General features: G+C 44.4%; 4 protein-coding genes across 4 annotated transcripts; 3 read left to right on the top strand and 1 right to left on the bottom strand.

The window, feature by feature from the left end:
• Nucleotides 1-6,299: 6,299 nt before the first annotated feature.
• LOC117496385 (extensin-like) lies at nt 6,300-7,634 on the bottom strand. The gene has a single exon (XM_034148032.1). The coding sequence runs from the start codon at nt 7,632-7,634 to the stop codon at nt 6,300-6,302; it is 1,335 nt and encodes a 444-aa protein (XP_034003923.1).
• Nucleotides 7,635-17,165: 9,531 nt separating this feature from the next.
• Nucleotides 17,166-22,561, top strand: LOC117496382 (transcription factor Sox-11-like). Its single transcript, XM_034148030.1, has 2 exons — nt 17,166-18,208; nt 21,908-22,561. Exons 1-2 carry the CDS (start codon nt 17,328-17,330, stop codon nt 22,146-22,148), a joined length of 1,122 nt encoding a protein of 373 aa, XP_034003921.1. The 5' UTR covers nt 17,166-17,327; the 3' UTR covers nt 22,149-22,561.
• Nucleotides 22,562-35,401: 12,840 nt separating this feature from the next.
• LOC117496384 (NACHT, LRR and PYD domains-containing protein 3-like) lies at nt 35,402-62,763 on the top strand. Its single transcript, XM_034148031.1, has 8 exons — nt 35,402-35,501; nt 36,161-36,440; nt 39,233-41,000; nt 41,087-41,173; nt 41,407-41,580; nt 42,060-43,164; nt 44,584-44,944; nt 62,729-62,763. Exons 2-8 carry the CDS (start codon nt 36,170-36,172, stop codon nt 62,761-62,763), a joined length of 3,801 nt encoding a protein of 1,266 aa, XP_034003922.1. The 5' UTR covers nt 35,402-35,501; nt 36,161-36,169.
• Nucleotides 62,764-62,833: 70 nt separating this feature from the next.
• On the top strand, nt 62,834-63,654 carry LOC117496387 (stonustoxin subunit alpha-like). Its single transcript, XM_034148037.1, has one exon. It carries the CDS (start codon nt 62,905-62,907, stop codon nt 63,481-63,483), a length of 579 nt encoding a protein of 192 aa, XP_034003928.1. The 5' UTR covers nt 62,834-62,904; the 3' UTR covers nt 63,484-63,654.
• The last annotated feature ends 1,150 nt before the right edge of the window (nt 63,655-64,804 follow it).

Raw genomic sequence — 64,804 nt, 5'->3', positions numbered from 1 at the left:
AGTATGTAGTGTCTCTACTTTAAAGAGTCCTCTCCTGCTGATGTTCAGGTGTATCAGTATGTAGTGTCTCTACTTTAAAGAGTCCTCTCTGATGTTCAGGTGTATATCAGTATGTAGTGTCTCTACTTTAAAGAGTCCTCTCCTGCTGATGTTCAGGTGTATCAGTATGTAGTGTCTCTACTTTAAAGAGTCCTCTCTGATGTTCAGGTGTATATCAGTATGTAGTGTCTCTACTTTAAAGAGTCCTCTCCTGCTGATGTTCAGGTGTATATCAGTATGTAGTGTCTCTACTTTAAAGAGTCCTCTCCTGCTGATGTTCATGTGTATATCAGTATGTAGTGTCTCTACTTTAAAGAGTCCTCTCCTGCTGATGTTCAGGTGTATATCAGTATGTAGTGTCTCTACTTTAAAGAGTCCTCTCCTGCTGATGTTCAGGTGTATATCAGTATGTAGTGTCTCTACTTTAAAGAGTCCTCTCCTGCTGATGTTCAGGTGTATATCAGTATGTAGTGTCTCTACTTTAAAGAGTCCTCTCCTGCTGATGTTCAGGTGTATATCAGTATGTAGTGTCTCTTCTTTAAAGAGTCCTCTCCTGCTGATGTTCAGGTGTATATCAGTATGTAGTGTCTCTACTTTAAAGAGTCCTCTCCTGCTGATGTTCAGGTGTATCAGTATGTAGTGTCTCTACTTTAAAGAGTCCTCTCTGATGTTCAGGTGTATATCAGTATGTAGTGTCTCTACTTTAAAGAGTCCTCTCTGATGTTCAGGTGTATATCAGTATGTAGTGTCTCTACTTTAAAGAGTCCTCTCCTGCTGATGCTCAGGTGTTTATCAGTATGTAGTGTCTCTACTTTAAAGAGTCCTCTCCTGCTGATGTTCAGGTGTATCAGTATGTAGTGTCTCTACTGTGCAGCCACCTGACGGCGTGTTTGTGTCGAGCCCCTCTGTGGCCAATCACATCACGGTCCGACAGCGAAGCCCACCAATGACAAAGGAGCAAGTGCAACATTTTCAAGGCAAACATTAAAACAACCAGTAATCCCGATGCCACGACGAACACCCGCCAAGATGAGGAAACAACTAGTGCGCCGGGAGCCGAGCTGCGACGCTTAGCTGCAATGCCTGCTACCTACATCCATGGCTGCTACCTACATCCATAGCTGCTACCTACATCCATAGCTGCTACCTACATCCATGGCTGCTACCTACATCCATAGCTGCTACCTACATCCATAGCTGCTACCTACATCCATAGCTGCTACCTACATCCATAGCTGCTACCTACATCCATGGCTGCTACCTCCATCCATAGCTGCTACCTACATCCATAGCTGCTACCTACATCCATAGCTGCTACCTACATCCATAGCTGCTACCTACATCCATAGCTGCTAGCTACATCCATGGCTGCTACCTCCATCCATGGCTGCTACCTACATCCATGGCTGCTACCTACATCCATAGCTGCTACCTACATCCATGGCTGCTACCTCCATCCATGGCTGCTACCTCCATCCATGGCTGCTACCTCCATCCATGGCTGCTACCTACATCCATGGCTGCTACCTCCATCCATGGCTGCTACCTACATCCATGGCTGCTACCTACATCCATGGCTGCTGCAGACATATCTGCTACCTACATCCATGGCTGCTACCTACATCCATGGCTGCTACCTACATCCATGGCTGCTACCTACATCCATGGCTGCTACCTACATCCATGGCTGCTGCAGACATGGCTGCTACCTACATCCATGGCTGCTACCTACATCCATGGCTGCTACCTACATCCATGGCTGCTACCTACATCCATGGCTGCTACCTACATCCATGGCTGCTGCAGACATATCTGCTACCTACATCCATGGCTGCTACCTACATCCATGGCTGCTACCTCCATCCATGGCTGCTACCTCCATCCATGGCTGCTACCTACATCCATAGCTGCTACCTACATCCATGGCTGCTACCTACATCCATAGCTGCTACCTACATCCATGGCTGCTACCTACATCCATGGCTGCTACCTACATCCATGGCTGCTACCTACATCCATGGCTGCTACCTACATCCATGGCTGCTACCTCCATCCATGGCTGCTACCTACATCCATGGCTGCTACCTACATCCATGGCTGCTACCTACATCCATGGCTGCTACCTACATCCATGGCTGCTACACCGGCTGCCGGAGATGACGTCTATGACGCTATCATGTAGAGCTACGTCGATGCTTGCAGGAAGTAGGCGTGGTTGAATCTAAACTGGGTTGGAAAAGTGATAGACGCCAGAGGCGGGCAGCGTCAGGTAAAAAAAGTTGTTCAGCCTTCCCAAACCTGAGCCTCACGCGCCGCCTGTATCTACAGTGTTGATATGTTAATGAAGATCTGAGGTCACCGGCTCCTCCAACACAATAACACAGATCAGAGAGAATCTATATACAAGTCATTGGAATATGATATATTATTGCAAACAGATGAATGTTATGAAATCTCCCCCATTTCCTCTCTCTCTCTCTCTCCCTCTCTCTCTCTCTCTCTCTCTCTCCTCTCTCTCTCTCCTCTCTCTCCTCTCTCTCTCCTCCTCTCTCTCTCTCGTCTCTCTCTCTCTCTCTCTCTCTCTCTCTCTCTCCTCTCTCTCTCTCTCTCCCCCCCTCTCTCTCTCTCCCTCTCCCCTCACCATCTGCCCCAGCTGTCGCTCGCCCAACCGTCACTCTGATTGACAATGAACCCAAAGGCGCGGCGATAATTACAGCCGGCCGCTTGGCAACTTCTCCGGGAGTTCAATTCCTCCTTTTCAGGATTCATCAGGCCCATCTGCCGTCTCCCCATTCTCCCCCACTCTCCCCCAGTCTCCCCCCCCCGCCCCTCGGCCTGCTGGGGGTTTGTGTTGTTGCTGATTAGCAGCCGGCTGTAACCCTGAGAGGTGAAGAAGACGCCTCGGGCAGAAACACTAGCCATGTTTGTTCACAGAGAGAGAGGACAAAGACAAGACTCCTCACCTCCTTAACCAGAGGGGGAGAAGTACTCAGATCTGGTACTTGAGTAAAAGTAGAAGTACTCAGATCTGGTACTTGAGTAAAAGTAGAAGTACTCAGATCTGGTACTTGAGTAAAAGTAGAAGTACTCAGATCTGGTACTTGAGTAAAAGTAGAAGTACTCAGATCTGGTACTTGAGTAAAAGTAGAAGTACTCAGATCTGGTACTTGAGTAAAGTAAAAGTAGAAGTACTCAGATCTGGTACTTGAGTAAAAGTAGAAGTACTCAGATCTGGTACTTGAGTAAAAGTAGAAGTACTCAGATCTGGTACTTGAGTAAAAGTAGAAGTACTCAGATCTGGTACATTAGTAAAAGTAGAAGTACTCAGATCTGGTACTTGAGTAAAAGTAGAAGTACTCAGATCTGGTACTTGAGTAAAAGTAGAAGTACTCAGATCTGGTACATTAGTAAAAGTAGAAGTACTCAGATCTGGTACTTGAGTAAAAGTAGAAGTACTCAGATCTGGTACTTGAGTAAAAGTAGAAGTACTCAGATCTGGTACTTTAGTAAAAGTAGAAGTACTCAGATCTGGTACTTGAGTAAAAGTAGAAGTACTCAGATCTGGTACATTAGTAAAAGTAGAAGTACTCAGATCTGGTACTTTAGTAAAAGTAGAACTACTCAGATCTGGTACATTAGTAAAAGTAGAAGTACTCAGATCTTGTACTTGATTAAAGTAGAAGTACTCAGATCTGGTACATTAGTAAAAGTAGAAGTACTCAGATCTGGTACTTTAGTAAAAGTAGAACTACTCAGATCTGGTACATTAGTAAAAGTAGAAGTACTCAGATCTTGTACTTGATTAAAGTAGAAGTACTCAGATATTGTACTTGAGTAAAAGTAGAAGTACTCAGATCTGGTACTTTAGTAAAAGTAGAAGTACTGAGATATTGTACTTGAGTAAAAGTAGAAGTACTCAGATCTGGTACTTTAGTAAAAGTAGAAGTACTCAGATATTGTACTTGAGTAAAAGTAGAAGTACTGAGATCTTGTACTTTAGTAAAAGTAGAAGTACTCAGATATTGTACTTGAGTAAAAGTAGAAGTACTCAGATCTGGGGCCTCATTCATAAAGCCTTGCGTAGGATTCCCGTGGGAAGGTTGCTTATGTAGGACAAAGCAAATAAATACGCACAGACATTTTCCGATTTATAAAACACTGCGTACCGGCGTAGGACGTGCGTGCGGCACGTCCTACGCCGGTTTCCCTTTATAAATCACAATCAACTCGAAATGCGGCGCAGCTTTTGCGGGCTTCACGTAACGCCCATATGTGCCTATAAATAGTCAAAGAAACGCCCGGTATTAATATTCATTCTGACTGACTGCATGAAGAAGATCGCAGGGAATGAGGACCGAACAGCTAAAAAAGACATCTCACACCGTGTCAGATTGTGGTTATTTTGGGGAGGTGGAGATAAATCATATTGTTTGGTGGATGCAGTTTGAACCAGAGTAGCAGCATGGAGGTCGGATCGTCACCAACATAAATAAATAAGTGGTCCGAAAAAGATTAATGACAAAAAAAATACACATAACCATCCTCAGGCAGTGTGTTTGTCCCGGGAACAGGAGACCCCCCCCTTGATGAGAAACTGTAAGAAATGATGGGGGAATCCCTCCGGAGTGTAGTCATGACGACTGGATCTGAATTATTGTGTTGTATTTGGTGGTTTGTGTTCCAGCTGTCGATCAGCAACTATATATCCATAATCCACCAGTTAAAGGAAATACAATGTGTTGTGTTATATTAGCTGTTTACCACATATGGTGTTCTTAGTTTCCATACCTCCTGGGTTTTACGAGCCACTTATCAAGTCTTGGCAAACGGCATAAAACACGATTAAACGTGATAGTATATAAAACCATGCTCGTATCTACAACCTATAGAAATGCAAAACGGCGTCAGTTTAGACGTAATTCTGTCCTCCTGCTTACCGCATCATTTATGAGAAAACATTTCTTAACAAGAGAACATCATCGAGGGGTGATCAACAACATTTCCGTATTTATTTATTTCTCCAAGTTACGCATGGGTCAGAGTGTCCGTGGAGGACCGCACATTTTCCCGTCAAGTTTGTTTTTTATAAATCGCAAACATTGCGTAGAAACTGGCGTACGCCATCTTTTGAGCGTACGCACCGTTTATAAATGAGGCCCCTGGTACTTGAGTAAAAGTAGAAGTACTCAGATCTTGTACTTGAGTAAAAGTAGAAGTACTCAGATCTGGTACTTGAGTAAAAGTAGAAGTACTCAGATCTGGTACTTGAGTAAAAGTAGAATTACTCAGATCTTGAGTAAAAGTAGAAGTACTCAGATCTGGTATTTGAGCTCAAGTAGAAGTACTCAGATCTTGTACTTGAGTAAAAGTAGAAGTACTCAGATCTGGTACTTGAGTAAAAGTAGAAGTACTCAGATCTGGTACTTGAGTAAAAGTAGAAGTACTCAGATCTTGAGTAAAAGTAGAAGTACTCAGATCTGGTATTTGAGCTCAAGTAGAAGTACTCAGATCTGGTACTTGAGTAAAAGTAGAAGTACTCAGATCTTGAGTAAAAGTAGAAGTACTCAGATCTGGTATTTGAGCTCAAGTAGAAGTACTCAGATCTTGTACTTGAGTAAAAGTAGAAGTACTCAGATCTTGTACTTGAGTAAAAGTAGAAGTACTCAGATCTTGTACTTGAGTAAAAGTAGAAGTACTGAGATCTTGTACTCTAGTAAAAGTAGAAGTATTCAGATCTTGAGTAAAAGTAGAAGTACTCAGATCTGGTATTTGAGCTCAAGTAGAAGTACTCAGATCTTGTACTTGAGTAAAAGTAGAAGTATTCAGATCTTGTACTTGAGTAAAAGTAGAAGTACCAGTACAAAATAATACAAAATTGAGGGAAAAAATACAGATTTTCAGATAATTTTCAGAAAAGTCTGAATTCTGAGGTTTCCTGAAAATAGTAAAAAAAAGTATTGATTTTCGGGAAAATGTCAGAATTTCTGAAAAAATGTGGAGATTTTCAGAAAAATTCAAATCAAGTCAGAATTTTGGAAAAGTAATCTTAATTCTACAATGTTCAGAATTAAGTCAGAATCTTTTTAATTAGGTCAGAATTTAAAAAATGAAGGCTGAATGTAGACATTTTTAAAAAAATAGTAACAAATGTTGTGTTTTTATAATAGTCAGGAAACTTAACATTCTGGTTTCACAATGGGACTGAGCTGCAGTACACTCAATCAGTAAAGCATTTCAAGTTGTGAGACTGAAGATCTTCATTAAAAGCGTGTCGTGTGTCGGGGGGGTGGAGGATGGAAGGTGGAGGGTGGAAGGTGGAGGATGGAGGATGGAAGGTGGAGGATGGAAGGTGGAAGGTGGAAGGTGGAGGGTGGAGGATGGAAGGTGGAAGGTGGAAGGTGGAAGGTGGAGGGTGGAGGATGGAAGGTGGAGGGTGGAGGGTGGAAGGTGGAAGGTGGAGGGTGGAGGATGGAAGGTGGAGGATGGAAGGTGGAGGATGGAAGGTGGAGGATGGAAGGTGGAGGGTGGAAGGTGGAGGATGGAGGGTGGAGGATGGAAGGTGGAAGGTGGAGGATGGAAGGTGGAGGATGGAAGGTGGAAGGTGGAGGGTGGAAGGTGGAAGGTGGAGGGTGGAGGATGGAAGGTGGAGGATGGAAGGTGGAGGATGGAAGGTGGAGGATGGAAGGTGGAGGGTGGAAGGTGGAGGATGGAGGGTGGAGGATGGAAGGTGGAGGATGGAAGGTGGAAGGTGGAGGATGGAAGGTGGAGGATGGAAGGTGGAAGGTGGAGGGTGGAGGATGGAAGGTGGAGGATGGAAGGTGGAGGGTGGAAGGTGGAAGGTGGAGGATGGAAGGTGGAGGATGGAAGGTGGAGGATGGAAGGTGGGAGGATGGAAGGTGGAAGGTGGAAGGTGGAGGGTGGAGGATGGAAGGTGGAGGATGGAAGGTGGAAGGTGGAGGGTGGAAGGTGGAAGGTGGAGGGTGGAGGATGGAAGGTGGAGGATGGAAGGTGGAGGATGGAAGGTGGAGGATGGAAGGTGGAGGGTGGAAGGTGGAGGATGGAGGGTGGAGGATGGAAGGTGGAGGGAGGGGAAGGTGGAGGGATGGAAGGTGGAGGATGGAAGGTGGAAGGTGGAGGGTGGAAGGTGGAAGGTGGAGGGTGGAGGATGGAAGGTGGAGGATGGAAGGTGGAGGGTGGAAGGTGGAGGATGGAAGGTGGAGGGTGGAAGGTGGAGGATGGAAGGTGGAGGATGGAAGGTGGAAGGTGGAGGGTGGAGGATGGAAGGTGGAGGATGGAAGGTGGAAGGTGGAGGGTGGAAGGTGGAAGGTGGAGGGTGGAGGATGGAAGGTGGAGGATGGAAGGTGGAGGATGGAAGGTGGAGGGTGGAAGGTGGAGGGTGGAAGGTGGAGGGTGGAGGATGGAAGGTGGAGGGTGGAAGGTGGAGGGTGGGGGGTGGAGGATGGAAGGTGGAGGATGGAAGGTGGAGGGTGGGAAGGTGGAGGGTGGAAGGTGGAGGGTGGAGGATGGAAGGTGGAGGGTGGAAGGTGGAGGGTGGGGGGTGGAAGGTGGAGGATGGAAGGTGGAGGATGGAACATGTTCCTGTCTCCTAAATGTGCGTTAGGGTCTTTTTAGATATTTATTCGGCAGTTGTTCGGCTTTATAATCCTGAACGTCACAAGCTGTGTGCGTCACTCTTTAGTGTCCCCTGGTCTCCCAGCTGTGTGCGTCACTCTTTAGTGTCCCCTGGTCTCCCAGCTGTGTGCGTCACTCTTTAGTGTCCCCTGGTCTCCCAGCTGTGTGCGTCACTCTTTAGTGTCCCCTGGTCTCCCAGCTGTGTGCGTCACTCTTTAGTGTCCCCTGGTCTCCGTTGTGTGCGTCACTCTTTAGTGTCCCCTGGTCTCCCAGCTGTGTGCGTCACTCTTTAGTGTCCCCTGCTCTCCAGCTGTGTGCGTCACTCTTTAGTGTCCCCTGGTCTCCCAGGTGTGTGCGTCACTCTTTAGTGTCCCCTGGTCTTCTAGCTGTGTGCGTCACTTTTTAGTGTCCCCTGGTCTCCGTTGTGTGCGTCACTCTTTAGTGTCCCCTGCTCTCCAGCTGTGTGCGTCACTCTTTAGTGTCCCCTGGTCTCCCAGCTGTGTGCATCACTCTTTAGTGTCCCCTGGTCTCCCAGCTGTGTGCGTCACTCTTTAGTGTCCCCTGGTCTCCCAGCTGTGTGCCTCACTCTTTAGTGTCCCCTGGTCTCCCAGCTGTGTGTGTCACTCTTAAGTGTCCCCTGGTCTCCCAGCTGTGTGTGTCACTCTTTAGTGTCCCCTGGTCTCCCAGCTGTGTGCGTCACTCTTTAGTGTCCCCTGGTCTCCCAGCTGTGTGCGTCACTCTTTAGTGTCCCCTGGTCTCCCAGCTGTGTGCGTCACTCTTTAGTGTCCCCTGGTCTCCCAGCTGTGTGCGTCACTCTTTAGTGTCCCCTGGTCTCCCAGCTGTGTGCGTCACTCTTTAGTGTCCCCTGGTCTCCCAGCTGTGTGCGTCACTCTTTAGTGTCCCCTGGTCTCCCAGCTGTATGCGTCACTCTTTAGTGTCCCCTGGTCTCTCAGCTGTTTCTTCATGTGGAACATTTGGGTTTTTATATCTGTGTGTGTATTTGCTGCTCATGTTTTCCTCCGGTGGTGAAGGGGCTCTGGGTTCCCAGGGTGCGTTATGGAAGAGTTTCTGATTTATTTAAATGAGTGGATCTCCTCTGGGTCTCTCCCCTAATCCCTGGTGCTTCCCTGGCCTAAATACACTGCCTCCCCCCTCCTCCCTCTCCCAGTATAATGCCTCTCCCCCAGTATAATGCCTCTCCCCCAGTATAATGCCACCCCCCCCCTCCCCCCTCCAGTATAATGCCTCCCACAGAGGGGGGGAGGGTCTGACAGCTTGGTGTCTCTTAAGAAAACCAGCTGCTGCTCCCAGCCTGGATCTCAGCTACGCATTAAAGGGGACCTATCATGCAAAATGCACTTTCTGATGTCTTTTCTACATCAACATGTGTCCCCGGTGTGTCCCCGGTGTGTCCCCGGTGTGTCAGGAGACTCTCAAAGTATCAGAAATAAACCCCTCTCTCTTTTCCTCCGTACCCACATCTCTAAAAACGGGGGAACAACGGAGCTGATCCAGATTTGCTGCGTCATGACGACATCACTAAAATGTGGGCGGGCTTTACTCCCACGGGCCAATCAGAAACATTGCTGTCAGAAACAATGAGACGTGTTCTGGAAGTAATATGGTCTGTGTTTACATTAGCATGCTAACACTCAGAGCTAACCTGTACTGGAGAGAGCATGTGTGAAGAAGCAGGAAATCAAAAGGAAGTCACCTTGTGGTAAACCTGAGAGAGAGAAAGAGTTTGAGCTCCATACTGTTTCAGAGGGAATACTTGATGTGGTTTGGAACATGATATGGAGTTTCATCATGGCAGCATTTAGCTGAGTTTCTGCTGGGAGAATTCTGAGCAGGCATTAGCTCCACCTTTGTATATATCTGAGACCCATAATATATGCCTAAAAATAGCATGATAGGAGACCTTTAAAATATTTAAACATCTGAATTTAAATCACAACCTGGTGGTGGCGCTAGAGCAAAGGTCCATGAGGCGTTCAATAACCAGAAATCTATCTTAATTCAACATAAATCTGGTTGTACAATTTTGAGATACTTTTACAAGATCTGAGTACTTCTACTTTTACTAAGTACACGATCTGAATACTTCTACTTTTACTCAAGTACAAGATCTGAGTACTTCTACTTTTACTAAGTACACGATCTGAGTACTTCTCCCTCCTCTGGTTAATTCCTGGTGTGTTTCAGGTTAATCACTGCCTTTAAACCCTTTTACAGCTAATTTACAAAACTCTAATCTGTCTCCAAATAATTCCTGCTTTATCTCAGATCATTTATATTCTGCTCAGCTTTAATGTCAGGATTAAAAACGTGTTAGTCCCCGGTTTAAACCCTGATTTAATCCCATGTTAGTTATTAAACTGTTAGCCTAGTTTAGCACAAACACTGGAAGCATGGGGAAACTAGCCTAGCTTAGCACAAACACTGGAAGCAGGGGGAAACTAGCCTAGCTTAGCACAAACACCGGAAGCAGGGGGAAACTAGCCTAGCTTAGCACAAACACTGGAAGCAGGGGGAAACTAGCCTAGCTTAGCACAAACACTGGAAGCAGGGGGAAACTAGCCTAGCTTAGCACAAACACTGGAAGCAGGGGGAAACTAGCCTAGCTTAGCACAAACACTGGAAGCATGGGGAAACTAGCCTAGCTTAGCACAAACACTGGAAGCATGGGGAAACTAGCCTAGCTTAGCACAAACACTGGAAGCATGGGGAAACTAGCCTAGCTTAGCACAAACACTGGAAGCATGGGGAAACTAGCCTAGCTTAGCACAAACACTGGAAGCATGGGGAAACTAGCCTAGCTTAGCACAAACACTGGAAGCAGGGGGAAACTTTGTCATCAAACAACATAGCAAATAAACAAGTGGTAGATAAAGTGAAGTAAACAAAGGTTACAGAGACGCTTGATGGAGCCCAGCTGCTCTGAAGTAGCACTGATCAGACCATGCTATGCTATATGCTATTGAGATGTTTACATTTTGGAATGTTTATTTATTTTAATTGTACAATGCTATGTCTTTTGATGCTGCTGCAACGCAACATGTCCCAACTTGGGATCAATAAAGTGCTTCTTATCTTATCTCATCTTAAGAAGTCTATTATAAGGCTGGTGCCCCACGAGGACGCATACGGTGAAACGCATACACAAACGCAATCGCAAGAAAAGCTTCCGTCCCCACGCAATAGACCCCGGAAAGTGTCTGTTCACACGAGACAGCTCCGTTTAGCTCCAACCGCTGGAAAAGCTGCAGTACATATGCCGAGCCTGTACGTGGCGCTGTAACTCCCTCCACAAAAGCAGCGAAGAAGAATGGTTGTCATGGCTGCCCTTCTGTGTATTCTCCACGGTGGGGGCGAGGGAACCGGGCAGAGTTTTTCGCCGGTCAGCGTGTGTTAAAGTTTAAATCTTCCGGACAAAATTATAAAAGTGCCGGTCAAAGGTCTTCTTTGTTATTTATTGAGCTTTAAAACAAATGAATAACGACGATATAATGATATATGATAATAAAATACACAGAGCCTGTCTCTTTTTCCTCTCTTCTCACAGCGTCAGTGTCTGTCTCATGCAGCAGCTGATCCTGTAATGATGACCCGACAGTCAAAATAAACATATTTATAACTATTTTAGTTTGAGAGGTAATTAAAATAGCTAAGGGTGATGATCTGACTTGAAGTGTGTGTTTTGCTCTCGCTGCATCACAGCCGGAGGAGCTGCGTGTCTCCGTCCTGTCAGATTAGACTTCACTCGCGTTTATGTCCATATTGAGAGAAAGATAAATAATCTGAATTCAGTGTGCAGTGTACTTTGACGCGGGGGTGAGCAGCAGAGGGGGGGGGAGGCGGGGCTATTGCGTCGTCATTATCACAAAATGATCGTATAGAGGCGATCACACGGAGCCGTTGGACCCCCCAGAGTGCTCCGTTCCCAGATCTATCCACCTTTGGACCCGTTATCGTTTGCGGGGTCCGTTTTTATCGTTTAGTTACGGCCTCGTGTGGCAAACAGGGCTATACGCAAGAGAAGTACGCGGATACAACCCGTTTTCGTCCTCGTGGGGCACCAGCCTCAGAGAACTCAGATTATATTACGCTTTTAGAATTAGCTGAGGGCCGATTCAAAATGGACAACCCCGAACCCCAGCTCTAGATAAAGGTTTGGCTCTGGGGGGGTCATGTGGGGGAGGAGGAGGTGACTCCCCCGCGGTGGAGGGGAAATCTCCCAGCATGCATCTGAGAGGGGTCACTTCATCATTCGATGGAGGTGCAGGGCGAGGAGACATTTCCAGAAAATATGAAAGTGAAAATGTCTGTTTCCTGTGAGATTCAGACGTTTAAACGTAAGCATCGCCATGTGACTGATCAGCTGTTTCTACTGATATATATTAATATTATCAGCATGAAACATGGACAGTACTAGCACACAGCATCACAGAATTACTAATAAAGATCCTGTCGACATTTCAAACACGGACAAAGAGACCCAAAGTGACTGCAGGGTGAACATTAGTGCCTCACATTCAAACGATTCATTGATTAATAATTAATGTAATGATTTTAATTCTCTCAAGACGGATTCATGACGATCTGTGGTGAACCGACCCTTAAAGTGTGTCTGCACTCACAACAACGTGTGATAATCCCTCTGTGTGTGTGTGTGTGTGTGTGTGTGTGTGTGTGTGTGTGTGTGTGTGTGTGTGTGTGTGTGTGTGTGTGTGTGTGTGTGTGTGTGTGTGTGTGTGTGCATGTGTGTGTGTGTGTGTGCATGTGTGTGTGTGTGTGTGCATGTGTGTGTGATGCATTCATGTGCAGAGCAGCAGCTGATGTTATCAGCTGCTGCTCGCATACGAAAAGACTCACAGCTGATTGGCTGAAACAGTGTGTGTGTGTGTGTGTGTGTGTGTGTGTGTGTGTGAGAGAGTGTGAATTCAGTAACAGGAATATAAAAAAGGTGTGTTTGACCAAAAATAAGACAAAAATATAACAGTATAATATTAAAACAAAAGATATATAGATAACCACATAGATAATCTACTTTTACTCAAGTACACGAGTACTTGAGTAAAAGTACTTCTCCCCCTCTGTATGTGATCCTCTGCATGTGTAAAGGCTGTCAGATAAAGGTAGTAGAGTAGAAGTATAAAGTACCTGAGTTAGTGTACTTCCCTACACTCAGACGGACAGTGAACGCAGCACTCTGTCTGTACATCTCATTTATTTCAGGAGGTTAACATATTTTTTAATGTAAAAACAAAAGAATAATAATAAATAAAAGAAGCTCTCTGCTCTAAATGACTTCAGCTGCTCTTCTGTTTGTCCATTAATGTTCATATTTTGAAGCCTTCAGTAATGTTGTAAACTGCAATATGAATACATATTCACCTTTACTTATTTTAAGGGCGACTGTGGCTGTGAGGGGGTGTGGTCGCCTTTCAACCAGCAGGTTGTTGGTTGTGTGTGTGTGTGTGTGTGTGTGTGTGTGTGTGTGTGTGTGTGTGTGTGTGTGTGTGTGTGTGTGTGTGTGTGTGTGTGTCTGTGTGTGTGTGTGTGTGTGTGTGTGTGTGTGTGTTAGCTTCCCTAGAGCAAGTGGTGCTGCTCTGCATGAATGAGGTGAGAATGGGTGAGTGACTTGAGGTCTGGAAAGAGCTCTGAGGGCTCCAGGAGACCTGATAAAGAGATTGAAGTACAGACCAGTTACCATTGTCCATTCACAGGAGCATGGTGGGGGTCATGGTTTAAATACCTCAATCTCAATCTTTATTTATTTATATAGCACATTTAAAACAACATATTAAATAACACAATGGGAGTACAATAATAAAACAATAATACATGATATGATTGAATGTTCTTAATGGTACACTACATTAATTTAAAAATAAGAAATGTCCAAGGATAACAAAAAAAATGTAAATACAATTTAGCAGAAAAGAACAAAATAAATGAAGAAATAATTATACATAAAAGTACCTTGAGCAGTGCTCTATACATATCATGTGTTGTATATATATCTATAAATTCTTCTTCTTCCCAGGAGGAGAAGCCGATCTTGCGGCTTTCACACCAGCGCTTTTCCCATTCTAGCTCCTAGCGAGAGCTTTTCAGCTCCTGCTCTGTTCACACCGCCCAGAGCTGCCGCTGCTGCGTCATGACGTCACAGTTTACGTCGCTGATTTGCTCCCCAACGGCGCTCACAACAACAACAACAACAACAACGGGGGACTGCGTCGGGTCGATGATCGTGTTGCTTTTAATCATACGAAGCCAGATTAAATTAAATAACGACTTCTCCAACCTTATACTTTTCTCCAGAGTGCCGTGGTTCATTGTTTATTAATGTGTTTCATTTAGCGACCGCTGCAGTGCTGGCTGCTCTTCCACGGGAGTTTATTCTCCCGTTAGCTCCGGGTTAGCTCACACGGCTCTAAAGTATTCACTGTCTGACTGTCACACAAGCAGCTGATACATATCCCCAGTTCCCCTTAAGTGAATGTGTGTCAGTCTGAATTGACGCTGTTTGGCATCACAACGCTGTTATGAAAGTTTCTCTGGTATAACATGGGTGATGTTAGCATAGCAACCGAAGCTAAACTGACTACTTGCTAAGCCGTTTTATACAGGCACTTTTTACCGGCGTATTTTTCATTATGATTCTACTTGTGATAGTCGGACATGACAACCTGTGCAGCCCATGTATTGATTCCATCCGATAGCTGCTATAATAACAAACGTCTGCCTGCTCTCCACAATGATCAATAACAGTGAACGGATGGTCAAAGTAAACTACAAATAAACAGAATCACACGAAGCCTGGTTAGTGTTGCCTGACTTTATAAAGTGTGTTTTTTTATAAGTGTGTGGTTGCCTTCTAGTCACTTTGCTCAGCGCTACTGCTTGTAGGCAGGCATGACGAGACTCTTCAGTCGACCCATGTTCAGGGGAGGTGGGTTTGGTTTCCTGCACGCCTCGACGTAAGAGAGACGTAAGCGGCGAAGCTCTTGCCTCTAGACCGACAATTTTTTGGAGCTGGAAGTGAACCGGATTCCGGAGCTAAGAGGCGCTGCGGTGTGAAGAGGAAAAACCGGTACTTTTCAGCTCCAGCTCCGAGCCGGAGCCGGAGCTGAAAAAGCGTCGGTGTGAAAGGGGCATCAGAGGGTGCTTTGAGCTCTCACAGATTATCTGCAGGAGTTCTGCATCACAATGGAAATGCAAAGAGAAACAGCCTCCTTCATTTCAATGAGACGTCCTCCACTTCCTCCTCCTGTTCCATGTGTTCTGCTGTGTTGCCCAAATAAAACCTCTTTAAATGTGCACAAACAATGTTTCCTGCAGAAAGACACACAGAGGTGTTCCTCATGTGTTTTGGTTTAATGGAGAACAACAACCATTTTAGATTACAAATACAAAACTTGTGTTTACAACACAGAAAAAGTCCTTCAGCCCGGGAGCTGATAACGCTTTGGGAATACAGAGCTGCAGGGATGTTGTATTCTTGTGTTGGTCCCTGAACGCAGCATCTCCGGGTCCAATGGGATTCCTCCGTGTGATTTTGGATTATTGCAGAAAAATTAATCTCTGTGTCACACAAACATTTCAGGTGCTTACCCTTTTAGTTCATTAGGCTAATCTCCACATATTAACACAACTTTATGATTTCTGAAGTAAAAAGCTAACGTTAGGCTATAAAGGAACCACAGCACGGTCACATGACTTCACGTCACCACCGCTAAGCTAAAGGAGGCTAATGTTGGGCTATAAAGGAACTACAGCACGGTCACATGACTTCACGTCACCACCGCTAAGCTAAAGGAGGCTAATGTTGGGCTATAAAGGAACTACAGCACGGTCACATGACTTCACGTCACCACCGCTAAGCTAAAGGAGGCTAATGTTGGGCTATAAAGGAACTACAGCACGGTCACATGACTTCACGTCACCACCGCTAAGCTAAAGGAGGCTAATGTTGGGCTATAAAGGAACTACAGCACGGTCACATGACTTCACGTCACCACCGCTAAGCTAAAGGAGGCTAATGTTGGGCTATAAAGGAACTACAGCACGGTCACATGACTTCAGGTCACCACCGCTAAGCTAAAGGAGGCTAATGTTGGGCTATAAAGGAACTACAGCACGGTCACATGACTTCAGGTCACCACCGCTAAGCTAAAGGTGGCTAATGTTGGGCTATAAAGGAACTACAGTACGGTCACATGACTTCACGTGGGTTTTAGGACTCATAATGCTGACTCATATCAGGGTTTAGGACTCATAATGCTGACTCATGTCAGGGTTTAGGACTCATAATGCTGACTCATGTCAGGGTTTATCATAATGTTGACTCATTTTAGGGTTTAGGACTCATAATGCTGACTCATGTCAGGGTTTAGGACTCATAATGCTGACTCATCTCAGGGTTTAGGACTCATAATGTTGATTTATTAAGTCCTGGTTGCCTAGATGTTACTCTACAAAGACATTACGTCAGTTTATTCCCTGTCAGTTAAATATGACATCAACATAATCCGGGTTATTTTGTAGTTTGACCTGAATGACAGCCCATAAAATGAAATATGATGCTGAAATGGAGTTTGGTGAAAGGCCTGAATAAAAGCCTTCAAGGATTCCTGGATTATTTGAGGGACCGTCAGAGGCTCCTCACAAATCCCTGAAGGAGCCACAAACACTCCAGAGCTTCAGGGGAAACTCAGGCCGTTTCTCAATGTCGAGTAAAGCTGCTCCAGAGCCACTATTTCAAGCATACTACGTCATCGAGTGGTGCCGAATCACTGTTTAAATGCCCAGCATACATGTGCTACCAAGCAAGCCTCCTCGATATTGAGAAACGGCCTCAGTCTGATGTTTTAATCTGATTACTTTTCAGGTGACAACTAAAATGGCGCCCTGGTGTTGTGGCTGTTTTTGTTCGCACCACCAGACACAAAATCAAATTATTTGTATGTGTAAACGTACCTGGCAATAAACTTGATTCTGATTTATGGGTATAGTGTGTCTGTGTCTGTAGTTAACTTACATTTGATAAACTTATCATGTCACTTAGAAATCCTAAATCTAGAGAAAAATGGGAGTTAAATAATTTTAAAAAAAGACATGAAGGGAGTGTGTAACGTCACTCTTCATCATGAGGCTTTGAGAGGGTCGATCTTGTGATTTAAATACAAATAAACAGCAATAAAAACGTTAAATAAGGAAGTCTTTCTCTGTGAGGATTTATCAGATAAATATTGAATCCAACGGCCGGACGCCAGAGAGCGAGAAGAAGAGCTGTGATTGGCTGAGACAGTAGTGGAGGCGGGAAGGTTTTGGGAGAAGAAGAGCTGTGATTGGCTGACACAGCAGTGGAGGCGGGAACGTGTTGGGAGAAGAACAACGGTGATTGGCTGAGGACGATGCGGAGGCGGGAGGGGTTTTGGAGAAGAAGAGCGGTGATTGGCTGAGGGCGGTACCCATCAGCCGGTAAATAAGACGCCGGTTTGGAAGTTTGAACACAGAGAAGCAGTCGCAGCCGCGGCGGAATAACGCGTTTTAACGGATATTTAAGAGGAAATAAAGCAGGTAGAAACAGAACTAAGGTGGCGGGAGGCTCCACTGACTCGGGTCCGTCAGCTGGAGGCTTTGGGAACATGGTGGAACATACGCAGTATGGCGGGTCCCGGCAGGCGGCCTCACCGTGCAGCTCCGCACCGCTACAGACGGTCTCACCGTGCAGCTCCGCACCGCTACAGACGGCCTCGGCGTGCAGCTCCGCACCGCAGAAACCAGACCGCTGGAAGACCGCCACGGGACACATCAAGAGGCCGATGAACGCCTTCATGGTGTGGTCCAAGATCGAGAGGAGGAAGATCATGGACCAGTCCCCGGACCTGCACAACGCGGAGATCTCCAAGCGGCTCGGGAAGCGCTGGAAGCTGCTCAGAGACTCGGAGAAGATCCCGTTCATCCGTGAGGCGGAGCGGCTCCGGCTACAGCACATGGCCCAACATCCGGACTACAAGTACCGGCCCAGGAAGAAGGCCCGGACCGAGGGCTGTACCGGAGCCTCTTCCCCGGAGAAAACCTCCACCGTGAGACCCACCTCCGCCGTGAGACCCACCCCCGTCGTGAGACCCACCCCCGTCGTGAGACCCACCCCCGTCGTGAGACCCACTCCTGTCGTGAGACCCACCTCCACTGTGAGACCCACTTCCACAGATAAGAAGTTCTCCCGGTTGAAGCCCAGCAGCACCAGGAGGCCGGGTCAGGTCCCGGTGCAGCAGGACCCCCGATACCGCTACGTGCTGACCAGCAGCTTCACGGCCACTAAGCTCGTTAAACGGGAGTTCACCGACTCCGAGGAAGAGGAGGAAGATGAGGAGGACGAAGAGGAGATAAAGAGTGAAGAAGAGGAGGAGAGGCTCTTCTACAGCTTCAAGAATATCACCCGGCAGCAGAGCTCTGTCCCCCGGCAGCAGAGCTCCAGCAGCCCGGCCTCCTCCAGCGCCGGGGAAGAGGAGCTCCACCTCAGGTAGGAAACCTCCATTCTCCGGTCCTTATTGAATCAAATAGCGCGAGAGAATGTGTTGAGATGGGTTAGTGCTCAGCAGCTACAGTGTAGATGTGACAATGAAAAACTGAAGTCTCCTCCAACAGAGCAACATGAATATAGGACATAAAACGGATCAAACAGTGCAAGAGAATTCAACATACAAAGGTTTTATTGTCATATGAACATAGGAAACAGTGTAGAAATATCAATGACATTCTTCTGACCTGAGCTCCTCCAACAATGCAACATAATCAAATACGCAAGAAGTCTAAATACAAGTACATGGAATATGATATATAGATGAATAAGATGTTTATGGATGTTCTTTAAAGTCCATCTTAAAGGTGTCATCGTGACTCCGATCTAACGGTGAGATTTAAATGCCAGAATGGGAAATATATAAAAAATGTTGTTTGAATTTCCCCAGATGTAGACATTTTAGCAAATATGTAGCCGTGTTTTGATCCTGTATCCATCCCATAACCCCACAGACAGACAAGTGGGTATTTTGAGCTTTAAAAAAACCTTCTTTTAAGCTGCAGCTGTTAGATATCTTAGTCATTTTGACATATTTAGCAAACATTTATCTTCAGTGTTTGGTCCTGAGCTCTCAGTCCATGATGAGACTGAGTTGGTCTGAAAGAGAATAATCTGATGATAGAAGTTAAAATACTGTGACTTTTAAAGCTGGAGAAACTACAGGAGCGTCTCCAGATTAATTCCCAGAGTCTTTGGGGAGCATCAGCCCGAACTCTGTGAGGTTTAAAGGAACTTTTTAAAGTCGGCAGGTCTAAAAGAAATCCCCAGAAAAGCTGTTAAATATCAAACATGTGCAAAACCTTATAATGAGAGAAACCTCCAAATGATTACAGATGTAACGTCTGAACTTCCCCAGAGACCTGGAGCGGATTACAAGCTCCAGGTCTCAGTCCGGATGCACAGAGACGCATGACAACACATACATTTAAAGAAAACTATAATAACTTGAACTAAGACTAAATGAAATAGGGTTTATTGAAACTGCTTCAGGCTAACAACACAGACCAGAGACACGTGTGAAACATCACAAACTAACGGTCACATCTGATAAGGAGGTGAATGTAATGAAACGTCTGAGTCTCAGCAGAAAGGCTCATGTAAACACAGACCATATCTCTTCCAGAACACGTCTCATTGTTTCTGACAGCAACGTTTCTGATTGGCCCGTGGGTGTAAAGCCCGCCCACATTTGAGTAATGTGGTCATGACGCAGCGAATCTGGATCAGCTCCGTTGCTCCTCCGTTTTTAGAGATGTGGGTACGGAGGGTTAGAGAGAGGGGTTTATTTCCTGACACTTTGTGAGTCTCCTGACACACCGGGGACGCACACGGGACACGCACCGGGGACGCACACGGGACACACACGGGACGCACCGGGGACACACACCGGGGACACACACGGGACGCACCGGGGACACACCGGGGACACACCGGGGACACACCGGGGACACACACCGGGGACGCACACGGGACGCACCGGACACACACACCGGGGGGACGCACCGGGGACACACACCGGGGACACACACCGGGGACGCACCGGGGACGCACCGGGGACGCACGGTGACGTAGAGAAGACATCAGAAAGTGACTTTAGCGTGATAGGAGACCTTTAAGGCTAAATGAAATACGGTTTATTGCGGTGATACTATTTAAATAAATCTGACTGAGTCTGTTTGCAGGAACCATGGGCGGCGCCAGGATTTTTTTTGCTGCAGTAGCTTAGCAGTTGCTATATGACAGCACGGCGTTGCTAGTTAATTTTCTAAACAAACAATACCAGTGGGCCAAGCACGAGCCTGTTCATATTGTCGCGTTCACCGCTATTCAAGATCACAGATCACGAGCCTTCAATGTCCAAAACGTTCTCTTTATTTTATGGTACTGACGGCCACAGCCACGCCTTACAGAGCCAATCAATAGTATAACACTCATTATGACTTTTCCCCACACTCCAACACAACTCCTACCGTCTCTACTCCCTACACACACACACCTGGAAGGGGCGGTCTCTCCCTAACTCCCACCAACAACATTGCCTAAATAACTTTACAAATGTACTAAACTGCACATCTGATAACTGAAATAACTATTAACTTGGACACGCTACAATATTATCATTAATATTTACATTAAAACATTCCTTTGACACTTATAACATGACTTGGCAAGGTAAGCACAACCAAAATAAGTTTGTAAAAGCAGAATTTGAACACTGTTTCTGTGCTCCTACAATATGTGTGTATAATACCATTACACCCTAAGCGTGCACAATAGCGATCGTTCACTATTTCAACTGGCATGCTGTGGCATTTAACCTCATCACCACACACACACACACACACACGGCTCCGTTGGAGATCGCGCCCGTTTACGCTGACTTGTGAGAAATCTTTCCATTTTCGATCTGTGTTCACATTCTGAGAATTATAACATTAGCCAAGTAACAGTTTGCGCTTTAACTTACAACGACCCCTGATAGATCTCTCGAGAATGTGTATAAATATATATATAGATACATTTTCATAACAAAACAATGGGGTTGCTAAGCCGTTGCTAGGCCAATTGTTGGAGTTGCTATAGCAACTCCAAGCAGGAGTTACTTACTGAAGTAACCTGGACGACCTGATAGGGACAAGAACAGCATATGAATTAGGGCTGTGCGATTATGGCAAAAATCATAATCACGATTATTTGGGTCAATAATTGATATCACGATTATTAAATACGATTATTCATTGACTTTGAAAAAATCAATTTATTGAACTTTAAAACAAATAATAATTTGAACAGTATCTTTTTAACTGTTGATTACCCTGAACGTATAATTCAACTGAAAAACCAATACAAAAATAAATAAAATAAATGAAACATTTAAATAAATAATATCAAAATAATAAATACCAATAAACAAGATCAACAAATATTTTGGAGCGCACTTCCACAAGCTACTAAACATATGTAAATATGATAAATACAAATAAATGAGACCAAAATTAATTAGATCAAATATGTTGCAGTGTCACAACCGTGCAAAGCAAAATAATTGTTTTTTTCGATTATGTTGTTTTCGTAATTGTGGCAGGCCAAAATCGTAATTGCGATTAAAATACGATTTAATTGCACAGCCCTAGTTTGAACATACATGTTTATAGACTTCTTGCGAACAAATTTTTCTCAAAAATGTCTAAATTCTGACTTTTTCTGAATACTTACAATTTGTAATAGCGACTCGTCCCCGGCTTGAGCTTCAATCTCAGGATCCATGTATCTGTGATCCTCTCCAGAATGGAAGTAGTCATCACATACAGAGCATCAACTAGTTCCTGAACAGTGTCCTTCACATGCTGATATCCAAGAGAGGGAGTTACACAGTCACAAGATGGAGGAATAGAAAGCAGTATTCAATGTTTACTTCAGATTAGCTCCACGTCAGAAATGAGCATGCTTGTCATATGTCTATCTCCATAGAGGCTGAATCATCATGTTAATCACATAGCTATCATATGCCTCAAACAGTCCTGATGCTCTTCTAGGTAATCAGACATCCTGTCATGTTCACAGCTACAGTTGATACCTTTGTTAGCATGTTACTCTCATGTTGGAAGAGGACATTCTGACCGTGTTGTGTGTTTGCAGGAACCTGGACGACCTCCCTCTCAGTCTGCTGGCCGGCCTCCACGCCTCCTCCTCTTCCTCCTCCTCCTCCTCTGATCCGTGGCCCCCGTCGGGAGGATCGCCCCCCGTCGGGACCCTCAGTCTCTCTCTGGTGGATCCGGACCAGGACTCTGAGGGCAGCCTCGGCTCTCACTTCGACTTCCCGGACTACTGCGACCCCGAACTCATCAGCTACTTCCCCGACCTGGTGTTCTCCTACTGACACACACACACACACACACACACACACACACACACACACACACACACACACACACACACACACACACACACACACACACACACACACACACCAGGACTTGATGAATGAGTTTGAACCCAGATCTGTGAAACCGAACATACCTCGTCTTTTTTTATGAAATGAAGTATTTTTGTACAGTGGACGGGATCCAGACGTTCTCCAGACGCCCCCCCCCCCCCTCTGAATGTTGTTGTTATTATTTGTGTGGGGGGGTCAGATGTAAATGTTTGTAAGATAGTTAGTGTGAGTGAGTTAGGGGGAGAACTGGATCCCGCTTATTTTTTTATATTAACGGCACATTTTTGTTTCTGCTCATTATTTTTGTGCAATATAAAAGAGAAATAAATAAAAACGTTTTTCTGTATTTGAATAAATCAGCTGGACCTGAGTCGTGTTTATCTGCTCTCCCATTGGACGGCGTGTTTATCTGCTCTCCCATTGGACGGCGTGTTTATCTGCTCTCCCATTGGACGGCGTGTTTATCTGCTCTCCCATTGGACGGCGTGTTTATCTGCTCTCCCATTGGATGGCGTGTTTATCTGCTCTCCCATTGGATGGCGTGTTTATCTGCTCTCCCATTGGACGGCGTGTTTATCTGCTCTCCCATGGATCAGGACAAAAAGAGAGAGAATCTTTGTTCCTGAAACTTTCAGGAACAGGGAGACGTCACATTCCACATCATGACTGCACTGTCCCCAGGTCAACACACGGGACCACTCCTCTCCATTTAAAGAACATTTAGCGGATGCTTTGACCCAAACCTCTACGACACCTTCCTCTCAAACCCTCTAAGATATAAAACATCTGTGTGAGTGGGCTTTTATGTTGAAGGCTCACCTGTGTGATAAACACACCTCTAGCTTAAGTTTGGTGCACCGGATTATATAACTATAACAGATGCAGAGTTAACAGATTAAACAGATTACAACGGTGACTTTACATATTTTACATTTTTGTGAATTTGGCTGCGATATGCTAGAAAAGCACAAAATGAACGTATTTATATTTATACATTTTATTAAAGTGAACACAGCTCCCATCCGAAAATATTAATAACGAGTGACTCTGAACTTCTCTCTCTCTCTCTCACACACACACACACACACATACCACCACACACACACACAGACACACACAGACTCTCTTCGCGCACACACAGCTCAGGGGTGGTGGAAATAAACTCCCTCATGAGAACATGAACGTCCAGTGAGTCCAGAATCTCCTGCTGTATATGCAGCAAGGCCAGGTGAGAGAGTCTCAGGCCAGGTGAGTGAGACTCAGGCCAGGTGAGAGAGTCTCAGGCCAGGTGAGTGAGACTCAGGCCAGGTGAGAGAGTCTCAGGCCAGGTGAGTGAGACTCAGGCCAGGTGAGTGAGACTCAGGCCAGGTGAGAGTCTCGGGCCAGGTGAGTGAGACTCGGGCCAGGTGAGAGAGTCTCAGGCCAGGTGAGTGAGACTCAGGCCAGGTGAGTGAGACTCAGGCCAGGTGAGTGAGACTCGGGCCAGGTGAGTGAGACTCGGGCCAGGTGAGAGAGTCTCAGGCCAGGTGAGTGAGACTCAGGCCAGGTGAGTGAGTCTCAGGCCAGGTGAGTGAGACTCAGGCCAGGTGAGTGAGACTCAGGCCAGGTGAGTGAGACTCAGGCCAGGTGAGTGAGTCTCAGGCCAGGTGAGAGTATCAGGCCAGGTGAGAGTCTCGGGCCAGGTGAGTGAGACTCAGGCCAGGTGAGAGAGTCTCAGGCCAGGTGAGTGAGACTCAGGCCAGGTGAGTGAGACTCGGGCCAGGTGAGAGAGTCTCGGGCCAGGTGAGAGTCTCAGGCCAGGTGAGTGAGACTCAGGCCAGGTGAGAGAGTCTCAGGCCAGGTGAGAGTCTCAGGCCAGGTGAGTGAGACTCAGGCCAGGTGAGAGAGTCTCAGGCCAGGTGAGTGAGACTCAGGCCAGGTGAGTGAGACTCGGGCCAGGTGAGAGAGTCTCGGGCCAGGTGAGTGAGACTCAGGTGAGTGAGTCTCAGGCCAGGTGAGTGAGACTCAGGCCAGGTGAGTTAGAGACTCAGGCCAGGTGAGTGAGACTCAGGCCAGGTGAGTGAGTCTCGGGCCAGGTGAGAGTCTCGGGCCAGGTGAGAGTCTCGGGCCAGGTGAGTGAGTCTCTTCTGGGTAATTGTTACTCAGCCAGGTTTTCAGGTGGCGGAGCGCCGAGAAGGATCTCTCTGACGAGGCCAGGGAGATGGAGCAGCTGGAGGAGATGTTCCACGTATTTGAAGAGTCCTCTTGTTTGCATGTGCAGGCTGGACATACACACAGCCAGTTGGTGAACAGTGCAAAAGTCCTCATCCTTCGTAAGGTCTCCCAGCATCCTCATTTGCATGTGAAGACCAGAGACATCTATGTTTCATGGCAGCTGGAGAGATCTCACTCTTTTTCTCACGCCTGGCTTGATTTCACTCTGCACAAGATCAAGAGCCTCGAAAAGCTCTCTCCTCCACGATGCCACTCCTTTTGTTGGTTCAACATCTTCAGCCTCTGTCGTGCTGCGGCATGGGGGCGGTGTCTTGCTGACCCGGCTGCCAGCTGGGTCAGGTATCTTGAGGTCGTGTGCAGCTGCTGAGGTTTTGGTTTTATTTAGGATTTCCTCCACGGCCTTTTCGTTGCGTAGGGCATGCACGCGCCCTTTCAGGGTCTTTACGCACTCCAGTGCTCCAGCAGCGGTTGCTTTTCCCCCTTGTAGGACTTTAGCCACAGCCTCGCATGGACCAGAAAGAGCTTCTGCGCACAGAAGGCCAAACACCGTTCTCGCCTTCTTTGCTTGCTTTAGAAGCCCGGAGATCTTCGTCCTGGTTTCACCGCGCACTCTGCGCTCTTCCTGGAGGGTTTGTAGTGTCTGGAGAAGTGGGCCATACGCACGGCTTACCCTGGATATCGCGTTGGCCCTGACGCACCACCTTAGAAATAAATAGAGAGACTTAGTAATGTTCTGCTGTCAAAAATATTTCACCTATTTTATTAAATAAAATAATTATCACTCTTTGATACTGTTATTCTTATTTACTGTTACTTACTGTTATTCTTACTAAAAGTAAGTATGTTCTCTCCTCCGGGTTGCTGCAGTAACAGTTGTCTGTGTCCACCTGACTCCGAGTCGATAGGGTTTTTTTGTTGTTTGGCTTTGGGGACATTAAAGAAATATTATATTCTTTTTTGAGACATGGTAGTATCAATACTAGTAGCAGACTATTATTACTGGTCAATTCAACCTCCTCAACCGTGATTTTTCGCACCACAGGAAATATCATAACGAAAAACGTTGGGCGCGAAAAATCACGGTTGAGGAGGTTGAATTGACCAGTAATAATAGTCTGCTACTTATTCATGATATTTTCTATATATCAACCATTTAAAAAACAACCATGTTTTATAGACTGCTTACACTAAAATGCTAACTCAAAATAAAACTGTTTTATTGATTTGTTTAGTGAACTTTTTGGCGCTGCAATTCTCCGCCAACAGATGGGGGTGCTGCAGCCCCCTCAGCACCCCCCCTTCCCACGTTCCTGCATCTGGCTGCAACTTCATTTCATTTCATTTCAAACCTTTATTTATCCAGGTGTATCCCATTGAGATCATTGATCTCTTTTTCAAGGGAGACCAACTTAGAAACTATTTATCTAATATATCATTTCCAATCACTTGTATAGACTCTTATTGCACTATTTTATTTGTATTACTTGTGTGGCGACCCCTCCACACCACTAGGCGTTCCGTGGTCTCTCTCTGTTTGCAGGTTCCAGTGCTGTGGGGTGATTGAGGACTGACGAGCTGCACCTGAGCAGCCCCTATTGGAACATGCAGAGTGTCACAAGCAGAAGCACAAGTGTGCAGGAGCAGGAGCAGGAGCAGGAGCAGGAGCAGGAGCAGGAGCAGGAGCAGGAGCAGGAGCAGGGGGGAGAAAAGAGAGGAAAAAAAGAGTACAAGTGTTTTATTGTCATCTAAAAACAGAGGGATGACAGCTCATATGAGACTTCAAAGGTCTTTTATTTTTGAAACTACATCAGAATGTCCTGATTTTCTCTGAGTGACGAGATGGGGTGTCCTGCTATCACCCTGAAGAGAAATAAGTCTTTGATACTGGAGAGTCTTTGTTTTATTCTTATCTAAAAGTGTGTGTGTGTGTGTGTGTGTGTGTGTGTGTGTGTGTGTGTGTGTGTGTGTGTGTGTGTGTGTGTGGGTGGGGGTGTGTGTGGGGGTGTCGGGCCTGCTCTCCATCCCCCACTCTCGCCTTCGTACTGTGGGTGACAGGGCGTTCAGTGTTGCGGCCCCCACCCTCTGGAATGCACTTCCTGCTGAGATCCAGAACGCTGCCTCACTGGACATCTTCAAATCCTCACTGAAAACTCACCTGTTCTCCGTGGCCTTCGGACCCTAACCCTTTCCTGGTCCCCCGGCTTCCTTTACTTTATTTTTGTTTTGTTTCTCCTCTTTGTCTGTTTTGTTGTGTCTGTCCACCATGCACAGCGACCTTGGGTCCCTGGAAAGGCGCTTTATAACGCTTTATACAGTGGGCCTCGCCCGCACAGTGGGCCTCGCCCGCACACTGAGCCTCGCCCGCACACTGAGCCTCGCCCGCACACTGAGCCTCGCCCGCACACTGAGCCTCGCCCGCACAGTGGGCCTCGCCCGCACACTGAGCCTCGCCCGCACACTGAGCCTCGCCAGCAGACTGAGCCTCGCCCGCACACTGAGCCTCGCCCGCACACTGGGCCTCGCCCGCACACAGGGCCTCGCCCGCACACTGGGCCTCGCCCGCACACTGGGCCTCGCCCGCACACTGGGCCTCGCCCGCACACTGGGCCTCGCCCGCACACTGGGCCTCGCCCGCACACTGAGCCTCGCCCGCACACTGGGCCTCGCCCGCACACAGAGCCTCGCCCGCACACTGGGCCTCGCCCGCACACTGGGCCTCGCCCGCACAGTGGGCCTCGCCCGCACAGTGAGCCTCACAGTCTGTCCAGCAGGAGGTGCTCAAACATAATGATTCATAGAATAGATAGAATCCTTTATTCTCATTATACAGGAGAGGAGTAGAGTTACTCCTTTTTTATGCCATCAAAAACCAACAAGAGACGTACACACTCAGGAGGAGACAACAAACAACAAGCATTCATACTTCCATATGACACCTGTCGCTGTAGACCTTATTAATTGCTGACCAGCTTGAAACATCTCTTGTATCACTGCCTGGACCTTACATAGCCTGCAGGTCCCTCAGGATTCAGTCATTGCTTGGATTAGAAAGTCGTTGCAGGTGTTTTGTGAAAGAGGTGAGACTTGATGATGAATCATGTCATTTAGCCTATAGTTTAAAAAGGTTAACATGCTGTGTACAGTGTATAGAGAGCCATTGGTGTGTGTGTGTGTGTGTGTGTGTGTGTGTGTGTGTGTGTGTGTGTGTGTGTGTGTGTGTGTCTAACGTATGGAGCCTATATGTCTCCCTTTATTTGTCGGGTACTTTTCAGACTAATGTTTTAGTGCTGCACATCAGAAGAGATGCTCTTTCCAAAATATTCCTACATTCGTGTCATATTTGTTACAGATACTTTACAAAGTGTTACAGATACTTTACAAAGCGTTACAAATACTTTACAAAGCGTTACAGATACTTTACAAAGCGTTACAGATACTTTACAAAGCGTTACAGATACTTTACAAAGCGTTACATATACTTTACAAAGCATTACAGATGTGTTACAGATACTTTACAAAGCGTTACAAATACTTTACAAAGCGTTACAGATACTTTACAAAGCGTTACAGATGTGTTACAGATACTTCACAAAGCGTTACAGATACTTTACAAAGCGTTAAAGATACTTTACAAAGCGTTACAGATACTTTACAAAGCGTTACAGATACTTTACAAAGCGTTACATATACTTTACAAAGCATTACAGATGTGTTACAGATACTTTACAAAGCGTTACAAATACTTTACAAAGCGTTACAGATACTTTACAAAGCGTTACAGATACTTTACAAAGCGTTACATATACTTTACAAAGCATTACAGATGTGTTACAGATACTTCACAAAGCGTTACAGATACTTTACAAAGCGTTACAGATACTTTACAAAGCGTTACAGATACTTTACAAAGCGTTACAGATACTTTACAAAGCGTTACATATACTTTACAAAGCATTACAGATGTGTTACAGATACTTTACAAAGCGTTACAAATACTTTACAAAGCGTTACAGATACTTTACAAAGCGTTACAGATGTGTTACAGATACTTCACAAAGCGTTACAGATACTTTACAAAGCGTTAAAGATACTTTACAAAGCGTTACAGATTGAATGAAAGGTGAATATGTGGGGGAACAATGTTCAGCTGAGCTAACAGAGATTACAAAATACAGAGCTCTAACGAAACACTCACAGATGATGCAGCTGTTGCTACGGCATCACTAAGGGACGTCTCTTTGAAATGACCGCTCAGAGGAGAGGAGTTCTCATTTCTCTAACCGCCTGCTGCTTCCCCTCCTCTCTCCTCGACTCCTCTCTCCTCGACTCCTCTCTCCTCGGCTCTCCTCCTCTCTCCTCGCTTCCTCTCTCCTCGGCTCCTCCTCGGCTTTTTACCCCTTTTCAGTCCCTGCTAGAGAGCAGAGACTTTCGTGGGAGAAAAAGGTTCCTATGTCTGATTGGCTGGGCGGATTGCAAACCACGCCCCGTAAAACTCCCAAAAAGTTTTGTGAAGCCGCATTTTATTTTCTTGGCATTAGCATTATTAGCATTAGCATTAGCCCAGCGCAGAAAACAGAGAGAGACTAACTTATGGCAACACAAAAGAAAACATGGGAGCGGTGGAGATGAGGAGGTGTCGGCGTTCTGGCGATTTACTCTGAAGGCTTCAGTAGAAGCCTTCCCCAACTCCGGGGACTTCCGGCCGGGGACTCACCAAACCCAAAGCAGCAGAAGAAGAAGTGACGTCAGCGGCTTCATTTGCCTAATCCTCCCTCAGGGACTTATTCCGGTGTGAACGCGATCTGAACTTAGTTCATGAGAACTAAAGAGTTCTCATGAACTAAGTTCTGATGAACCTTTGTGGGAAAAGTACTGCGGTGTGAATGTGCCTTTTGGGTCCTGTAAGGTGTCCTTGGGCCCTGTAAGAACACTAACCACTAAACACTAAACACTAACCACTAACCACTAATGTATTCCCTACCGTGTCCACTAAACACTAAACACAATAAGAGTGCAGTATATGATAGATTCCTGTTAGTGTTTACTTCCTGTCTGTAGTCCATACTGTGTTCCTGATAGTGTTTACTTCCTGTCTGTAGTCCATACTGTGTTCCTGTTAGTGTTTACTTCCTGTCTGTAGTCCATACAGTGTTCCTGTTAGTGTTTACTTCCTGTCTGTAGTCCATACAGTGTTCATGTTAGTGTTTACTTCCTGTCTGTAGTCCATACAGTGTTCCTGTTAGTGTTTACTTCCTGTCTGTAGTCCATACTGTGTTCCTGTTAGTGTTTACTTCCTGTCTGTAGTCCATACAGTGTTCATGTTAGTGTTTACTTCCTGTCTGTAGTCCATACAGTGTTCCTGTTAGTGTTTACTTCCTGTCTGTAGTCCATACAGTGTTCCTGTTAGTGTTTACTTCCTGTCTGTAGTCCATACAGTGTTCATGTTAGTGTTTACTTCCTGTCTGTAGTCCATACTGTGTTCATGTTAGTGTTTACTTCCTGTCTGTAGTCCATACTGTGTTCATGTTAGTGTTTACTTCCTGTCTGTAGTCCATACAGTGTTCCTGTTAGTGTTTACTTCCTGTCTGTAGTCCATACAGTGTTCCTGTTAGTGTTTACTTCCTGTCTGTAGTCCATACAGTGTTCATGTTAGTGTTTACTTCCTGTCTGTAGTCCATACAGTGTTCCTGTTAGTGTTTACTTCCTGTCTGTAGTCCATACAGTGTTCCTGTTAGTGTTTACTTCCTGTCTGTAGTCCATACAGTGTTCCTGTTAGTGTTTACTTCCTGTCTGTAGTCCATACAGTGTTCATGTTAGTGTTTACTTCCTGTCTGTAGTCCATACTGTGTTCCTGTTAGTGTTTACTTCCTGTCTGTAGTCCATACTGTGTTCCTGTTAGTGTTTACTTCCTGTCTGTAGTCCATACAGTGTTCCTGTTAGTGTTTACTTCCTGTCTGTAGTCCATACTGTGTTCATGTTAGTGTTTACTTCCTGTCTGTAGCCCATACAGTGTTCATGTTAGTGTTTACTTCCTGTCTGTAGTCCATACTGTGTTCATGTTAGTGTTTACTTCCTGTCTGTAGTCCATACAGTGTTCATGTTAGTGTTTACTTCCTGTCTGTAGTCCATACTGTGTTCATGTTAGTGTTTACTTCCTGTCTGTAGTCCATACAGTGTTCCTGTTAGTGTTTACTTCCTGTCTGTAGTCCATACAGTGTTCCTGTTAGTGTTTACTTCCTGTCTGTAGTCCATACAGTGTTCCTGTTAGTGTTTACTTCCTGTCTGTAGTCCATACTGTGTTCATGTTAGTGTTTACTTCCTGTCTGTAGTCCATACTGTGTTCATGTTAGTGTTTACTTCCTGTCTGTAGTCCATACTGTGTTCATGTTAGTGTTTACTTCCTGTCTGTAGTCCATACAGTGTTCCTGTTAGTGTTTACTTCCTGTCTGTAGTCCATACAGTGTTCCTGTTAGTGTTTACTTCCTGTCTGTAGTCCATACAGTGTTCATGTTAGTGTTTACTTCCTGTCTGTAGTCCATACAGTGTTCCTGTTAGTGTTTACTTCCTGTCTGTAGTCCATACAGTGTTCATGTTAGTGTTTACTTCCTGTCTGTAGTCCATACAGTGTTCCTGTTAGTGTTTACTTCCTGTCTGTAGTCCATACAGTGTTCCTGTTAGTGTTTACTTCCTGTCTGTAGTCCATACAGTGTTCCTGTTAGTGTTTACTTCCTGTCTGTAGTCCATACAGTGTTCATGTTAGTGTTTACTTCCTGTCTGTAGTCCATACTGTGTTCCTGTTAGTGTTTACTTCCTGTCTGTAGTCCATACTGTGTTCCTGTTAGTGTTTACTTCCTGTCTGTAGTCCATACAGTGTTCCTGTTAGTGTTTACTTCCTGTCTGTAGTCCATACTGTGTTCATGTTAGTGTTTACTTCCTGTCTGTAGCCCATACAGTGTTCATGTTAGTGTTTACTTCCTGTCTGTAGTCCATACAGTGTTCATGTTAGTGTTTACTTCCTGTCTGTAGTCCATACTGTGTTCCTGTTAGTGTTTACTTCCTGTCTGTAGTCCATACAGTGTTCATGTTAGTGTTTACTTCCTGTCTGTAGTCCATACTGTGTTCATGTTAGTGTTTACTTCCTGTCTGTAGTCCATACAGTGTTCCTGTTAGTGTTTACTTCCTGTCTGTAGTCCATACAGTGTTCATGTTAGTGTTTACTTCCTGTCTGTAGTCCATACTGTGTTCATGTTAGTGTTTACTTCCTGTCTGTAGTCCATACAGTGTTCCTGTTAGTGTTTACTTCCTGTCTGTAGTCCATACAGTGTTCCTGTTAGTGTTTACTTCCTGTCTGTAGTCCATACAGTGTTCATGTTAGTGTTTACTTCCTGTCTGTAGTCCATACAGTGTTCCTGTTAGTGTTTACTTCCTGTCTGTAGTCCATACAGTGTTCATGTTAGTGTTTACTTCCTGTCTGTAGTCCATACAGTGTTCCTGTTAGTGTTTACTTCCTGTCTGTAGTCCATACTGTGTTCCTGTTAGTGTTTACTTCCTGTCTGTAGTCCATACTGTGTTCATGTTAGTGTTTACTTCCTGTCTGTAGTCCATACTGTGTTCCTGTTAGTGTTTACTTCCTGTCTGTAGTCCATACTGTGTTCATGTTAGTGTTTACTTCCTGTCTGTAGTCCATACAGTGTTACTGTTAGTGTTTACTTCCTGTCTGTCTTCTTCTGGTGATTTATCTGATGTCCAGCGCTCTGTCTTTTAACCTCTTTTCCTTTCTCTTTCTTGATCCTCCTTAGCAACGGTCTTTATAGTCCTTGACAGCGGTCTGTACTACTGTATTAACAACGTGTCACGTGTTCTGAATTGACCAATCAGAATCGAGTATTCAACTAAGCCGTGTAATAAAAGTTGTTAGTAGCCTTAAGGGCCTACACAGTTGTTATGCTATACCACATTGCCTTTCACTGGATGTATAATGAGCTGCACTAAACTACATTTTAGCATTTTAAATACCTAGCCATTCTTTTGTGGTTATTTTGGTGAAAGCAACTCAAAAGTAATATAACATTTTTTATTTTTTTTATTTAACCTTTATTTAACCAGATAAAAGCATTGAGATAAAATCTCATTTTCAATGCTGACCTGGCCAAGAAGGCAGCAACGTTACACAGAACACAGAACACAGATATATGAAATACAGAGAACACAACTAAGAAAACAAAAGAGGAAAAAGCAGTCACTACATTGTGCACATTAGGACAGTAAGAAAGGTGCTACTTATTACTGCAAGAGCAGCTGGTAGTGTGACAAAAGTAGTGTGACTCATTACATTTCAGAGACAGTAATATTGTAATGTAACTTATTACTTAAAAGAGACATTAATAAGTAATATGTACTGTATTACATTTAACTTGCCCAACACTGAACAGGACACATGTTTCTTGATGCTGATTCTAAACATCTGTCTGAAATATGGTGAAAGGTTTCTCTCTGAGTGAAAGCAGAATGAGTTTAGAAAGATCTCCATGTACTGTTGTCAGTGTTTCAGGCAGAATGAGTTACAGTCTGATTGTTATCTGAGTTCTCGTCATCAGAGAAAAATGCAGTGCATGTCAGAACCGGTCTAACAAGTTGTGACTGTTTTTGTCTAACTCTTAATAGTCTGAATAAGGGAGGTGAGGGAGAGTTTGGCAGGCTGACAGCTACAACCTGTAAGGGCGTTTTCCACGTGACTCTGACGTGTTTTTACTCTCTGGATTTCTGAGGGTGTGAAGGCGTCCTCAGATCAGATGCAGGCAGACTCAGGACTGAAGAAGAAGAGATGAGCAGAGTTTCCTCCTCACCTGAAGAGAGTCTGTGAGTAGACCTGAAGAGAGTCTGTGAGTAGACCTGAAGAGAGTCTGTGAGTAGACAGGCAGTGATATCATAAAATTGTTAATGAACGCATTCAAACACTTGGTAGTTTTTTTTTTACCAGCTGTTCTGTATTGACCTTTCACGTGCAGCTATGTGGCTTTGATCCTGGATAAAGTGTTTAAGTCATGGATGTTAAAAGTTGAACGTCTTCATATTTGTCTAACATGATAGTTTACTATTCAATCATGAAGTATGACGCTGCGCTGTCAGTACGCTTGTCCATGTTTGTGAAACCCTGGTTGATTTACTGAGTTGATAACCAGCGTCGTAGGACCACTTAGCGAGATCTCGTTTGTTAGTGTTTGTTAAAATAACTCAAACATACCCAGGGTCTGTTTGAACATCTGTCTGAAATATTGTGTAGGGTTTCTCTCTGAGTGAAAGCAGAATGGGTTTAGAAAGATCTCCATGTACTGTTGTCAGTGTTTCAAGTAGAATGAGTTGCAGTCTGATTGTTCTCTGAGTTCTCTTCATCAGAGCAAAATGCAGGGCGTGTCAGAACCCGCTCTAACAACGTGTGACTGTTTTTCTGTTTAACTCTTAACACTCTGAATAAGGGAAGGGGTGTGAAGGACCCGTCTTCCAACACTGACCTGGTTTCACTGAAGAGCCTTGAAAATGTCAAATGTTTTTTTTAAGTTTTAGATTATACATCTGGGACTAGATTGCCCTAATTCGAAAAACATATATAACAGTACATGTTTTGATATATATGTTGGGCTATACAAAAAATTAGCATGAAAAGTAAATGGGAGATTATATCAAACTTCAAAAATATTCTTCCCCTAGATTTGAACCTCATTGTAACTTAGTTATGAGGGAACTTGTTTTTCCTATTTTCAATGATATATCAAAAACACATTTCTTATCAGTTCATAAAAGACCTCGTTTTAATTAAAGGGGACCTATCATGCAAAATGCACTTTTGTACGTCTTTTCTACATGAATATGTGTCCCCGGTGTTCCAGGGAACTCACCAAGTGTCAGAAAACACAAGCCTCTCTATTTTCCTCCATACCCAAATCTCTAAAAAAGGGGCTGCAACGGATCTGATAAAAACTGATCCAGATTTGAACACTGTCCTGACGTCAGGACGGTGGCGCTACGGCTATTGGGCCAACTCCACCAATCAGGAGGAGACAGCCACGGCCATTGCCGTTCGAAAGCGCTGGAGACGCTGTAGTACATATGCCAGGCCTGTAGATGGTGCTGTTCTCACTGAATCAGCCCTTGCAAAAACAGAGCTAAAAAATGTCAAATAGAGCGAAATGAGGCATGGCTAAAATGCATGATCTGTTTGGTATTTAAAAAAAAAAAAAGTATAAATATGCCTTATATAGGTATGGTCCTACACTATATTATTCAAATATAGCATGATAGGTCCACTTTAAAGTCCGTAACTGCTTTCATGTAATTAACGTACATATTTTAAGCCAAACAATTATATATTTTTTAAACCTAACAAATACGTTTTGTTGAATGGTTACTGAGGGCAGTTCAGTTGTGTGGGATATTTTGTGGGGGGCAGGGCTGTACATTACCTGTGGATGTACATTGAAGTGACTGTTTGTGTGTGCAGGTGGAGGCTCTGCTATGGATCAGAGTGAGGACAGAGAGGAGGAAGCCCCCCCCCTCTAAAGGCTCTGGGGAACATGACAGCCAGACCAAAGCTCAGAGGTGAGATCTCCACCTGTCCATCACTCTTCTCCATGTCACAGCTCAGCACTCGTTACTCACTCAAAGCTCTGTGTGTTGTGTTCCAGCCCAGAGCAAACACCACATCCTGCTGGACCTGGACCTGAACCTGGACATGGACCTGGACCTGGACCTGGACCTGGACCTGGACCTGGAACTGAACCTGGACCTGGACCGGGACCGGGACCTGGACCTGGACCTGGACCTGGACCTGAACCTGAACCTGAACCTGGACCTGGAACTGGACCTGGACCTGGACCGGGACCGGGACCTGGACCTGGACCTGGACCTGGACCTGGACCTGGACCTGGACCTGGACCTGGACCGGGACCGGGACCTGAACCTGGACCTGGACCTGAACCTGGACCGGGACCGGGACCTGGACCTGGACCTGGACCTGGACTTGGACCTGAACCTGGACCTGGACCTGGACCCAGTAACCAGCTTACTGGCAGAGATCAGAACCAGGTGTGTGGTCGCCGGCTGAGTCACTCTCTTATTTCTCTCATGGTACTTATTTGTAGCAGTAGGTCAACTTGGTTTGCAGAAGTAAGAAAAGGTATCCATTGTGCCACATGCTTCATACAATATAGACAACAGACACATCTTTAAAAAGTCCCTCTGGCTCCAGATCTTTAGGAAGATTAACCTCCGGCCCGAAGGAAGAAGCTGAAGCTCAGGTTGCAGGGGGTGGGAGTCTTCATTGAACATGGAGTTAGACAGCCTCTGTAACGGTCTGATGAGCAGGGGCTCCAGGTTTAGCTGTGACTCACCAATCAGTCTGCTAGACCACTTTATGATCTGACTGAGACAGTTTCTGCTCTTTAAAGACAGGTTACCAAACCAAGACATTAAAGGAAAAGACAGAACTGACTGTGCTGACTGTCTTCAAGTTTAGGATTGACTTCCTGAATGTCTTTTGTGAAGTCTAAGGTATTAAAACAAGTTTAGAACCGATTAGGGCATTTGCTAACTCGACATCTGAATTGAAGCCATCCAAAGTCACATGGCAGCTGTTCTTTGGATCCTGAAGGCCTGTTGTGGTTTTCAAAAGTACAAAAATACAAAACAACAATATATAGTTCTGTAAGATAAAGATTTTCTTTCTCTGTATATTTGCTCTGCAGGGAGAAAAGATGGAGACACCTAGAGAAGTCCTATTCAAAACTTTAAAAGATTTGGGGGAAAATGAGTTTAAAGACTTGAAGTGGTACCTGGAGGGGAAGGTCCTAGGATTCCCAGGAATCCCAAAGAGTGAACTAGAGAAAGCAGACCGAGGGGACACAGTGGATCTGATGCTTCGGGACTACGACATAAACACCATTAAAGTGACCAGAGACGTTTTGAAGAAGATCCCGAGGAATGATCTAGAAGAGGAATTATCAAAATTCCCATCAGACCCTGAAGGTAGGTCTTTAAAAAAGAGTGTACCAAAATATAACTATATATATACATTTATTTTATTTTATTTTTCCCAGCCATGCATCATGTTTTTAGACTCCTGATATCCCCCTCAGAGAACCATCACCTCTACATCTAGGGGTTGAGGTACCCCTGAAAGCAGAGAGGTCAGGGTCACTAGTTTTTCATGGGACCCAAGGTCGTTTTACAAAGAAAAACAGGAGTCAAAACAAACAAAGGAGGAGAAGATGCTTTATTTCCTCCCAAAGGGGAAATTCAGCTCAGTTGTTCACTCGGTTGTGGTAACAGATAGTACAATACACACACATGCACGGGACAGGTGAGAGAGGTCTGAACAAAACAGGCGGCCAGTCTGTCCACCACCAGGGAGCAGTTGGGGGTTCTGTGCCCTGCTCGAGGGCAGGAGGTGAACTGGCACCTCTCCAGGAACCAGTCTACACTCCGTGTTATTGTCGGTTCCCAAGACAAATTCCTACAGACTGCGGCACTAAAACACTCTGCATTGGCTGGGAATCGGACCTAGGGGTCCAGGCAAGATTTCTACTGAACCACCAATGCTATATTAACGAGTTTCTCCTGGAGTCCTTGAGTGCTACGTTTTCCCAGGAAACTGACAATTCTGTTTGGAATGAGGTTGGTCCTGCCGAACTGTCAGATGTCTCAGGAGGGGGAGTCATGGATAAACCCCGGGTGTTTGCCACAGTGTAGGTTAGCTGCTGACTCAGTCTCAGGATGTTGAATGGGACTGATGCACACTGAGTTCAGGAGGCAGAGCTGAGGGCTTGGAGAACAGCTGTTGTTGCTCAGGTGGTCAGAAGGGGCCACAGGGACACACTGTGGAGGTTTGTCCTGGCATAGGATTGGACAGTTGTGATTTACATTCCTGTCCAATGTTGCATGGAGGCAGACCATTGTCCATGATTTAAAGGGGACTGTAGGGTAAGCTCTAAACATCAGGGGCCTCATTTATAACGCCTTGCGTAGGATTGACGTGGGAAGGTTGCTTACGTAGTACAAAGCACAAAAATAGGTACATACATTTTCCGCCATTTTCCGATTCACAAAACATTGCGTACCGGCGAGGGAAGTGCGTACGGCACTCCCTACGCCTGTTTCCCTTTATAAATCACAATCGACTCGTAACGCCCACATTTGCCTATAAATAGTCAAAGAAACGCCCATTCATTCATTCATTGTGACTGACTGACTGCATGAAGAAGATCGCAGGGAATGAGGACAGAACATCTAAAAAAGACATCTCACACCGTGTCAGATTTAGGTTATTTTGGGGAGGTGGAGATAAATCATATTGTTTGGTGGATGCAGTTTGAACCAGAGGAGCAGCATGGAGGTCGGATCGTCACCAACATAAATAAATAAGTGGTCCGAAAAAAGTTAATGACAAAATAAATACACATAACCTTCCTCAGGCAGTGTGTTTGTCCGGGGGACAGGAGACCCCCCCCTTGATGAGAAACTGTTAGAAATGATGGGGGAATCCCTCTGGAGTGTAGTCATGACGACTGGATCTGAATGATTGTGTTGTATTTGGTGGTTTGTGTTCCAGCTGTCGATCAGCAACTATAGATCCATAATCCACCAGTTAAAGGAAATACAATGTGTTGTGTTATATTAGCTGTTTACCACATATGGTGTTCTTAGTTTCCATACCTCCTGGGTTTTACGAGCCACTTATCAAGTCTTGGCAAACAGTATAAAACACGATTAAACGTGATAGTATATAAAACCATGCTCGTATCTACAACCTATAGAAATGCAAAACGGCGTCAGTTTAGACGTAATTCTGTCCTCCTGCTTACCGCATCATTTATGAGAAAACATTTCATAACATTAACACAACATATTCGAGGTGGTTTTAAATAACATATCCGTATTTATTTATTTCTCCAATTTATGTGTTTGTGTGCACTGAGGAGTCTCAAACAGGCGTTTGTTTAATCATTTAAAGATTGGCTTTAATCAATGTTTGAAAAGTAATTCTTCATATTTGATAAATGAGAGGTAACATTTTATTGATGGTATTATTTCCACATATTTCTCTCCATTCTTCCTTCTGCCAACGGTGTCGCAGTTTCTCGTCTCTCCCGTTTGTGTGCTTAGTGCGTACGCATGGGTTAGAGTTTGCGTGGAGGACCGCACATTTTCCCGTCAAGTTAGTATTTTATAAATCGCAAACATTGCGTAGAAACTGGCGTACGCCATTTTTTGAGCGTATATCCCTTTATAAATGAGGCCCCAGAGGAGCACATTGCTCAGCCTCACTGATTGCTCACTGCAGATTATGTCCTACTCATTACTAACGGCCCAGCCCCCTACAGGTGGAAGGAGGTATCATTTGCCGTCCAACATGACTTGGGGAGAAAGGGACGGGTTATTACTGTGACCCCCAGGGTGTCTTGTAGATGGTAGGCTACTGCAGGAGTATACTGCGACTCACTAAGAGCCATCCACTTCCTGTATAACTGGAGAGAGAGCTGTGTCCACACCCTCAGTGGGTGTTGGGATCAGCTGGTATCGTGCCTCATCTCCCAGCAGCAGGAATAAGAGTCAGTCAGGTTTAGGGCCATGGTTCTCTGTGGGAAAACTGATGGTTCTCTGTGGGGTGAACTTATACTGGACAATGTACAGATAATTATGCAACAATATCCAGTGACTTGACATAAGGAAAATAACTTGCTATTTTGTCAGAAATGGGTCCAATTAGAAGGAAACATGTTGATGTGTCTTTCATGTAAATATCTTTCTTATTCATTCAGATATTCTCACAAAGTGCCAAGGTGAACTCAAATCAAACCTGAAGAAAACATATGAAAATATCAAATTTATGGAAAAATCTGAATCCCTACATAAAATCTACACGGAGATCTACATCACCAGGGGAGACACCGGAGAGGTCAACAAGGAACATGAGATCAGACAGATCGAACAAGCATCCAGTAAACCAGACAGATCAGAAACACCCATCAGACAAGAAGACCTCTTTAAAGGCTCAACTGAAAGAGGTAAACCAATCAGAGCAGTGATGACAAAGGGAGTGGCTGGCATTGGGAAAACAGTCTTAACACAGAAGTTCACTCTGGACTGGGCTGAAGGCAAAGCCAACCAGGACATCCAGTTCATATTTCCATTACCTTTCAGAGAGCTGAATGTGGTGAGAGAGAACAAGTACAGCTTGGTGGAACTTGTTCATCACTTCTTCTCTGAAACCAGAGACGCAGGAATCTGCAGGTTTGATCAGTTTGATTCGGTTGTGTTCATCTTTGACGGTCTGGATGAGTGTCGACTTCCTCTGAAATTCGACAACACTGAGATCACTGAGAACACTGATGTCAGAAAGTCCACCTCAGTGGATGTGCTGCTGACAAACCTCATCAGGGGGAAGCTGCTTCCCTCTGCTCGCCTCTGGATAACCACACGACCTGCAGCAGCCTATCAGATCACTGAGTTTGTGGACATGGTGACAGAGGTCCGAGGGTTCACTGACCCACAGAAGGAGGAGTACTTCAGGAAGAGGTTCAGAGATCAGAAGCTGGCCGGCACCATCATCACCCACATCAAGACCTCACGAAGCCTCCACATCATGTGCCACATCCCAGTCTTCTGCTGGATCTCTGCTTCAGTTCTGGAGGACATGTTGAAAACTGAGGGAGGAGAGCTGCCCAAGACCCTGACTGAGATGTACATCCACTTCCTGGTGATTCTGTCGAAAGTGAACGTCAAGTATGATGAAGGAGTTAAGACAGGTCTAAACTGGAGTCCAGAGAGCAGGAAGATAATGGAGTCTCTGGGAAAACTGGCTTTTGAGCAGCTGCAGAAAGGCAACCTGATCTTCTGTGAGTCCAACCTGAGAGAGTGTGGCATCGATATCAGAGCAGCCTCAGTGAACTCAGGAGTGTTCACACAGGTCTTTAGAGAGGAGAGAGGAACGTACAAGAACACAGTGTTCTGCTTCGTCCATCTGAGCGTTCAGGAGTTTCTGGCTGCTCTTCATGTCCATCTGACCTTCATCAACTCTGGAGACAACCTGATGGCCCCCTGGTGGTCTAAAGTCTTCAGACGAAAACCTAAACATCTCTACCAGAGTGCTGTGCACAAGGCCTTACAGAGTCCAAACGGACACCTGGACTTGTTCCTCCGCTTCCTCCTGGGTCTTTCACTGGAGACAAATCAGAAACGTCTACAAGACCTGCTGACACAGACAGGAAGTAGCTCACAGACCAACCAGGAAACAGTTGAATACATCAAGAAAAAGATAAGAAAGAACCCGTCTCCAGAGAAAAGCATCAACCTGTTCCACTGTCTGAATGAACTGAATGATGGTTCTCTAGTGGAGGAGATCCAACAGTCCCTGAGTTCAGGAAGTCTCTCCACAGATAAACTGTCTCTTGCTCAGTGGTCGGCTCTGGTCTTCATCTTACTGTCATCAAAAGAAGATCTGGAAGAGTTTGACCTGCAGAAATACTCTGCTTCAGAGGAGGCTCTTCTGAAGCTGCTGCCAGTGGTCAAAGCCTCCAGGAAAGCTCTGTAAGTGGAGATAAAACTACATTAACTAGGAACAGTTTGAGACATGATAATATAACTCTTTGTGTTCACTGCTGATCTTTCCCCAGGCTGAGTGGCTGCAACCTGTCAGAGAGAAGCTGTGAAGCTCTGTCCTCAGTCCTCAGCTCCCAGTCCTCTAGTCTGAGAGATCTGGACCTGAGTGACAACGACCTGAAGGATTCAGGAGTGAAGAAGCTGTCTGCTGGACTGGAGAGTCCACACTGTAAACTGGAGACTCTCAGGTCAGAGTTCAGCTTTTTCTTTTCAAACAGTTCAATTATTTCATCCAGCTTTTTGTTCATGCTGATAAAGATGGTCCACCTCTGTATGATTTTCCTGCTCATGTGACCTTTTAAAGCACTGAGTTTACTGTATTCCCTGGTTCCAGACTGTCAGGCTGTCTGGTCACAGAGGAAGGCTGTGTTTCTCTGGCTTCAGCTCTGAGATCCAACCCCTCCCATCTGAGAGAGCTGGACCTGAGCTACAATCATCTAGGAGACTCAGGAGCGAAGCTGCTGTCTGCTGGACTGGAGGATCCACTCTGGAAACTGGAGACTCTCAGGTATGGACAGACTGACTGCAGGTTCCTCATATTTTTCTAATGTAATCTCTTTCATCTCTGGGCTTCCATCATGAAGGACGTCTCATTTCCCTTGATTATGTTCACAGCAGTGAGTTAACCTTGAAGTCTTATTACATGGAAACAGCCATTCAGTCCAAACACTTATCGAACTGCACCACCGTGAAATGTGATTGAATTGATAAAGACTCTCTGAATATCTTTACATCACTTCTTCTTCTTCTTCTTCTTCTTCTTCTTCTTCTTCTTCTTCTTCTTCTTCTTCTTCTTCTTCTTCTTCTTCTTCTTCTTCTTCTTCTTCTTCTTCTTCTTCTTCTTCTGTGGTGGAGGTGTGTTTGAAGAGGGAAGAGGGATTTTCACTTTTGTTTCGTTTGTTTCTGTTTCAATCGTTTCTTTAACTGTATGATCTTTCGTTGGGATATTTGTACTCTTTGCGAGTACGGTTAATACTTTTTCGTTAGTGTTTTTCCGTGCCTCGAGGCGGGGATGGCGTCCTTCGGGGCGCCGCCGGTGTCTCTGAGACACGGAGTGCGGTTGGTGGCTCAGGCCGCAAGCACAGTGGAGCAGGTGTTGCTGGCTGTGGGGGATCAGGTGGGTCATGTAAACATCTCCTATGCTTCCCGCATGAACAAAGCGGTCGTGGTCTTTTTGAAAGACCAGAAATATGTGACGGAACTTATCGAGAGCGGATTAATGTTAAACGAGGAATTTATTCAAGTTTCACCGCTGGCGACACCGTCCACGCGGATCACTGTGTCTGGCGTTCCTCCGTTCATCCCGAATGAGGCGCTGGAACGGGAGCTGAAGCGTTTCGGTAAGTTTGCCAGTAATTTCCGCAGTGTTGCTCTGGGGTGTAAGGATGAAAAATTAAAACATGTCCAATCTCTGCGGGGACAGGTTTTCATGTTTCTGAATTGTCCCACTCAGACACTAGATGTGTCCTTCCGGGTGAGGCATGAAGAGGGTTTTTATATGGTTTATGCGAGCTCAGGGAACGTAAAGTGTTTTGAGTGCGGGGAGTCGGGTCATAAACGTGTTGCATGTCCACAGAGACGGCACGCCGCTCCGCCGGGTGCGGCTGAGCCCGGGGCAGCCGGGCCCGGGGCCGCTGGGGAGGCCGAGCCCGGGGTCGCTGGGGCAGCCGGGGCCGCTAGGGCCGCCGAGCCCGGGGCCGATGGGGCCGCCGAGCCCGGGGTTGCCGGGGCAGCCGGGCCCGGGGTCGCCGGAGCAGCCGAGCCTGGGGCAGCTGGGTCCGCGGAACCCGGTGTCGCGGGGGCTGCTGCTGCACCCGCCGGGGCCCCGGGGGCTGCGGATGAAGTAGGGATGAATATCGTGAGAGAGGAAATGGGGACTGTAGAGAGTGTGGTGAGTGTGAGAGGAAAACAGGTGGAAACAGGTAAACGGGTGGGAGATGATGTAGCAGGGCAGGTGAAGACCGGGGCTGTGGGACAGGTGGAGGCTGTTGGCACACAGCAGGAGCTGCCGTCTGGCTCTGGGCGGCAGACAGAGCTTCAACAGGCTGCAGACAGTAATGAGGTGACAGAGACACAGAGATGGACACAGACGGTGAGGGGGATTCTGACTGTGTTTCAGTTGCAGATAGTCTCTCTCAGAACGCAGAGATATATTCTTTGGAAGAGATTAATGTCTTTTTAGATGAGTCTTTTGGCAAGGCAGTGGAAGTGAGAGACTTTTTCCCTGACACTAACAAGTTTCTTCATACAGTGAGCACTCTTCAGAAAGTTGTAGGGTTAGACCTGCTGGATGAAAAGAAACGCTATCGTCTCAGGAAGCATGTAACTGCTATGAGAAAAGGTACGAAAGAAAGCAAAAGAGGGAGGAAACTGAAAAGGGTTAAATAAAATGTCAACATGATCATGCAACACTGGGTGTCTCCTCTCTGCTGTGTGTACCTGTCTGTTCTTTCTCTCTGTCTCCTTCCTCTAATGCAGGCTTTAAGGGTTGCTTCTTTAAACATGAACGGGGGTAGAAGTGCACAGAAAAGAGCTTTAGTGTTAGAGGTCTTTAATCAGAAAAAATTAGATGTGATATTTCTGCAGGAAACGCACAGTGATAGCCTGAATGAGACGGACTGGGGGATGTGCTGGGGGGGTCAGTATGTACTCAGTCATGGCTCAAACCTTAGTGCTGGAGTAGCTGTTTTTTTCTCCCCCTCTTTAAATGTTAAGATGTGATCCAGCACAGAGATAGCGGCAGGTAGAGCCTTGATGGTGAAAGTGGAACTGTTAGAGTTCATTTTCACTTTTATTAATGTTTATGCACCCAATCAGGGCCCTGCACGTGTATCTGTGTTTCAGTTATTAAAAGACAAGCTAGACACTAGTGTACAGGGGGAGTGTGTTATACTGGGGGGGGACTGGAACGTTTGCACTAATGTCACTTTAGACAGAATAGGACGGGAGCCGCATCCTCAGTCGTCCCTTTTACTGTCACAGGTGATAAGAGAGGCTGACTTAGTGGATGTGTGGAGGATGAAGCATCCCTCTGTTAAACAATACACCTGGATGAGAATGCTGGATGGGGGCGTCAGTGCAGCCAGGCTAGACAGATTTTACATGTCTGCTTCTTTTATTACTCGTGCAGTGAACTGTCACATCCAACCTGTTGGTTTTACAGATCATCAGCTAGTTTCTTTAGATTTGGTTTTATCCAACACAGAGAAACCTAGATCGTTCTGGCAGTTTAATGTTCACATTTTACAAGATTTGATTTTCTGTGAGAATTTTAAATTGTTTTGGATCAACTGGAAATGAAAGAAAGAGTCTTTTCCCTCCCTGAGTCAGTGGAGGGAGGAAAGGCTCAGATTAGAGTGTTCTGCCAACAGTACACAGCCTACTCCACTGCCAACATTAGGAGAGCTATAGAGCACTTAGAGAGGGAGATCAGAGAGGTAGAGAGTGTGTCTGCTCGAAATATAGAACAGTCCGAGTCCTAAAACACCAACAGCTTAACTGTTTTCTTCAGGAGAAAGCCAAGGGAGCTCTGATCAGAGCCCGTTTTACTTCCATGAGAGACATTGATGCACCAACCACCTTTTTCTTCAACCTTGAGAGGTCTGTGGGCCAAAGGAAGCAGATGGTATGTCTGCGTCTCCCCGATGGACAGGTAACCTCTGAACCTGCTGAGACGAGGAGGCATGCAGTGTCCTTCTACACAGACCTGTTCAAAGCCGAAGGTTGTGACGTAGAAGCTGCTGATGAACTTCTTCAGGGTCTTCCACAGCTGGGTCCAGCCGAAAGTGAGACCCTGGGCTCTGACATTACGCTGGAGGAACTGACCTCTGCGGTGACACAGATGGCCTCCGGCAAGGGTCCGGGCATAGACGGTTTACCTGCAGACTTTTTTAAACATTTCTGGAGTATTCTAGGACATGACTTGTTGGACGTATTGATGGAGTCCTTTGGGAAAGGGACTCTGCCGGCTTCCTGTAGGCGTGCAGTGATTTCACTGTTGCCTAAGAAAGGAGATGTAACCCTGCTGAAGAATTGGAGACCTGTGGCTCTCTTATGTACGGACTATAAGATACTGTCAAAGGTTTTAGCTAACAGACTGAAGTGTTTTATCGAACTTCTTATTGGTACTGATCAGACATATTGCATCCCTGGCAGATCAATCGTGGACAATTTGTTTTTGATGAGAGACACTTTTGATGTTTGCAAACTGTTTGCAAACTGTATAATTCTGATTGGAACACCACATCAAACACAAACAACTGATATCCCTCATATCAGCATCAATGGCCACTCCATTCCCCTCTCCCCGCTTGTAACGAGCCTAGGTGTGAAACTGGACTCATCCCTTTCATTCCAAGCACACATAAAGACGGTTTGCCAAGCCTCATACTACCACCTAAGAAACATCTCCAAAATGCGACACTCCCTCACCAAACCGGATGCAGAAAAACTGGTCCATGCCTTCATCACTTCCCGCATTGATTACTGCAATTCTCTGCTTGCAGGCCTTCCAGCAAAAACCACTCAGAGACTACAATATATACAAAACTGTGCCGCCCGGATACTCACAAAAACACGCAAATCAGAGCACATCACCCCCATCCTTCACTCACTCCACTGGCTCCCTGTAACACACCGGATCAACTACAAAGTCCTCATAATGGTCTTCAACAATGCCATCAACCACACTGGCCCCACCTACCTACAGGAACTGCTAACCAGAAAACATTCACATACCTCACGCACACTCAGGTCAGACAGCTATAATCTCCTGGCGGTCCCGCGGACAAAACTGGTCCCCATGGGAAACCGTGCTTTCTCCTCCCTGGGTCCACGTCTGTGGAATCAGCTTCCAGAGAACATACGGACCTCAGCATCACTCTCAGTTTTTAGGAAATGCCTCAAGACCCACCTGTTCCACACCGCATTTTACTGACTGTCCTTTACTTTATTTATTTATTAAACCTTCTATGCTCTTAACCTTTTATTTTTATTTTTATACTGCCATATTTTATCCAATATGCTCCTTTAGATAACTTTTTACTTATTGTTCCTTATAGCTTTGTGAAGCACCTTGAGATGAGGTTGTTTTTAAAGTGTGCTATATAAATCAAATGTATTATTATTATTATTATTATAACATAAATGTTGGTATTATTTCTATTGACCAGGAGAAGGCGTTTGATCGTGTGGATCACACTTTTCTGGCTGCCACTTTGCAGGCTTTTGGTGTTGGGGAGCATTTTTTGTCCTGGGTGAAGTGTTTGTACAGTGATGCATGTTGTGTTGTGAAGGTGGGGGGAGGGCTGAGCAGACCTGTACCAGTTCAAAGGGGGATCAGGCAGGGCTGCCCTATCTCAGGCCTATTATACAGTATTGCCATCGAGCCCCTTTTGTGCAGACTTAGAAACCGGCTGAGGGGCCTGTGTCTGCCAGAGCAACACACTCTCACTCCATAAACGTCCAGGAGCGACGCTTGGTCAGGGTCCCGAGGTGTGCAGTTGGGACGCTCCTAGGCTCCTTCAGCTTCATAAACGCAAATAGCTTTCAACTGATTGCAATGTATTCCCATCTGCGGCGGGATTTGACGCTCATGGAAGCACGACATTCGTTTGTGTCGGCGGCTGTTAAAGGCAATGTGAGCGTCCATTCCCATTGGATAACGGAGAATTGTACACCCGGAAGTAAGTATTCCCCTTACTGTCGATTGATTTGACAGTGATATCTCTACTACTCATCAACTCAAAAACACCAGATTATCTTGTTAATTACACAACATTGATTGGTTTAAATTGTGTACAATGCTTTTGTGTTTTTCCCCTTCGATTCGGAGAAACAAATATTTTTTCGGAGTTTAGGATGGCAGAAGACACTACACTACCCAGAATCCTCAGCTATCGTTTAGGACTACACCATCTGCTTTGTTTGACAAACCCCGTGATTAGTCCTCAAGCTCTGTGATTGGTTGACCTCCAACTGCATTCCATATGAAAAAAAACGTTTCGTAAAAGATGAAATCATACTTTATTCAGCAGTGCTTGCTTTACTCTTTGAAAGTCATCACATGAATGCATTGTAATGAATGGTTCGGCTGCATTAAACATTACACATCTGTCGTAGTTCTTTATTTATCTACAGAGATCGGGCTCAGAATAGACCGGAAACTATTCTTTTACCGTTCTGTTTTAATTTCACAATAAAGTTAGTAGTAATAATTTGTTTTGATATTATTGTTTTTTATGAACTATAGAGCGCTGGGTCATGTTAAGACCTTCTTTTCTGTGTTGCTGTGGGTTTTTCACATCGCTTTTGTGTTACAAATATCAAAACAATAACAGAATATATCCGTCGTAAACTAAAGCAGAAACAGCAGTATATTTTATTTTGTTAACACTGTAAACTTGACAGCTTTTTAACCCGCACCTCCTACTGGTTAAAGCACGTTATTACACGTTTAGAGTCATTGCAATGCAGGTAGATTGTGTTGCTTTTTAATGACTGTTTTAAAATGCCTTTTTCTTAATGTCTTTCATTTTTGTAAAGCACTTTTGAATGTGTTATATTTGATGAAAACATTTAAATATTAAGAGTACATACAAAATAGCGGGAAAGTAGAAGGTCAATGATAGAAATATAGAATAGAAAATATCAAGAAGATACTGTAAATGGTATCTAGAATAAAACAGTTTAGTGCCGGATGTATAAAGATATTAATAGGAGGATGTGCAAAACAGACAAACTAATTAGGCTTTATTTAAACATTAAATAATACTTTAGGTTAAGGTCTTCTTTTAAATACATGTAAGCAAAAAGCTTTGGGGGTATCTACAGATACATATTAAGCCTGACAAAGTACTTAACGTTTAATATATTGCATGGTTTGTTTTGGGACTTGACAATCAACTTTCCTGCAATGTTAACTATGTTGAAGCACTTATTTTAACCGATATTATACATATTTATTATACTCTTATAAGATGTATGTAGATAGAATAAGAAATGTGCAGAATATGACAGTTTAATGGTGGAGGTACACACATATTGATAGATCTCTTGTTGAGGAACCTATGACCCAAGTGTGTCATCATTGCATAACTACACCGTAGTTGTGTATATGATATTTCAATAAACCTTTGAAAATCTTGAAATCTTGAAAGGGATGTGCAAAATAGCCATTATATACAGTTTTTGATGAACGATTAGAGAATAACGAGTAATAAATATGCTTTATAGAGATCTGCAGATACATTTGTTGTCTTCTCAAGCACCAACTACCAAATATCTCGCCTGATTGTTGGCACTTGACAATCACCTTCACTGAATTTTACTCAGGTGTAACTAAAGTCTGATTTAAGGGTTGTTTATATTTCACATCATTAATCCAAATCTGTAAAGTAACTAAAATAAATGTAGTAAAAATACCAGGTTAACCTTAACCTGTTAAGCACCAAGCCTGTTTTTCATGTTTCAGGCTCGAAAATGACATGCCCAAAACAAATGACTACAATTTAACTTCTAAAAGGGTTATATGAATAATTTATTTGATCAAAGCAAGGTTACATCTGTGAGTTGGATGTAGAAGTGTCAGAATCAATATAAATGTTTTTTATTTTGAAAGAAAATTCAGATTTTACATAGTAAAAAACTGTAAATTATAGTGTCCGTCCAACAATTATTTTGTACTTATAGTGAAAACTACCCTTGGATGATGGGTTAGTAGACTAAAAGCTTTAGGAATCCAAAGTACAACATATAATAAGTACCCTGTATCAAGATTGATGCAAAACAAGTGAAATTTGACCTTTTTAGAGAGATTTAGCCAAATGACCCCTTCTGGGGTCATTTGGGTGGATTTGACCTATCTCTGGCCCCCCTTGCTCGATTTGGATCGTTGACACACCTTTCTGACCGTTAGAGCCAATAGAATCGAAGGGGGAGGCCCACCTACACACTCATTGTAAAGAGAAAAGGTGGGGGCTGCGCATCTAGAAATGAAACTACATTGGGAGATTTTCTCCTTCTGGAGTTTGGAAACTAAAAAGCAGTTTTATTGCTTATGGATTATCAGAAATAATTTCAAAGAGGGCACAGACACATTGGATGAACCTATGGATTAACTGCAGTATCATTTTTTTATCGTTTGAATGCCATTGAAGACCAGTTTTGACCAAGGTAAGCCATGTTAGCGTTTCTAGCTACTTAGCTCCACATGTTATGATGTACGCTTTCGTTTATAGCGTTGCAAATGTTTATCACTGAGTGTTGAGGAGGGCACCAATATACAGATTCAGTGTCTCCAGGACACCAAAAAGAGTGGTTGGTTGTGCATCTAGGATAAGTAATAAGGGAGTTATGAGTGAGTTTAAGTGCCGTTTTAGGTTCAATTTTTTCGCTCGTGGCTAAGTCAGAGGCTGAGTGCTAGCATTGTGGGGTTTTTTTGAAAAAAAAATGAAAAAGATCAGTTAGCTGAGTTTCTTCCCGTTACATGGATATAAAACATTCATAGTTTTATTCAATATTAAGATTCTTTAGACGTTGTTTCCTGCAAATGACGCGTTTATCGGTACCGGGCGGATGGAGCGTAACAGGTTAAAGAAAGCCCTCAGGATTATAAAAGACCCCCATCACCCCAGCCGCAAACTGTTCTGTCTGCTGCCGTCTGGCAGGCGGTACCGCAGCATCCGGACTAAAACCACCAGACTCAGGGACAGCTTCATCCCACAGGCCAGAAGACTATTAAACACCTGAACTTTGAAACAACATCCATAACATTCATCTGGCTGCTAATTAGAAATTATTTATCTCATATATCATATTCCAATCACTTGTATATAGACTATTTCACTTTTTACTATTTTTGTGTATCTGTATCTGTTTTATTGTGTTGCACTGTTGGAGGAGCCTGTGACCTAAGGGGGGGGGGGGGGTAGGACACGTGCGAGTCTTGTTCTGAATAGTGTGCCGTCGATGGGTTTCATTCCATTTTAAAGTGCTGTTTGACGCCGCACTGCCACTCCAACATCCAATCACAGAGCTTGAGAACTAATCACGGGGTTTGTCAAACAGAGCACATGGTGTAGTCCTAAACCATAGCTGGGGATTCTGGGTAGTGTAGTGTCTTCTGCCATCCTAAACTCCGAAAAAATATTTGTTTCTCCGAATCGAAGGGGAAAAATACAAAAGCATTGTACACAATTTAAACCAATCCATGTTGTGTAATTAACAAGATAATCTGGTGTTTTTGAGTTGATGAGTAGTGCAGATATCACTGTAAAATCAATCGACAGTAAGGAGAATACTTACTTCCGGGTGTACAATTCTCCGTTATCCAATGGGAATGGACGCTCACATTGCCTTTAAATGCCACCGACACAAACGAATGCCGTGCTTCCATGAGCGTCAAATCCCGCCGCAGATGGGAATACATTGCAATCAGTTGAAAGCTATTTGCGTCCCTTTGTGAAGCTGAAGGAGCCTAGGAGCATCCCAACTGCACGCCTCAGGACCCTGACCAAGCGTCGCTCCTGGACGTTTATGGAGTGAGAGTGTGTTGGCCAGAGTCAGCTCAGGCGGTGGTTGTATCAGCTTATGCTGATGATGTCAGTGTTTTTACCCAGGGTCAGCGAGATATCCAGGAGCTACAGGACAGTTTAGTTTTGTATAGGAAGGCTGCTTCAGCCAAAGTTAATTGGGAGAAGAGTGAGGCAGTTTTGGTAGGTCAGTGAAGTGTAGGAAATAGTCTTCCTGGTAACCTCAGCTGGGGAAACAGGGGTTTAAAGGGAGTTTGGTTGGGGTCTGAGGACATGGTGGCACAGAACTGGGAGGGATTGCTGGGAAAGGTGCAAGCAAAATTAGCCAAATGGAAATGAGTTTCACCAGACCACCCGAGCCCCGGCCTGGGATGTGGCTGTTTGAGGAGCCACTGTTTGACGCTGGTTTTCTTTCTGGAACCCTTTTCTCTTCGGCCACCCTAAAAAATGCGTTCATTGAAGCGGGAGTGGTAAAACTTGGCCATTTGACGGGGGTCTCCACAGAAAAACTGGCTGAGGTGATGGGCATTCGATCAACCCGAGTTCTGGAGAACCTGGTAGATGAGGTGTGGCAGTCGCTGTCGCCATCCCACCAGACTTTTGGTGTTTGGCTTGGGCTTTTCCCCTCAGGGCAGCTGGCGGATCCTGTATAAATCTCCGGTTGAGAAACGGATGGCTGACATCCAATGGAGAATCATACACGGAGCAATAGCTACTAACAAATACAGAGCTCATATTGACCCGAGCACAAGGGGGCGCTGTCCGTTCTGTTTTATGGCAGAAACATTGGAGCTTTTAGTGGTGTCCTGTCCCCGATTGGCTGGTCTTAAAAGAATGTTACAGGAGTGGGTGGAAAGGTTCGGGGAGGTTTTCTCCATAGCACTTTGTGTCCATGGCCCCAAATACATCCTGAAAAAGAGGGAAACTCTAGTATTGATACATTTCTTGTTTGCTAATGCAAAATGAGCGATCTGGAAAAGTAGGAAGAACCAAGTTGCTGGAGTGGGATGGACGGATGCAGTGCTCTGTCTGAGGGGGCTGGTGGCAGCGCGTCTGAGGGTGGAGCATGCGTACTATACGCTGATCAATCATCTGCAGGGGGTTCTGGATGTGTGGGCTGTTGGGCAGGTTCTGTGCTCACTGGGGGAGAAGGACTCTCTAATATTGAAGTTTTAAAGGATAGGTGTAGTCCAGAGTAGTGTTAATTTCGTTGACTAAAACTATGACGAAATATGTTCGTCAACGACCTTTTTTTCCATGACGAAAACGAGACGATGACGAGACGGCACCGACGGCAGTAAACAATAACTGTAACGAAATCATCATGCAATATCGTTGACGAAAAGTGACGAGACGAAAATGTAGTATATTAAATAAAAACTATGCCAAAATCTCTCTTTACTTTCGTTGACGAAAAATGAGGAGACTAAATATTATCAAAGATAACGTTACATCTCTAGTCAGTTTTTCTCCCAGCAGTTCAATTTCCGGTGCTGCGGCTGGGTGCAGCAGCTGTGTGTCTGTGCCGCGCGCGGCGGTACATTTGAAATACACCGGACAGCGGCAGAATATGAACTGTCAGGAAGACTCGGGTCTAACTCATGGTCTAACTAACCTTATTTAACAGAAAATAAAATGGCAACAACAGGGATTGGGAGCAGTGGTCGCACTCGCGTTAACCGAATACCCCCCCGTCAGCGCGAGTGAGTGATACATTGTGCACTCGACGGGTAATAATGGATTATGACGGAAATGTTACGATCCTGTCTGTCAAAATTACTGACAACGAAAAAGTATAAAGCCACCACTGCTTGGGAGAAAGAAGCTATGTGATATTTGGGCCCATTTTCGCTACAATGAGGCTGAGAAAAAAAGCGAATGCATTGTTTTATCAGAAGGGAAGCAATGTGGCCAAACACAGCTGGTAACAACACCACAAACCTGACCACTCTCTGCAAAGCTGCTTTCTTAATCATTCAACCTGTGTTTTTCATCAAATAAGGACTAGATATAATCTTATTGTGAAATAAGTTTGACTAAAATGACAAATTATTGGTTTTGGCTAGACTGAAATGTTCAATATAATCTGATGACTAAAAAAGACTCAACAGTTTTCATTGACAAAAAGTAGACTAAAATAATTAGTTTTCTTCGACTAAAATAAGACTAAAATGCTCAGACTTTTAGTCGACTAAATCTTGACTAAAATAGTTACTGTTTCAGTCGACTAAAATAAGACTAAAATGCTCAGACTTTTAGTCGACTAAAACTTGACTAAATAAAAACAGGATGAAGGCGACTAAATATGACTAAAACGAAAAAGGAAATTTAACACAGGACTATGACTAAAACTAAATTAAAAAATAGCTGACGAAATTAACACTAGTCCAGAGTTCCCGTTAGCCGGTAATTACCGGACTATGACCGGTAAAATATGCTGAAGACCGGCAAATCTAAATCTCTCCGGTCAAAATGTCCGGTCAAAATAATTTTCCCTTAGCACAATACCGCATCAGTTGCGCCACTTATGTGACAGACAAGAATAGTCTGTGACAGACAATAATAGTCCATTCTAATGTCTAACACTTAATGTGGAGAAAGAGATGTCCTGTATGGGTTGATTGTGCGTTGATCTGTTGGTAATGCCTCGGGGTTCCGATGGGCATGTAAATAAATGCATAATGCTGCGCTATACTTTGTGGCCTCACCCGGTTGCATAGCGACGCTTATTGTTAAGTGTCTTGTAATAAGCAGGTAGTCATATCATTAGCTAGAACTAGCTAGATCTGATCGATAAGGACATAAATGCGAGTGAAGTCTAATCTGACGGGAGAGAGAGATCAGCTGCTGCTGACGAGTCGACACGCATCTCTGCATGATCCACTGCAGCGGTGAGCAGAGCAACACACACACTTCAGGTTAGAATATCACACGTAGCTATTTTAATTACCTCTCAAACTACCTAAACTAGTTATAGATATGTTTAGTTTTACTGTCGGGTCACTCATTACTGGATCCGCGAGCTGCATGATACTGACGGGCTGTCACGAGAGGGAGATTTCAACTTTAACGGACATTTTGACCGGCAAATAATTATTCTAACGGGAACTCTGTTGTAGTCTTTGTTTTTAAAGTGTGTACAAGAGGATGTTTTTAAATGGGGAAAATGCTTTCAAATGATATTTGGTAGTCATGAAAATCTGGTTATTTATTTATTTGATTTTGTAATGTATTAGGTTTGTTCCGACTCTTTTGCATAGATTTTTTTTGGATTAAAAATCAAAATCTTCTTCTTCTTCTTCTCTCAAGTGAGTCGGAAGAAGCAAAGTGGATTTTCTCTCTTTTTAGTCTTTTCATGTCTTTAATATGCGTTAATTTGAAGTAGGTTATTTTTTGGGTTATAAATTGTTTCACTTAGTTGTTTGTTTGTTTGTCTGTTTTTTGTTTCGTTAAATTTGGGGAGCTTGGTCCAGTTTTGTTTGTTTTCGGCAGCCAGTGTCTCTGCTGGTCGGCATCTCGGCGATCTATCCCAGCTGACTCAGAGGCAAAGCATCAAAATCTGCGAATCTGTCAAAATGGATGAGTTTGACTACATTATATTCGACCGGAGGGGACACAAGTGAGGAGGATGCTACATCTGTGGAGCTACAGGTGACGGCCTTCCTCAACTCCAAGGGAATAGAGATTGACAGCGACAACATCGAGGCCTGTAACCCGCTACCACGGAGAAATAAAACTGATAACCCGGCAATAATAATAAGGTTTGCCAACAGAAAACAGAAAACTGAACTTCTGAAACAGGGAAGACGGCTTAAGGGCTCGGATGTATATATGAATGAACACCTCACTAAAAGAAATGCTGAGATCGGCAGAAAGGCCCGATTCCTGAGAAAACAGCGAAAAATACATCAACATGGACTGCAAAGTGCAACATCTCCATCAAGCTTCACGGATCCCCAGAACAAAGTGTTCATCATCAGGGACCTGGAGGAACTGGAAACATATCAATGAAATAAATCAGACAAGGTCACGGAAATAAAACACTACCATGACCATTCCAGATAATAAACACATCTCTCTATCAAGACTATAAACTTTTGCATATACAGAGCATAACACACAGTAACCTGTCAGAGAGAAGCTGTGCATGTCCTCACTCCTCAGGACATGGAAAATGACATTGATCCGGAAAACAACTTGCTTAACAATATCAACAACAGCTGCAACTTCACAGAAGAGCAATTCAATGTAATGTGTGAATCAGAAGAGAACATATCAATGATCCACTTCAATAGCAGAAGCCTAGATGCCAACTTCCTCAACATTAAAGAATATCTAAGTCAGTTTAAGAACCCATTCAACATCATAGCAATATCAGAGACCTGGATCAGTGCTGAGGAAGGTGTGGACTTTGAGATGGATGGCTATGAACTGAATTATACAAACAGAAGGAATAAGAGTAGAGGGGGTGTGGCAATCTATGTGGATAAAGGAATGAACTAGAAGGTGGCGGAGAGCATAACAACAGCTTTTGATGATTTGTTTGAATGTGTTACAGTAGACATGTGTATGGAAAGGTCTAAACATGTTATTGTGAGCTGTATATACAGAGCTTCTGGAACCTGTATTGACACATTTACAGATAGGATAGAAACATGTTTACTAAATCATTACAAAACATGATGTTTATCTGTGGGGATTAGAATATTGACCTGTTGAATCCAAAAAAGCATCAAATGACAGAAGACTTCATCAATGCATTGTACAGTATGGGTTTGTATCCTAAAACCACCAGACCTAGTACAATCACTTCTCTGCTACATGAATAGACAGTATATTCACAAACATTATGGAGAACAATACAGCAGGGACTACTATATAGTGACATCAGTGATCATTCTCCTGTTCTTATTGTCTATCACTGCAGTTATAAGAAACCTAAAGTCGCCAGCCATTTCAAATACAAAAGATTGAGAACTGAAGAAAACATAAATGCATTTAAGAATGACTTACTAAATCAGAATTGGAGGGTAGTATGTGAGAGAGACGATATGGACAAGGCATATGATGAATTTCTAAACATTTTGAAATGACTTTATGACAAAAAGTGTCCTGAGACACAATGCAGAGAGAGACACAAACAAAGTCACAGTGCATGGATCACTGATGGCCTAAACAATGCAGAGAGACACAAAGTCACCGTGCATGGATCACTGATGGCCTATACAATGCAGAGAGACACAAAGTCACCATGCATGGATCACTGATGGCCTAAACAATGCAGAGAGACACAAAGTCACCGTGCATGGATCACTGATGGCCTAACCAATGCAGAGAGAGACACAAACAAAGTCACAGTGCATGGATCACTGATGGCCTAAACAATGCAGAGAGACACAAAGTCACCGTGCATGGATCACTGATGGCCTAAACAATGCAGAGAGACACAAAGTCACCGTGCATGGATCACTGATGGCCTAAACAATGCAGAGAGAGACAGAAACAAAGTCACAGTGCATGGATCAATGATGGCCTAAACAATGCAGAGAGAGACACAAACAAAGTCACCGTGCATGGATAACTGATGGCCTAAACAATGCAGAGAGAGACACAAACAAAGTCAGTGTGCATGGATCACTGATGGCCTAAACAATGCAGAGAGAGACACAAACAAAGTCACCGTGCATGGATCACTGATGGCCTAAACCATGCAGAGAGAGACAGAAACAAAGTCACAGTGCATGGATCACTGATGGCCTAAACAATGCAGAGAGAGACAGAAACAAAGTCACCGTGCATGGATCACTGATGGCCTAAACAATGCAGAGAGACACAAAATCACAGTGCATGGATCACTGATGGCCTAAACAATGCAGAGAGAGACACAAACAAAGTCACCGTGCATGGATCACTGATGGCCTAAACAATGCAGAGAGAGACAGAAACAAAGTCACCGTGCATGGATCACTGATGGCCTAAACAATGCAGAGAGAGACACAAACAAAGTCACCGTGCATGGATCACTGATGGCCTAAACAATGCAGAGAGAGACACAAACAAAGTCACTGTGCATGGATCACTGATGGCCTAAACAATGCAGAGAGAGACACAAACAAAGTCACCGTGCATGGATCACTGATGGCCTAAACAATGCAGAGAGAGACACAAACAAAGTCACCGTGCATGGATCACTGATGGCCTAAACAATGCAGAGAGAGACACAAACAAAGTCACCGTGCATGGATCACTGATGGCCTAAACAATGCAGAGAGACACAAAGTCACCGTGCATGGATCACTGATGGCCTAAACAATGCAGAGAGACACAAACAAAGTCACAGTGCATGGATCACTGATGGCCTAAACAATGCAGAGAGACACAAAGTCACCGTGCATGGATCACTGATGGCCTAACCAATGCAGAGAGAGACACAAACAAAGTCACAGTGCATGGATCACTGATGGCCTAAACAATGCAGAGAGACACAAAGTCACCGTGCATGGATCACTGATGGCCTAAACAATGCAGAGAGAGACACAAACAAAGTCACTGTGCATGGATCACTGATGGCCTAAACAATGCAGAGAGAGACACAAACAAAGTCACCGTGCATGGATCACTGATGGCCTAAACAATGCAGAGAGAGACACAAACAAAGTCACTGTGCATGGATCACTGATGGCCTAAACAATGCAGAGAGAGACACAAACAAAGTCACCGTGCATGGATCACTGATGGCCTAAACAATGCAGAGAGAGACACAAACAAAGTCACCGTGCATGGATCACTGATGGCCTAAACAATGAAGAGAGACACAAAGTCACCGTGCATGGATCGCTGATGGCCTAAACAATGCAGAGAGACACAAACAAAGTCACCGTGCATGGATCACTGATGGCCTAAACAATGCAGAGAGACACAAACAGAGTCAGAGTGCATGGATCACTGATGGCCTAAACAATGCAGAGAGACACAAAGTCACTGTGCATGGATCACTGATGGCCTAAACAATGCAGAGAGACACAAACAAAGTCACTGTGCATGGATCACTGATGGCCTAAACAATGCAGAGAGACACAAACAAAGTCACCGTGCATGGATCACTGATGGCCTAAACAATGCAGAGAGAGACACAAACAGAGTCACTGTGCATGGATCACTGATGGCCTAAACAATGCAGAGAGAGACACAAACAAAGTCTCCGTGCATGGATCACTGATGGCCTAAACAATGCAGAGAGAGACACAAACAAAGTCACCGTGCATGGATCACTGATGGCCTAAACAATGCAGAGAGACACAAAGTCACCGTGCATGGATCACTGATGGCCTAAACAATGCAGAGAGAGACACAAACAAAGTCACCGTGCATGGATCACTGATGGCCTAAACAATGCAGAGAGACACAAAGTCACCGTGCATGGATCACTGATGGCCTAAACAATGCAGAGAGAGACACAAACAAAGTCACCGTGCATGGATCACTGATGGCCTAAACAATGCAGAGAGACACAAAGTCACCGTGCATGGATCACTGATGGCCTAAACAATGCAGAGAGAGACACAAACAAAGTCACCGTGCATGGATCACTGATGGCCTAAACAATGCAGAGAGACACAAAGTCACCGTGCATGGATCACTGATGGCCTAAACAATGCAGAGAGAGACACAAACAAAGTCACAGTGCATGGATCACTGATGGCCTAAACAATGCAGAGAGACACAAAGTCACCGTGCATGGATCACTGATGGCCTAAACAATGCAGAGAGAGACAGAAACAAAGTCACAGTGCATGGATCACTGATGGCCTAAACAATGCAGAGAGAGACACAAACAAAGTCACCGTGCATGGATAACTGATGGCCTAAACAATGCAGAGAGAGACACAAACAAAGTCACCATGCATTGATCACTGATGGCCTAAACAATGCAGAGAGACACAAACAAAGTCACCGTGCTTGGATCACTGATGGCCTAAACAATGCAGAGAGAGACACAAACAAAGTCACCGTGCATGGATCACTGATGGCCTAAACCATGCAGAGAGAGACAGAAACAAAGTCACAGTGCATGGATCACTGATGGCCTAAACAATGCAGAGAGAGACAGAAACAAAGTCACCGTGCATGGATCACTGATGGCCTAAACCATGCAGAGAGAGACAGAAACAAAGTCACAGTGCATGGATCACTGATGGCCTAAACAATGCAGAGAGAGACAGAAACAAAGTCACCGTGCATGGATCACTGATGGCCTAAACAATGCAGAGAGACACAAAGTCACAGTGCATGGATCACTGATGGCCTAAACAATGCAGAGAGACACAAACAGAGTCAGAGTGCATGGATCACTGATGGCCTAAACAATGCAGAGAGACACAAAGTCACTGTGCATGGATCACTGATGGCCTAAACAATGCAGAGAGACACAAAATCACAGTGCATGGATCACTGATGGCCTAAACAATGCAGAGAGAGACACAAACAAAGTCACTGTGCATGGATCACTGATGGCCTAAACAATGCAGAGAGAGACACAAACAAAGTCACCGTACATGGATCACTGATGGCCTAAACAATGCAGAGAGAGACACAAACAAAGTCACCGTGCATGGATCACTGATGGCCTAAACAATTCAGAGAGACACAAAGTCACCGTGCATGGATCGCTGATGGCCTAAACAATGCAGAGAGAGACACAAACAAAGTCACCGTGCATGGATCACTGATGGCCTAAACCATGCAGAGAGACACAAAGTCACAGTGCATGGATCACTGATGGCCTAAACAATGCAGAGAGACACAAACAGAGTCAGAGTGCATGGATCACTGATGGCCTAAACAATGCAGAGAGAGACAGAAACAAAGTCACCGTGCATGGATCACTGATGGCCTAAACAATGCCTGCAAAAAGAAAAATACACTTTATAGACAACTCATATAATATAGAGGTTCAGAAGCAGAAAATAAATATAAAAGATATAAGAATAAATTAACCAATATTATGAGAATATGTAAGAAAGAATACTATAATAAAATACTAGAGAATTATCAGAATGAAAGGTTTATAGAAGGTATTAAATAGTATCGTTAGAAACGGAGCAAAGAGTACAGGTTACCCTGAGTTTCTTGTTGACAAAGATAATGTTATCAATAACACAGACGATGTCGTTCATGGTTTGAACCAACTCTTTGTAAATGTGGGGCCAGATCTGCAGAAAGAATGAAAAGCGTAGAAACAGCTAAAGGGGAAGATACAGAGCTCTGGAATGAAAACAATAGCTCTTTGTTCCTCAGAGCAGTCGAAGAAAGAGAAATCATAGACACTCTACGGAAATGTAAAAGCAAGTCCTCGACCGATTGGAATCATATTGATATGATTATAGTCAAACACATTATTGAAGACATTGCAGAACCATGAACACATCTTTGTAACTTATCTTTTCAATCTGGTACATTCCCTAATGAAATGAAAATAGCTAAAGTTATACCATGATATCAAACTGGGGATGAACTCCATGACACACATCACATGTTTCTTTGCTCTCCCACTTTCATCCTTGAAAAGCTTTTTACAAAAAGACTTGACAGGTTCATGGAAACACATCAGCTGTTGGACGACAGTCAATATGGATTCAGGAAAGAAAGATCAACATGTACGGCACTAATGGGATTAAGTGAGGAAATAGCAAACTGCTTGGACAATAAAAAACAAGCAGTGTGAATATTTATAGAGCTACAGAAAGCATGTGACACCATAGATCACAACATGTTACTGACAACACTGGAAAGGTATGGCATCAGAGGGTTAGACTGGCTGAGAGATTATTGAAGCAACAGACAACACTTTGTGAAATAGGTGAACATAAATCAGAAGACATGAACATAACTTGTGGAGTACCTCAGGGGTCTGTGTTGGGTCCACAGCTGTTCATATACATCAACGATATCTGCAGAGTATCAAATATATTGACATGTAACATGCTGTTAGAGCACAACATCAGCTGGAAACCTCATATCCATCATGCAAAGCTAAACTGGCTAAGACTATCGCACTATTGGGGAAAGCAAGACATTCTGGAGTACACATGCTATACTCTGTGTGATACATTAATATCACATCATGATATACTCTGTGTGATACACTCATATCACATCATGATATACTCTGTGATACACTCATAACACATCATGATATACTCTGTGATACACTCATATCACATCATGATACACTCATATCACATCATGATATACTCTGTGATACACTCATATCACATCATAATACACTCATATCACATCATGATATACTCTGTGTGATACACTCATATCACACCATGATATACTCTGTGTGATACACTCATATCACATCATGATATACTCTGTGCGATACACTCATATCACATCATGATATACTCTGTGTGATACACTCATATCACATCATGATATACTCTGTGTGATACACTCATATCACATCATGATATACTCTGTGTGATACACTCATATCACATCGTGATATACTCTGTGATACACTCATATCACATCGTGATATACTCTGTGCGATACACTCATATCACATCGTGATATACTCTGTGTGATACACTCATATTACATCGTGATATACTCTGTGTGATACACTCATATCACATCGTGATATACTCTCTGGGATACACTCATATCACATCATGATATACTCTCTGTGATACACTCATATCACATCATGATATACTCTGTGTGATACACTCATATCACATCGTGATATACTCTGTGTGATACACTCATATCACATCATGATATACTCTCTGTGATACACTCATATCACATCGTGATATACTCTGTGTGATACACTCATATCACATCATGATATACTCTCTGTGATACACTCATATCACATTGTGATATATTCTGTGTGATACACTCATATCACATCATGATATACTCTGTGTGATACACTCATATCACATCATGAAATACTCTGTGTGATACACTCATATCATATCATGATATACTCTGTGATACACTCATATCACATCATGATATACTCTGTGTGATACACTCATATCACATTGTGATATACTCTCTTTGATACACTCATATCACATCATGATCTACTCTGTGTGATACACTCATATCACATCATGATATACTCTGTGTGATACACTCATATCATATCATGATATACTCTGTGATACACTCATATCACATCATGATATACTCTGTGTGATACACTCATATCACATCATGATATACTCTGTGTGATACACTCATATCACATCATGATATACTCTGTGATACACTCATATCACATCATGATATACTCTGTGTGATACACTCATATCACATCATGATATACTCTGTGTGATACACTCATATCACATCGTGATATACTCTGTGATACACTCATATCACATCATGATATACTCTGTGTGATACACTCATATCACATCATGATATACTCTGTGCGATACACTCATATCACATCATGATATACTCTGTGTGATACACTCATATCTCCATGTCTGAGTTACTGTGTGGAGATCTGGGGAAACACAAAACCAACCTGCAGCCGTTATGCACATTACAAAAAAGGGCTCTAAGAGTAATCAATAATGTTGGATATCTTGAACACACTCATTCATTATTCTTGAAGTCACACACACTGAAGTTTACTGATCTGGTTACATTTCAAACTGCATCATGTACAGAGCAAGAGATCATCTACTTCCTAGGACACTACAGACGTTGTTCATAGACAGAGAGGGGGGGGTATCATCTGAGAGGAGATCTACATCTGAAACAACTCAAGGTCAGAAGAACTCTGAGAAGAGCAGAACAATCTGTGGGGGGGGGGGGGGGGGGGGGGTTTCATGGAGCGGCTTGGAGCAGGAGTTCAAACAAAGCACACATAGCATTCACTTTAAAAGATGCACAGAAACACTTCTTTAGGAATAACTTGCAGACATGATTGAAAGGATAATCATTGATCAGCAGGAAGTAAGGGGGATCAATAAACATCTGCTCCCTCCTGCTCCCTTCGGACACATAGGATTTATTATTATGATGAACATTGATAAATACTTTATTCTAACAATACGCTGTTCTGTTTCTCACATGTGTTTCTTCCTCCAGGCTGGACCATTGTGGAGAGCAGAGACCAGGTCTGATGAAGTGTAAGTGTGGATCAGTCAGCTTCTCTCTAGTCTAGAGACACAGATGATGGAGGTGCTATTTATTCATTAAAACATGACATCTTGAAGCTTTATAGAAAGATCACTGACAGAGAGGAAAGCCTTCAGGTGAGTCTGATGATAAACTGCTGTCTGTGTCTCTCCTCAGATTCCTGTGAACTCACCGTGGACTCAAACACAGTGAACAGGTTCCTCAAACTGTCTGAGGACAACAGGACGGTGACATGGGTGCGGAAGAAGCAGCCATATCCTGGTCATCCAGAGAGGTTTGATGGCTGGCCTCAGCTGATGTGCAGAGAAGCTCTGACTGGTCGCTGTTACTGGGAGGTCGAGAGGAGAGGAGAGGTTTCTATATCAGTGACTTACAGAGGAATCAGGAGGAGAGGAGGCGGTGGGGACGGTGAGTTTGGATGGAATGATCAGTCCTGGAGTCTGGACTGCTATGATGGTGGTTACTATGTCAGGCACAATAAGAGGGGAACACACACCTCCTCCTCCTCCACCTCCTCCTCCTCCTCTGGTAGAGTAGCAGTGTATCTGGATCATCCTGCTGGCTCTCTCTCCTTCTACAGAGTCTCCTCCTCCTCTCTGATCCTCCTCCACACCTTCAGAACCACATTCACTGAACCTCTCTACGCTGGGTTTGGGGTCTGCCCTGACTCCTCAGCGTCTCTGTGTCCTCTGTGTCCTCTGTAGGAGGAGACCACTTCCTGTCCTGAGGTCACATGGTGTTTTAAATGGAGGCTTCTCATTGGTTACCGTGTGTCTCACTGATTGTGTCTGTAATAAAGTTTTCTTGAAGCAACGTATTAAAGCTGATCCTGAAGACTGTAGTGATCGATAAGTTAAATAAAGATTTAGAACAAGCAGCGTCTATGAAGTCAATCTGTTCCTCCTCCTCCTCCTCCTCCTCCTCTCCTCCTCTCCTCCTCCTCTCCTCCTCTCCTCCTCTCCTCCTCTCCTCTGTCATATTTCTGTTATCAGCCAGTGTTCGTGGGTCTGGTGGACCCGCTGCCTTTTGGGGTTTCAACACGATCAAACTATTTGAGGTGAAAATACAGAAGTTGACTTCATCCCAAAGAAAGCCATATAAACACATATATGGTTCATATTAGCCCTTTGACATGTAGATCACATTCATCAATTCAAGTGCTCGGCCTACTTCAACCAGCTGATGCTCCTCTTCTTCAAAGTCACTGTGATCCTCACATTCTGAAACCTCTTCATCATCATCATCATCATCACATGGTTCTCTGAGCAGATAATCTTTTGGCCATCTTGATCAGCTGTGAGAAGGAGAAGCATCATTTATTGTGTCTCGGCCCGAATGTGCAGCTTGGATAGAGAGTGAACTAAATAAAGATCGGTTCAAAACATAACGTGAGAGCAGACAGGAGACGGAGCTTTAGTTTATCAGCAATGCTGCTACCTGGCAGACACACAAGTCTCTCTCACACACACACACACACACACACACACACACACACACACACACACACACACACACACACACACACACACACACACACACACACACACACACACACACAGTGGACCTGAACACCCTGTATGTAATGTAAAAAGGGGGGGGGGGGGTGTACAATGGGTTCTGATATATGTTCTTCACAGAAAATGAGCCACGGCCATTGAGAGCGAGTTTGAACAAATAATTGATGTAATTTTTCTTTAGCTAAATAGTGAAAACGGGTCCCACAGAGCCGAACTCCATACAAGGGTTACATCAAGCATGAAGCCTTCTTTAAAGTAGACAAACAAACAAACATGTTTACTGAAAAGATACAAGGAGATCTTTATCTGACACAAAGCTGAACGTACATGTTATGATTGTGACATGACTGAAAAGCCAACGTGTTTAAAGTCATTGTGCAACCCAAGGTCTAACTGTCTATCGTCACACTGAAACTGTCTCCTCTCAGGCCCCAGACACCGCATCAAGGCCTCCAAGGAGTCTCGGCTGATCCTGTAGTCCTTCAGCAGGCACCCATCACCGAAGTAC

This window comes from Trematomus bernacchii, unplaced genomic scaffold (assembly GCF_902827165.1).
Source record: "Trematomus bernacchii unplaced genomic scaffold, fTreBer1.1, whole genome shotgun sequence".
NCBI lineage: Eukaryota > Metazoa > Chordata > Actinopteri > Perciformes > Nototheniidae > Trematomus > Trematomus bernacchii.
This window is presented reverse-complemented; position numbering and strand designations above follow the sequence as displayed.

Excerpts from the sequence above, each read along its gene's own strand:
- LOC117496385 (XM_034148032.1), bottom strand. The coding sequence starts at position 7,634 with ATGTTCCATCCTCCACCTTCCATCCTCCACCTTCCACCCCCCACCCTC.
- LOC117496382 (XM_034148030.1), top strand. The coding sequence starts at position 17,328 with ATGGTGGAACATACGCAGTATGGCGGGTCCCGGCAGGCGGCCTCACCG. Across the intron at positions 18,209-21,907 it reads GAAGAGGAGCTCCACCTCAG|GAACCTGGACGACCTCCCTC; the intron begins GTAGGAAACCTC and ends GTGTGTTTGCAG.
- LOC117496384 (XM_034148031.1), top strand. The coding sequence starts at position 36,170 with ATGGAGACACCTAGAGAAGTCCTATTCAAAACTTTAAAAGATTTGGGG. Across the intron at positions 41,001-41,086 it reads AAAGCCTCCAGGAAAGCTCT|GCTGAGTGGCTGCAACCTGT; the intron begins GTAAGTGGAGAT and ends ATCTTTCCCCAG. Across the intron at positions 43,165-44,583 it reads CACAGAGATGGACACAGACG|GAGAAAGCCAAGGGAGCTCT; the intron begins GTGAGGGGGATT and ends TGTTTTCTTCAG.
- LOC117496387 (XM_034148037.1), top strand. The coding sequence starts at position 62,905 with ATGATAAACTGCTGTCTGTGTCTCTCCTCAGATTCCTGTGAACTCACC.